The following is a 72089-nucleotide window of genomic DNA, read 5'->3' as shown; positions in this document are numbered from 1 at the left end:
ATGCTTTTTGTCCGGCTAGAAACTCGCTGTGGACATAATTCCTCGGGTTTAATATTAATTGGCATTGTCCACGGTTAGCATGTTTGTTAATAATCGAGAGTGTTAATTCTGTTAACCTGACAGAGATATCCGGTCGTATTGATCGATGGTGTTAGCCGGTGTGTTAACTGGCGGAGTTAATTAGTTCAGAGGCACCTTGAATCATCGAGTCTCAATTGTACCCTGTGGTTCAATTATGCAATACGTCGAGTAACAGTGATTGATTAGGTTAGTACAAAGCGCAGGATGTTGGCAACTGTTCTTCCGCGTTTGGACTTGCGATTGCCGGTAATTCTACATTACGGATTCGCTTCTGCCTCGAAATGGGAATTCTTTCGATGGACTTTCGGGCTCTAGGAGACTGGGTGAACTATTTTGTCAACTATGTTCTCGAGTCTCTAAGTCTCGGTGACCAATGGCGTTAACAGGAGGAGGATTTATCGTCGCAGTTTGCGCTGTTACGTTGGGAATAGCGTGTCCCTGGGGAGTCGAGTAGGAGCACTTCATTGCGAAAATACGATCGCGAATAGTCCGTCTTTCCACGGTGGCTTCGTGAAAGATTTCTTACTCCGGGACGCGATTTTGCTATTGGAAAATAGCTTTGTCCCGGCTTCGTAGTCTACACGTCCTGGCGTCCTGTTTTCGACGTCCTTCTAGTCTTCTTTTTTCCGACATCGATATTCGAAGACCTGTTGACTGCAAAAATATCGAGGTATCTACTCAGAGAGCTCACCATGGTACTTAATCTTGTCACAGAGTTAATAAGATTTGCCGAGAACAAAGATTACCTGCTTGCTAGTACGACACTGTCCTCGGCCTTCGTAGAACCTGTCCACCAATTTTGAAATTATTTCTGTAGCAATACTGCTTGCGATTAGCATCAATGATCGTTTCAAGTTCACCAATGGACATCGAAATCATAACACTGACGTTAAAAATCATTTTGAGGTCACAGGGGGTCATTCGAGTCGTGTTATTGGCACTCGAGGTCACTGGAAAGTCACCCGGGGTCATCTGGATCCTGTCATTAGCACTCAAGGTCATTCCAAGATCACCAGAGGTAATCGAGGTCGTGTCATTAGCACTCAAGGTCATTTGGGAATCACGAGGGGTCATTAAGGTCACTTCATTACCATTCGGGGTAATTAAAGGTCACGCAGGTTCACAAAGGTTGCGTCATTAACGCTCATTAAGCTCTTCGGAACCATAATAACGAGTAGATCCCAACCCTCGCTACAGACATCCCAGCACTCTGTTTGACAAAGTGTATCAATAATCACGGTTGCCTGTTCGAAAATAAACCCAATCGAATAGCACCTTCCACTCCGTTCCAGCGGTTAACACTCTAATAGCGACATCTATTATTTCGCTGTACAGTTAATAGATTAGCGACATCTATCGAGATTGTCCTTCTCCATCTTACTCCGACCCCTATATCAAGCAGACGTCCAACTCTTATCTAGCGCGTTGCAAGTATGTACGGAGCGCAGTGCACGTGCAACATAACCTCACTTCTGCGCGGCCACGAGTCGCTAGGCCGCCGCGCGGCCTCCTATGCCCTATACGCGGTAATAACCCATCCTCTCTATAGAAGTTCTCAGTCTGGCGATAAATAACGTGCGAAAAGTCATCTTGTCCGTGTCGCCACCGAAACGACGTCTCCCGTCGTCCATACCTCGTCACCAAGTGGACGAAGAGTCGTTGGACGCCGAACGAGATGAATATTTATCGATTCCCCCTAAGGGAAACGCAGCGAGCAGTGGAGTGAAACGCGTAAACCCCGTCGCTATTTCCAGGCTTCCCAATATTTCACCTAACGGACAAGCAACACGCGTTCCTCGTTAAAAATTCGCCGCGTATTCCGAGCGCGTCTCGGAAGATTCGCACCTGTTCCCGGACGTTTATTTTCGGCAGGCGAACGGGGTCGGGAATGGAACAACGTCTAACAACGTTCGTTCCGTGGAAAGAAAACGCGCCGCTAAGGACCGGCTCCTGGTTGTATATACGCGGGAAGAGGTGTATACCGTGAAGGGCCGCGGAGTGGGGGAAGGCAGACACGTATATGCGATATAACTACCGGCACCTGGCGCATAAAGTGCTGCACTGCATACGTTATGAGGGACTGCAGGTCCGCATGCACCACCCGTGACGTTCTCGATTCCGGACTGCGTTTTTTCCCCGACGCTTTTAACGGCCACGTTGATGCGCCCAACCGGACGACTTGCGCCGAACGGGGCCTTATCGACTGGTTTTCGAAACCGAATTTCGTAAGTGGACGATTTAATGATGGAGCAGAGTGCATTTCTTTTTTCTCCCGTCTTTCTTTCCGCCGGCAGACCCCTTGGAGATTGCGTCGGTTGTCCGAGGTATGATTTCCAGACTGGCTAATTGAGTTTTAAAAATCAATTTCGCCCGGCTTTTTCTTTCGGCGCACGCACCGAGCGATCTTGATGTCGTGATAAAAGTTTCGCATACCTGATTATCGCGAGATCCGTGTATCGTAATTTTCCGAATTTGGGTAACTTGTTCGTCGAATGTATGTAATACTTCGTAGGTCGATAGGACTCGTATATTATCGCGAAATTTCATAGTAATTGCGAAACAGTTGTAATTGTACTTCTTATACGCGTAGCGAATTATTTATTCCACGCACGAATGGGATATATACAGTGGTGCTCAGTTCAGCATAATATCCGCAGGTGAGGATAATATCTAGACTATCCGTATAAACAACATTCGGTGAGATGAAATTAATAATTGACACCAAAACGCGCCAAATTCTGTCACCTAACAGTCATCTAACAGATCACGTTAATCTGAAAACAGGATTGCTACACGGGCCCAAAAGCCAATACTAGTCGCGCAGGTATTACGGATTTAATTTGAACGCGCAATTATCATAAACATCCCGAAAACACCGCGAAACAGTTTCTTTAACGATCTTCGTGCGATCAACACACCCGGCCCCTCTCCAAAACCCAACAGACCTCATAAGCACCCTAACCCATCCGACTCGTAGTGCATTAACGCCCCATCAAATTTAACCGGGCCATCGAGCCAGGCTCGCGGAACGATTATCTCCGCTCATCAGCGATTCACTGGCTGCTTCTGCGACGAGGCAGACCCTCGAAACAGGTGCAAACCGTTGGTAGGCTATCCACTGAGATCGGCCATCCTGAATCGTAGCTACGATCTCGTATTACGGACGGAAGAACGGGATCGTACACGGTGCCAGACCGAGTCCGGATCCGGCGGTGTGCGTGCGCCGAAGACAATCACGGTGAAACCCTTTGGGCCAATATTGACGCAGCCTGCTATCGCAATAATGGACAGACGCGTAGGGATAACGCTATGCCGCGCGCGTATATTACGCCGGTGCCTGTGTTTGGACAGTTGCACGCGTGTGCCCGCCACCGACACTAGCGCCATTGTGCCCAGTACTACCGCTGGACGTCCGCGAGACCTAGGATCGGCGCGCGGCCACCCTTCGATCATCGAATCGCGTCGGTTCTGGAAAGAGAGATCGTGCCGCGTGTTTTCTCTCGTCGAAAGGGGTTCGCGGGATTTATCCTCCCTGGCCAGAGATCTCGAGAGCGACGACCAACCCCGTCGGCTATCTTAGGCCCGGCAAATGGGATTCCCGTGTTGACGAGAGATGCCCAGCCTTTTGTTCCCTGCCAGGGGAATCACGCGTCGAGGGAAATTTGTTTGCTCGCGAGACGCCAGTCGGATCGACTGTGCCGGTCACTGGTCATCCGTGTACCGATTGTCAGGGGTTGTCGTGCAGCCGGATGAATTTCTGATTATGACTCTTTGTTCCCCGCTCGGGGTGGGTCTCCGCGCGCAGACCGGGGTAAATATTGGGCATTACGCGATTTGGCTTTCGGGGATTAGCGTCGCGAAGTTCTCAGCCGAAGGGTGAGGCTGCAACGGGAGTTTGCTCGGGCTTGAGTTTGATAAAGCGTGGCGCGAAGTTAACTTTGGAGCTTGGTTCGAGGGTCGATGGAATTTCAGACAGTTTTAAGAATTTTCAACTTGCCATTGTTGGACTCGAGTTTGTAGTGGATAATTACTCGGTATTTTGTCAAGCATATAACCTAATGGTGAATTTTAAGAGGATCTTGGAGCATCAGTGTCCACGGGAATTTATTTTTATCGCATTGACTCGGCCCGGTTCGAGCTCGCGAGTCCGTGAATGTATCTATAAATACGAAAGTGTATAATAAATCTATGATATATAATATCGCGGTAAATCTAGGAATCTATAAATCTGAAACGTCCGTACGGACTGTCTCCGTTGCTCGATACATTTTTAAGCACCCTCGTAAATATCGGTTATCGGCTTTTGACAGAAATTGGGGAAATTCTCGTGAAATTTAAGAACCGCGATGGAACCGGGTTAAACGTTTTTAATCGTCTGGTCTTTTTAACGATGAAGCATCGTGTGACAACTTGTTGCGAGTGATTGATGCAAGTTCCTCAGACGCGATTAGATTTGACCAGTTTAATCCTGCCAACCCGGGCTCCTGCAGATTGCGTACCTAATGGAAGATGACGTTGTAAAATACAACGGGCTTCCGGAAGATAAATCCCCGTAAGACGAAAATAAATCATCGTCCATACGAAATTGAATCCCCATCGTCGTCCCGCCTCGTTCACCTATTGGGTAGTTTTTGCGCAAAAATCCTGCAACAAAATGGCTCCCTTCATCCTCCAGCGATCGTCGTTAATTTATACCGTTAGATCCAATCATTTATCTTGCACGTTAATGGTCGTCATGCGTTAATTAATATCTAACATCCAGATTAATATCGTTAATTACTATAACATCGCGTCCTTTTAACTATTAGAAATATTATTTTAGCTAAATTTCAGAAAAGCAAGGTGCAATAATTTTAAAATCATGGTATATGCACGAATGGTATCATAGTGCACTCAATTCTAAAATTATCTACATTATATTCCCAAAAAGTAATTCGGTCACATCGATCTTGTGATATCAAAATAGAAATCGTTGAGAACCAGTACTACAGTAGTAGTACAATAGTTATAGGGCAACATACATGAGTGACACTTAAAATACAATTTACGAATATTGGAAAGAAGGTTAGCTATTCGGATTTAATTAAAAATTGGAATTTCTTAGAAGGAAGGAAATGGAGTTAAATAAATTTATCAATGTTGGGACCCCTGTTTATCGACGTAAACGGTAACCTGAAATTCGTCTAATCGAAGACGTTTGAGACGACAAGAGGGGGCGAAAAACAAGGAACGCGTTGGAATTTATCGCTCATCCGAGGAAGTGGATTCAAATGGGATAAGCAGTCGTCAAAGCTGATCTATTGTAATGAGGCGAGACAAAGGAGGACGTCGAATGACGAACGAGGCAAGATCCCTCGCCTCGGTTTCTCTGCTCGTTTATCTTTATCGCGAGACACGGCTGCCGTGTTTCAATAGTAAACCCGCGTATTTCACTTTTATCTGACCTGCTCCCTTGCCGAACGACCGCGTACACACATACACCGTGCAGCCTTCCACCGTGAAATATGAATTTGTTTGGGCGAACCAAGGCCCCTATCCTCCGCCTTCCTCGCTCCTTGGGGACACCTACCGATCCATCCAAGGCATTAATTATATTCTGATACACTTCCTTTTTCCCAATTCCTTTTCCCCAAATGACTAGCACTTGATTTATCGAAATTGCGAATTCGAGGATTTTTTAAAATTTACCAGAAAAATTTGAGAATCGTAATTCGTCCATATCGAAGGTAATTATTATTAACGTAGATTATTTTTTAATCGATTTAATCACGCGTTATTGGATTTATGAAATTGAAAGGCAGGGAAAAAATGTAGGGATCGTAATTCATTTAGTTGATGCTAATTTATTTCTGCGTGGATAAACGGGGTAATATACGAGGCATAGTAATTTTATTTATTAGGTCGAATGTCACGTTTATTGCGGTGAAAAGGAAATTTATTGTTTATGTTGTTGTTTGTGTATTTTTATTTCGAAAAGTTTTCGCTATTTCTCATTTCCAGTGATTTACCGTATGTTCTATAATATTTTCACCGATTAAGTCTACTGTTACGTATACTACAATCAGAAATAATTTTATCCCCGAGTTTTACGAAACAAATTTTCCACGGTTTGTTTGCTATATATTCTATTACTTGTGCTTACCTTTGAGTAAACAGGAAATGTTTCGAATGAACTTCTAGATGCTTAAATTATTCGTTAAATCGACTGAATTGATGTAAATAAAAGATCGTGTAACGAGGGAGAAGTAAAAAGAGGATTGGATAATTAAATTAACGTCAGGTTTCCGTTCTTTGTGTCCAATACTAGGTTTTAGGAACTCCTTTTAAAACAGACATACACCGCTGTTGTACCGAGGCCACTCGCGTGGAGGAGTTGTTTCTAGGAAAGATTTTGTGCTCGAAAAAACATGTAAAGCGGGGCAAAGTGGAGCAGAAAGTAGCCCACTCTTGTCGTTGTTTTCTACTGCAACTACTGCTCTAGGTAAAGTTCAACTAAATTTAATTAACGGTATCCTCGTTCTGTAAGATTGCGCGGTGAATCTTTGTTCCTTTCCTCGTGAAACGCCAGGGGATGCTGCACCAGATGCTCCGAAAACTGCGAATCTCGTGTAAGCAGTATATCGGTATTTAATCTCGGAAAAAATTAATTTGCCCAAAGGGAACGAAAGTATTCCAAAATTAAAATTTTTCGATGAAAATCGGAGTACAGATATCTAAATTAGAGATAGAGAAATCCATAGAGAAATATAAATTAATTAACGAACATAAAAGAAACAACTATCGGATACAAAATAAATACAAAATTACATACCATGAAGGTATAAAAATTATAAAATTTACAAGAATATCGAGTTGATAATAAATCCCACGTTAATATCGGAATTCCTATACTAAAAATTTTTCACAGCGTAGAAAATCAAATCAAAAGTGAACCAAAAAGAAAAATGTTGAAATACAGGAAAAGGACGAAGGAAGTGTATATATATATTTCTCATTTTTAGAATTTTTAAAAATTTTTATATTTCCTTTGCAACTTATTTATTTCCCCCTTTCCTTTTTCATTTAACAATTTCTTTTATTTATACATATATATGTAGGATGGCGGAACTAATCTTGAGACACCGAAAATTGACGATAGAACAAGAACACAATAACACAAACTCAAAACTCGTAAACTGATTTAACTTAGGAAAAGAACACCAAAATAACGAAAACACACAAAGACGCACTCTTTTAAAACTCTCTTTCCAACACCAAGCGACTCACGCTTGTGCTGGTCACAACCGATTTCCAAGGACTCTGTTTTGGTTGTCAAGGACCACGCTTTTATGCTTTCCTTAAGCTACGCTTCACCTCCCCGTCGAGGAGTCACGCAATAAAATTAATTTTGTTATATGAAATACCTTTTTGATTTGCTTCTAGAAGATATCGATCGGTTTACAATTTATTTTTGTTGGCAGTAGTCGATTCGCGATTTCTTTTGCTATCCTACATATATATATAAAAATGGGAAATTATCGAATTTCAGTGGACTTTGAACCTGCCCTCCTTTCAAAGGAACTTCATCAATCGAGCGAGAGAGTTGGCGCGTGCAGTCGGTTCCTTAGCCGCTTTCCAGGTGTGTCTCGAGGCTTTTCACGGCCAGATGAGGGTTGGTGGCTCGAGTAACTTTACGGCGGCGTTGTTTTAATTAGCTGCAGGCGCAATTAGTTCGGTTTAATTCGACGCCCGTTTCGCAGCTCGAGACGCCCTCCCTCTTAATTGAAGAGGGCGCCGAATAATTGGGCCCCCTCCGATCAATTCCTCCGATCTAATTAATCGCGCTGACCGGCACGTTTCTTTTCCTCTCCCTCTCTCATTTTTCTCTCTTCGACGTCCGGATTCGATCCGGGTATCGAGCCATTTCCGTGCTCATGAAGTCTCGCCGGGTGTCTGAGAAATAATTAAAAGGATGAACCCAGCGTTGTTTTCTGACGCCTCCCGTGTTCCTCTTGCAGACGGTAAATGGATCGACGGAAACACCTTCGACGCGCCTCTTTCCGCCTTCCACGTCGCGTGACCCCGGGATAATGGCTGTCCTTACTCTTTCAACCTCTGTTGCCGACTTTCCACGGTTTACCGCCGTAAAACTGTCGAGATAATCTCGCTTCGGAAGCTTCCCAGGCGAGACACCGGCAACGGTGTAAACGTTCCAACGGGCAATTTGGGATTTAGCTACTTGCACGTGATGGATATTTGCTAAAGGTCCTGCGAAATGGGATTTTTCCTGCAAATAGTCCTGGGATTTCCAAGTTAACGGCACTTCCAACTCGCGTGTAATGCGAGTGTTAACCGTTTAAGCGAGCAGCTAACTTGGCGAAAGCTATTCCGAACGCGTAGCAATAGGTGTATCGTGATTGGTTAATCTCCAAGAAACTGCGCAACCTTTCTCAACTTGCTGAAATTGCCAGGATTTTTAATGCACTATTCGATAACACGCCTTCCCAATTTAACTTACCTTCGGTGCCATTCCTAAATACACAGTCCATGCCAAAAGTAGCATATAGGCATACAATATTTCACCATTTGTTCTCTTTAAATTTCAGCAATTCAGAGTATAATTTTATTATATTTTTCTCGGGAAAAAGATAGAAAAATTCAATATTCAAAATTGAGGAGCAACTTTTAATTAACGAATTTTTGAACTAAATTATTTACCTCGATGTTTCCTGTTAGAAAATTGATTCAATAATTATTAATACATCTTCAGCCAAATGCTATTTATCAAATAATCCCATTCCATATTTCCAAACTCGGTTGAAATGTGTTGAAACTGGTATAGCTAGCGAAGACTTTTAATGACCGAGATAAGTCTGACAACATAATTGTAAATTGCACTCGCCTGCGTTTCTTTCCGGTAATTCTTTTGTCCTAAGAATAAACCCTTGCATGCTCTAGTTATTGCACAAATTATTCCCGTGGACCTTTCCTCTTTTCCTCCATTGTTCCACGCTAAAGTTCCAACGAAACCCTTCCATTTCCTGCGGAGGATTCTTCCTAAAAATCTCGTTGCACCCTCATCCATTCTCCAGAATCCGACCGGTAACATTCGAAGACACTCCACTGGAAATCGTTCCAGGAGAAATGATTTCTTTGTGCTTCATAAAATTCAGTCAGATCCGGCATTACGCGGCTCTAAGAAGCGAATAAATTGCCGTTTCGTTGATTCCAAGGCGGCCGTTCCTTCTCCCATAACTCGATCCCGCCGGATAGAAGTTGCCGATGAGTTTTTCGGCTTGACGAAACTTCCACGATATATCCTGGGGCCAGGTGGTGGGGGGTTTGGAAAGTTTCCGCGGGAATTTCAGCGACGGAAGTCCTCGCTTAACAATGACGCACGGCCCAAGTCTCCTCACGATCCGCCATCGCTGTCGCCGCGATATATGGCGGCGTGTTCGGCGACCGGCGGCGCTAGTAGTCGAGCCTCCGATTTTTCCCGCGGCATCTGGGCGCGTTTCCACGGAACAGTGGGTACTCCGGGCCTCTGTCGGACATTTTCGCGTCGCGGAGATTGCATTATGGCGCTCGGGCCGGCGAAACTGGGTTGAAGTCGACGATGGAGTTGGATATTGGTGTTAAATGACGGAGAAAAGAGGCGCTGCTTTGATAAACGAGCGTGTAATTAGGTTGAAGCGAAACGGAGTTCGTTTTGGAACGGGAAGTTTCGCTTCCGCGATTAATTATTTGATAAGGCCCCGCTGCGTCCGCCGAATTGTTTTTCGCCCAATTCGTTCCTTTCGGCATCGTTTGATTTATGTTTCCAGGTGCAATATTTGGTATTCCGAGGTTTCTGATGAGATCAAGGAGCTTTTTGATTATCGCTCTTGGAATGGAACCAATTTTAATGATCGTGTAGTCGTATGACGTATAAGATGAGGACTTTAACACCTAATATATAGATTTCCTTTTTAACAATTGGAAGTAACAATTAATTTTAATAACAATGAAGTTGAGTATGATATATTATGAATTTTGATAGAAATTATATCACTAGCTAAAATTTAACACATCTTTAAATACACGTACAAGAGTGTCTGAAATAAACCACCTGTGTCTCGAGTGGTCGGTGTACTTTGGTCTAAGTGTTTGGAATAGTTACTCGAGGGTGCACTGAGTCATACAAATTACCTGAGTATTATTAAAACCAACGTCATCGTAAACGCAGGCTGCTCCCTCCTCTTCAGGTCTTCGTGATAAGGTACAATCAATAACTTGAAACAACGTGTGTTCATCTGAAAGCTATGTGCCTATATTTACTAAAAACTCGAATTAACGGCCTCACCGATGACCAATGAAAGGCAAGCACCTTGTCAGGCCACCCCCGTGGGTAATTTCGAGTCGATCTTTAATTACGCCCAGTCTCCTCGACGTGGAAGAAGAAACAAGCTGAAACCACGCCATTCGAGCCCCAATCAGTCGAAGTTCCGAACCGGAGGGTACCTGCCCGGTGAAGCCGCGGCTATTTCCAATTGTTCCATTTCGGCCACCCTGCATGCACCCCGCGGTGCAACCCTCGAACTTTCACCCCTCTCCGTCCAGTATGCAGAGCTTTTTTTCTCTGCCAACGGCAGGAAGGATAGGTTGCAGTTGCGCGTTTCTTCCCCATCGCGGCTTTCAACCCTTGTTTCGTAGTGTCCCGTGCAAGGCCCAGCGAGTCCCGTGGCATGGACTCCTCTCGAATCCGGTCGAACGGTGATTAAAAGCGTGCCACCGTATGCTCGCAGCGACCCTCGCGCGATAATCGAGCGTGTACGCGCGCCACATGCCGGAGAAATCGGGATCCATCGAATTTGCGAACCACGGGGTTGGTTTGAATGTCCTGCGGAGCGATTTGAGTGCAGCACGATGGGTCTAGGGATTATTCTGGGGGATTATTCTGCGAGTATCTTTTGTTTTGACAGGAACAATCGGTTTAATTCCCCGGTGTAGTCTGGTTTCTTAGTTCGTTCCCATTGTTACCTTGCGACCGAGTTGCAGGATGCATAATGCAGTTGCAAACGAGGAGGGAAGAAAAAGTTTCTGCAAAGAGGGATTTGTATTCTAAGCGTATCTTTAAAATATAACGTCTTTCGGGAAATGTCGCGATCGAGATGGACAATAAAGTACCGGAGTTGAGAACAATAAAGTACTGAAACTCCCGAACTTGCGGAGTTTAAGATCCTAGGGAACCCTAGAAACTTGGAAGATTCTGGGGGTCTTAAAAACTTCGGTTATAAAAAGATCAACAAATGATTCTGAGCATTCAAAGGATCCTAAAGACGTCGACTATCGCGAGAAATGCTGAAAATTTACAAAATCTAAAGAAACTCTTTGAACTTACAATATCCTAGGGAACCCTAGAAACCTAGAAGATCTTAAAGAAACATTAATCGCTACCAAATATATCTATTCACTCTCAGAAATGATTCTGAACAATTAATACTCTCTAAAAATTCTCGAAATCTTGAGTTCTTAAAAACTTACTGAATCCTAGGGAACCCTAGATTTTGTACGAGATTTTAAACGAAGACATTACATACTTTTTCATGAAAAGTGACACTTTTAATCGCTCAAAAATTTATTATCGTAGCATTACCTTCACTGCCACAAAACTCCCTCAATAATTCACGATATTTCCTACCCAAATTCCTCGATGCTGCCGTCAAGAGCATACCTACGGATTACTCAACAAGACCTCCGAGGCTTCGCCGGTGTAGGAGCGATTGCTCGGATCGCAGCCACCGTTTGCCCCCGTCTAATCCGCGAAGACGTAGTCGAAACGAAGTTGCAGATCGAGCTTAAGACGTTTATCGTCGCGCTAGCTCCGGGCGACGCCAAGTTGCGCATGGAGTTTGATTGAAATCTAGGAAGAGAGAGAACCACCGCCTCCAGGGACGTCGTTGGGCTATGCTCCCGGTTCTCACAGCCGTATCGAATTTTCCCCATGTTTCCGCTCTTTCACGTTTATTGTACCATGACTCAGTCTAGCTTCACCTGATTTCCCTCCGTTTAGTCAGATCTCTTAAAATTTTCCTCGATGCTGTCCGTCAGTGCGTCTCGTTTCTTTCATTACACCTTGACACCAGTTTGCCATTTATTCTTGATCAACAAGGCACTTTGACTGCCACGTTGTTTGGCCACGGTTTTTCCTGTGATCCATGTCGGTCATTGATGACTGGAGCGCTTGAACTACTTACAATTGTACAAATTGAACGAGAATTGACAGTTAGTTGACTGTCAACCGTTACCAGGGCGCCACGGTGGTCACTGTCAATAAGACAAACGCTGCATTGGGTAAGAATGTTGTCTTATATCACCAATTTATTATTATTTTGCCATTATCTGCTTCGAATAATGAAAATACTCGCGTGAAACATGTGATTTCGGTGTGGCAGTGAGAGGGTTAAACGCGAAGATCGGTGACGGTCCAGTTGTTCCACGCCTCAGCTAGAATCGGACCAGACTCGGGGATGTCGATAAACGCGAAAGAGGCTCGAAGAGGCTGATGGACTCATTTTCCTCTCATCGACGCGCTTTAAATAGACACGACAGCAGCCGTGCATCGCGACGTATTTATACGTCCACATTGTGTACGCGCAGCTTTGCGCTGAATATTTAAGATTCATTGGTCCCCGCAGCTCGTTGAATATTTAAGATTTATTATTGGACGCTCTCCTGGTCGCGGAATTTATTTAGATTTTATTCATAATTCCTGGACGTCAGTCTCGTCAGGTCCAGTCGCTGAAAGTTACCGGTGAAATTCGCTCGTTTGATGCGTTGATTACGTTCTTGTAAGATCCATTGCCGTTGTGGCGTAACGAAGCTGCCTCTGCGAGAAAAATAAATAGGAATACACGCGAACTCTGGCGCAAATAATCTTGTTCGGTGTAATTAATTCATTTCGATAACTCGAACGCGCAGAATTCGCTGATTGAGCATTGCCGCGATTCATCCACGTTTATTATGAACTAAGCAAACAGCGACTCCTCCTGTCACTTATGCTAATTCGATCCCGCCTGGATCTCGGTATTCTCGTAATATTAATATCTTCGAATATGTACAATATTCCGATTGACTGGCATTGGGATAATAAAATCCCATATTCCCATGCGAATTTCCCCCGGTCGATGGCCCCGTAATTTTAATTCCAATCTGCCAATATGAAAAGAATAAATATTGTCACAGATCACCTTTAGAACTCCTCTTCTATGAATTCGATTACTGAATTGCCGAAAAATTCCAAATTTATACGACGTAGAATTAGATTAACCCTAAACGCTGTCAACTGTCAACTCTCTCTCTGAACTTCGACGGAGATTGTCCTTTTTTACAATCATCAGCCGCGATTATTCTTTGATTAAATCCCCCCCCCCCCGAATATTTTGGAATTACTATTATTGGTTTACTATTGGATTACCATTTTACAGTTCGTTCTTGTTACCAGGCCGAGTACAGGGTGGATATGAGAAACTCGTAACAATATTTATTCGGAGATCCTATTTCAAAGGTACATCAGCCACAAAGCCACGAATCTGCAAGCGTCTCGAAGATAAGACTGCCAAAGTCGATTGACCGTATCTAGGCTTCATTATAGGCTGCCGATTATAGATATCGCATGAACGTAAATTTATTCCCATGGCAATATCACACGCAGTCCACGGGACCGTTTGATCGCTCTTCCCTTCTCAATGAGAATTCGCTTTGGTCAGTGTTCTTGCCTCCGGACGAAACTTTCGGACGCAGACCGTATAAATATGCAAATCTATTCTGATATAGTGCCCGAATCCTTAGATCTCTGACGAAGTTAATTACTATGCTGATAAACTCACTGAAGGTGTTAGTATTTTTCCCGTTGAATATGTATGGCGGAATCGTTGCTTGTCCTTATCCATCGACTCTGTGCTCGTGTGCCTGTCCGCGTTTCTAATTTATTCCGACAATTATAGCCGTATATCCCACGATTTTTCACGGGCACCGCGATATCGAAACGTCGAAATTGTCGGTTAGGGAACTGGACCGGTGACGTGAATCACGATCCGAGTTTCACTGGACGTTAATTGATATTTCTTGAGTGTTTCCGACGGTTGAAAATATTTTTTATTTGACAGTCGTAGGCAGTATAACGTATGATATACTGATACCGAAATATAGCATGATGGGAGTGACACTGTGTGTATGATTATAGGCACGTGTCGTTTTCCTTTCGTTCGGGATTTATTTCGACATTCAGGGAAAATGTAGTACATTTCTTTGGTGATATACACTGCACGTTATTTTCTATATTTTCTCCCAAGTATTGCAGCAAGTCTCGCAATTTTCTATGCTACAGTCTGCGATAATTTTCTTTGAAAGGTGATGAAGATAAAATTAAATGTCCATGTGAGATTCGTGAATGATTTATTGATAAACGTTAAATTAATTTTAGACTTGCATCAAATAGAAATAATACCATTTTATGCTTCTAAGGTGAAACAATGTTTGCGTATTCTTCGTGTACGTATGTGTGGGTGTGAGTATTGTATGTCTAATCCATGTAATTATATTTTGCTCTTCTAGCATATGACGGAATTGTTATATATATTTCTTACAATAAATTGTGAAATAAAAATTGAAGGGTTGAATTAGATCCCTCATGTCATTTAGTAAGCAACCCTTGTTAGTCTCAAATTTAAAAAATACCTATACTATACCTATATATACCTTATATGCTTGTACCTAAACCAATAGCTACTAATTTTCTACATTTTACAAATTTACCTGTATCTTCCAGAGATAAAAATAAAATTCCACAAAACAAACCCTTCGTTAGAAAATTCCAACAAAAATTGAACGAATTTAAACTTCGATTTATAATTATAACATTTACAAACATAAATATATAATATTTATAATTCAACGATACTTATTTTCCTTTTTTAATTTTTGTTTCAGGTAAGTTTCCAAAGAATCCTAACCGATAAAGCGCTTCTGGATACGTGAGTATGATAAGCACGAATTACACACACGGTAGTATATATTGGCTCACGGTGGAGAACGATGTTTGGACAACGCTCTGGGCCTAACGCGTCGCGACGCTTTTATTTGTCCTTTAAACACCGTCCAGGCAACCGTGCCATTTGCATTCGCTGAAATATTTTACTCCGTTATGGATTTCACGGCAAACAATAATTGTTGAATCGCGTCGCATCCACTCTATGGCCAATATCAATCGTGATTTCGCGCATCGGGATCCAGGGGGATGAAACACCCCTGGAGTCGGGCTGATCGTTCAATCCGTAATATAAACGACCGCGCAGCCGTGGACTATATTTTGTCTCCAAATAAAGAGCGAGAACGTTGCTTAAAAAATTGCAAAAAATTGCAAAAGATCGAAAAGAACGTGGCGAGGGGGGAAGAAAACGGGGGCGGGTGGGGGATGTACGTATACACGGTGGACGGGGTGAACAAAGGGATAAAGAATTTATGAATTGCACGGACGAGCGTGATATTTAAAGGAAATTTGCAAATAGTGGTCGGACACGGAGATTTATGACAGCAGTTTGGTATTGGATCCTTGGCGAAGCGACGAACGTTTATATTTATTCGGAATTTATTAATGGGCTAATAATACAGAAGCTACGTCTTCGAGCGCAGGGAATTTATAACGGGTGTTCGCGTTTTTCGTCGAAACTGTGGACAACGCGTTGAATTAACGTTTTAATTTAACGTTGAGAGCTATAAATATTGACAGGGATTGTGTTCGATGAGAACGTATACCCGGCACGGGCTTCTAAATATGAAATAAATTATTTCCACTCGAATTCTGGCAAATCCTGCGCGCCGAGTTTTATGCGCGCATATTATGAAAATTGCTGGAAATTATTTCGATCATTCGCGACGAAATTAGACGCGGGATTCTTCATCGTATCGATCCGATTAGCGTAACTGTACCCGATTATCGTAGATCGACGCAAATCATTTCCCATTATTATTAATATCCAGGCAGAAATATTAAAAATATTAAATATATTAAATATAATAAATATAATAAACATTATTCGTAACACGAACTATGTTAGATGATTTTTTAAATCTGCAAATTTTTCTGTTTTCGTGATGTGTAACGTAATGCGATATTTCACGTTGCAGGTATATTTATAATTAAATTTAAACAAGATCGTGCACGATGTTTGACGCGAGAGTATTTATTTATACGATATTTTCCCTGCAAAATATACCCAATTTAATATTTCGTTTTTCGTTGGTTCTGGAAACAGAAAAGTACAGAAGACCAAAAAGAAAGGAAGAAATTTTCTATTACCGGTAGAATTATGGATCTATTAAACGAGGAATCACTTGTATATTGCTTGCATCATTCGTAGTGATCATTTCTTGGGGAAAATTCTTTTTACGCTCTCCTAGATGCAAAATAAAGTTTACTGCCGCATACAGACTTCTAAAAACGAATCTCACCGTGCAATAAAATCGAAGGGTACACGGTAGTAATAATAGCTGGAAATAAAACGATCGTCATACCTTCTGCTCGTAATGCCGTAATTAAGTAACATCCTGTGAAAGATAAGTAAGTGGATCCTTGGAAGCAGTAGCTCCCATAGCTTTATGATCAAAAGGAGTCGCAGACGCTTAAATACTTTATAGATACTTAAATAAAATTATAGACACCTGAGACCTCGTAGACGCCTCGTAGGTATACCTGTTTAAATAGCTCGTAAACGTTTAAATAAAATTACAAACACGGAATAGCACGTGGACGTGGAGATAGCGGGTTCCCGAGTGAGAAAAATATTTTACGAGATCGAGGAAAGTTTGCACGACTGACGCGGATGATCCATAAATACCTGGCGACGCCTCAAACTCCGTGTGGACCAGATTGCCCGCCGGTTCTCCTTGAGAAGCAGATCTTATAAATCACATTGTGGCCCGCGAGCTCGGACAGCCTCGATTCTGCGTTCGATTAAACGATAACGTCGCGCGCTCTCCTCGGCGCTTATTTAGATATTCAACGCCCGTCACCGAGATATTTCAGTCGATCTAACCTCTAGGGGATTCATTTTTTCCCCCACGACGTCACGTACCCGACGAGAGGAGACTGTCACTCGTCTCACGCGTCCATCTTCCAGTTCTCGACAACCTGCCGAACTTCGGGATGCTTGACTCGCGTCGTAAGTCGGAATTAGGGAGGCTTCAAGGACGAAATCGTGTTTTATCAAAACTCGAAGGTGAAAGATGGTGGGCGTTATCTTAAAATAATTCTTCGAAATTAGGGAAAATAGAAAAATATTTGACTCGATGCGCGAGGGATTGGAGTTATAATTTTTGTTTTATTTACTCCGTGGATTTCCTGGGATTATTGAAACGATTTTATCGTACAAGAGATGTAAACAAAATTATATCCATGTAGATATTTTCGTATTTATTATTTACGTTCGGATAAATGTTCGTAAAATATGGAGCGATTCAAGTGCTCGAAAGTAAATTCTCAATGGAGAACCAAAAATCAATCTCCGATTTGAGAGACGTACAGTAATTATAGTTATAATATGATTAAAAAATAAAATTTCGGATTAAAATTAAGTACACTCCTCGGAATGGCTAATAATTATTAAATGAGCCCGCTGATTATTACTGTTGTAGATTTAATGTTAAGAAGCACAGTGTATTCAGTGAAATAGTAATTTTAATTTAGATTAAAGGAAATAAGAAACACGATACAATTATAGAGATAGAATTATAGTCCGATGTCTGCAACCGTGGTAAAAAATAATGAAATAAAAATAATTAGAATAAAAAGAATAACGCGAAACTAAGACGAGAGTCAAAAGAGAATAAACGCTTGACCCGTTAGAGCTGTCAACTGTTTATATCGGTTCCAAATGTCGGAGACGCTTTAACACCTTGTCCTACGATTTAAGATTCAACAGTACGGTCCCAAAACGTAAACAAGTCAAATCTCGACAAGTCTCGTTTACATTTGGCCCGTCCGGCGTATGTATGTCGGAGACGCTTTAACACCTTGTCCTACGATTTAAGATTCAACAGTACGGTCCCAAAACGTGAACAAGTCAAATCTCGACAAGTCTCGTTTACATTTGGCCCGTCCGGCGTATCACGTACCAGGCCCGTGATAGTCAGTTTCGACCCGACCGATGTACCACGTGCCAGGCTCGTGATAATCAGTTTTAGCGCAAACACCTGACCACGAGCCTCACACGTGGTTGTAGGCCAAAGAGTTAAGACAAAAGCGAGAATGTATAACGTTCTCTTTCGATAATTACATTACACTATCACCAACGTGAATTTTCTTACCAATGCCGAGCTGCCTATAAAAGAAATAGTAATTTAAAGAGCCACATCTGAAAGTAAAATCGCGACGGGGGGAAGGAGAAGAAACCGAGAGCCGATCCATCGGCGGATACAATAACGAAACTTCATAAAGCCCGTGCACCGATCCGAAATCTCGATCTAAAAGTCCACCCCATCTCGGCCCGAATCCTGTCAAGCCCCCTATCCCATGCCACGCTAATAATAGTCTTTAATATTTTTCGCGCAGCCGGCTTCCAGCGAAATTATTCAAAGGGTCGTGACACACGACGGATCCTTTACATCCGTGTATCTCGCGAGACCGGGTGCACCGTGTGATATTAGCATAATATTGGTTCCGAAATATAAGAGAATGGGGAGGGCCAGCGGGCTCCGTGGAAAAGGGGTTGGAAGGCTGACGAGAGGAGCCGCCGCTTCTCAGCCTGATAATGCATAAAAGATAAGAGGAGGCTAGCCGGCGGGACAACGGGGCTGAGAAAGTTGCGCGTTCGTCGGTGGAAACCGGAAGAAAAAGGAGAGGTAGCCAGGGATGAGAGGAGAAAGTTCGGCCTGGAGAAACTCGCTAGTCCGTCTCCTCTGCTTCAAAGTTATTCCGAAGAATTATTGAAAGTCTTCGGCCGTCTGCAGCTTCCACCACCATCCAACCCTCTCCCACCCCTTCGGAGATCCTCTACGGGGTTTCTTCAGTCGCCTGGCTGCAGTTTTGCCAGAGGTAGTGGCGAGATAAGGCGGCCACCGCCTCTCCCGCGCCCACTTCCGGTCTAATGAATGGGATCTTAATGGATGCCGCGTTGTTTACGATCCGAGTTTCTCCGATTAATTACCGCCCTAGACGCGGCGCCGGTTAACACGCTGAACGGCCAACTTTCTGCAAGGCTGCAGCGATCACCTAACCGTGAACTGCGAAAAGTGGAAGCCGAAGCAGCGGAGGACGGAAGAAGCTCGATGGCCAGCAAGATGGCGGCCCACTCGTGGACCGCGGATCCGAGATCCACGCCCGGATACAACTTCCCGACCGTGATCCCTCGGAATTTCCAACAAATTTTTTCCACCGTCCTGCTAGTAGCCCTCTCCGAAGAAGGAGAGACGCGGCCGGAAACTCCGACCAACGGATAACGCCGCGGATGATCGAAGGAGTTTCCGGCAACAGGCTACTCGCTCCGCTGCAGTCTCGTGTTTCGAGTTTTTACCTTGTTCTACGTGGCTTCCTGTTGGCTGAGGGTTGGTGTACTCGCTGGTAGAACGTTAGGGTGGATACTTCTTTCGGACTGTGGTCGAGATGGTGGGGGTGAGAGTGGTTGTAGCTTTCAGATCGATGTTTTATATACCTGGGATAGGGAAATTTAAGACGTTGAAGAAGGAATTTATAGATATACGGATTCCTTTTCCTTGGAAAATTGTCTTTGACACTTTGACTGCCACGTTGGTCATATATGGGGTGGTCAATGGTGGCCGGAGCGCTTGGACTATCTACAATTGTAAAAATAAAACGAAAATTGACAGTCAGTTGATTGTCAACGATTACCAAAGACGCCAGGGTAGTCACCTGTGACTGTCAATAGGATGAACACTCCAATAGGATAAGAATGTTATCTTATATCACCAATTTATTATTATTTTGCCATTATATACTTTACATAATAAAAATGCTTCCATTTCAGCGTGGTAGTCAAAGAGTTAATGAATCGTTTACCTGTTTAGAAATATTCTTGTAAAATTTTAATTTAATATTCCAACAATTATGACAGGTGGGAAGCTTCCATTGCCATTAAAACGTGTGACACGATTTATTTAATTTGTCATTCTAATTTACCAGCTGTCATTTGTCATGAACATCTTCAGTCGGCAATAATAGAGTGTCTTAATTTATAGAAGTATAAGCGTAATTTCCAGTTCAGATTTTAGATGTCTATGAGAGGTATAATACTGGCGAAAAACGGTACCAAAAGTTAGTCTCTCGAAATTCCAGCGCTGTCGCAGAATTTACGAGCCGAGTTTCACCTGGAGAAACGATTCCAAGAATTTGCAAACACGGATGAAAGGATAGAGACGCGATCTACCTCGAAGAACGCACCTGGAAGGAACACCACGACACCGCGGAGGGTACATGAATGAAGTCCGCGAAGCTCGGCGATAGGAAGCTGAATTGCCTGTCTGCGGTGAAAAGAGGAAAGGGCAAACAAAGTTGTTATCGGTTAATGCCACGGAATCCACTGCAACTGGTTTCTCCAGCTGCGGCACAGGGATCTAACGCGTGTACCTATTCATATCTCTTCCACCTTGCCTTTCCTCCGTTGTTTCACGTGCTTCTTTGAGAACACGGTCCGCGAAATTTTCATTGCAACCCTGGCAGAAATGCCGCAGACTGATGAAGCCTTCCTTGCCTTTCACGAATGCATCGACGATAGAAATAATTTCCGTTTTGCATCGTCAGGTCTCTTCTATCGATACTACTAGGAATCGTGCCTTTATCTACAGTGCATAGGGCCGAAATTTTCGGGATTTAGGATTTTTTCATTAGTATGGACATGTTTCCAATTCTTGAAAATTCTTGGAACGATTGGAAGTGGTTTTCATTCAAGATTTGGAAAATTTTCATGGATCTCAAGAGTAAGATTGTTAGGGTAAGGTGATTATACAATGACATGGAAATATTGTTGACTTTTCGTTACTATTTGTGGCACTGGAAAGAGTAGTATGGATTATAATTGATATCCTTTTTATTTTTGGGGTTTTTGAAATTGTAGTTGTGGATATGCAAGAGGAAGAATATAGAGCTGTATCGATATCGAAAATTGATACCTAGGGTTTCGATACCTATCGATACCTCTATAAAATTCCGCAGAAATCTATTGGTTTTTAATATTTAGCGTACCAGTAGTTAATTATGACAAGAGATAGATCCAAATTTAGCTATATCGAAGACATATTCGAAAACGAAGCCTGCCATAACGCACATTTACAAATAAAAAATGGAATGAAATTACTGTACAAATAAATACACAAATTTGGATCTTGGAAAAAACTTTTCGTTTATCGAAATTAAAAAATTCGCAGAGTACAAAGGGGTTGACAACTACCCCGACCAACAGCATCGGCCACTAAAACCCGCTGGCATTAGCATCATCGAAATCACACAAAAGAATGATCACGCTAAAACGAAACAGTTAAAAGCCCATCAAAGCCGCGAATCCGACCAAGGCGCCAAATTATTTTCACCCCTCGTGCCTCCCTCGCAAACTCCCTGCCCACGAGCCGGCAACCCTTCCCGAACCCGTTCCATTACACGCGTCCCTGCTCCAACGACACTTACATTTACATTTCCCAGGACCGCGTAAAATTCCGGCAAATTCGCGATCAAAGAAACAATTTCGCGGAGGACGGGCGGCGGGGTCGAAGGGAGCCGGCACAAAGGGCCGATCGCTACCCGATATCGCGCTGGTAACTCGATTCCGACAGCTTTTCATATTTATAAGCGCGGTCGCCATGCCTGGAACACGGGAAGAACGATTTTTCCAGGACGGTTCACGGGACTCGCGCGACCAAACGGAAAGACGGACAGAGAGGGTTGCAGGAGGGTGGAGCGAGGGAGAAGGATAGACGCAAGAGGGAAATAGATCCGTGTAGAACGCGTATAATGCTCGTGTGTGTCTTTCAGGCTGGCCAACCGGCAACCCCCGTGCAACGTTACCAGGTACGAAATTATTGTACGATACACAAAGGATAACCGCGGTCTCTCGATGATAGCCGGTCCCCGCGTCGAAAGGGTTAGCAGAGCATACTGAAGTGCTTTCCCATTGGTCCGGGGGAACACGGTTGCAGCGTGTTTGCAGTGTTCAGAATGGACGAAGGACCCCATTGTCCCGGAGAGCTTGTTTCTATGCAGATGAGATATACGAGCACCGACGGATGGACGGACAGACGGACGGAGATTCTCTTTCCTTTCGTTCCTCCACGCTTCTCCGTCGTGTTTCGCCCCGTGTTTCTCTTTTCCCTTCCTCTTTTCCTTTTTTCTCTTTTTCTCTAGACTCCCTTTTTACCACTTTTTGGCCTCCCCGTACGTCGTTGGCCTGCCCCCCCCGGTCGCCTGGCCCGTTTCTCGCCGGCTTGTTCGCGCGTCCAGCCTCGTACCACGATGTTCGATGGGCCTCCGACTAGGAACACGGCCGGTTTATTACCGTGACCGTAATAAAGAATTAAGGCGAACACCGCGCGGAAAAATATGGCCGTTTAGGGGTGCTTTCGTAACCTCGTTTCGGGGTGGTTAATCCCAGCCCCGAGCGGCAATTCGTGGTACACCCCTGACCGGAGGATTTTAAGGGATTTTTGTTTCTTTGTCGGAGAGGAGGGTGACGAGCGTGTGTCGATCCTTTCATGAGATTCCTCTGGATTATTCCTCGACGCAAATACGAATTTTAACGGGCACTTGGTGGTTCCGTGGGGGAGGGAAAATGTGTAAAGTGATATAAATAATAAAGAATATTTTTTAAATTGATAGTGAATATACATATAGTTCAATAGGTGTTATATGACAATTAATTTATGGGAAATATAATTAATAATAGAAGATTAATGCAACATATAAATATACATATTTTTACAGTTACAGGGTGAAATATGTATCACATAATTAATTACTAATATTACCAAATCTACTAAGTATCGTATAATAGTAATAATTAATTTCAGAAAATTGATAATTGTACGAGTGTACGAATTGATTACTAAAATTACCAAATTTACTAAGTATTGTATAACGGTAATAATTAATTTCAAAAGATCGATAATTAGACGAATAATAATTATACCTATTAATTACTTAATTTACCTGATTCGCTAAAAATGGTACTAAAATTCCTAAATGACGATAAGAGATAAAACACTAATGGAATAATGTAAATATATTTATTAGGAAATTATTGCAAATATGCTACGCCTAAGTGTCATTTGTTTCAATCTTCCCTGTAATGGCGACAAGTGAACATTCCTCGTGACGTGTCTTCGAGGTTCTCAGCTGAGTGTTTTGTACTACAGATGTTCGTTTTGTAGAACTCGAGCGTCCCATGGTTACTGTCGATCATAGATCTCTTATCAGGAAACATCGATACCTGTCCCGGGCACTGTCCTTCCACAAAACTCTCGGGCGTCTCAGGTATCTCGCCTATCGAAGAATCAGGTCATTAGAAACAGGTCTGAGGCTCTGCATGTTCGACAACGCTGATCTGCTTTCCCCAAATGATCGTAAATTTCCCACAGGTGGAACAGCGTCGGGCCTTAGTCTATCACTATATTAGATCAGACTGGTCATCGATGTGGAAACCCAGTCTCGTTTCGTGAAGAGAAAACGACATACCTCGGAGGAATGTTTGGGTTACAACATCTTGTTGTACCAAACGTTCTCAAATGATCGAGTATCGAATTTCTCGTCGACTCTGTACTCCTGATTTACTACTTCCTCAATTGAAAAGAGAATTTTATTGCCACGATCCTTTCTGGCTAACTGAATATCAAATTTCTAGAAAACTTATTACCGTCATAGTGTGCTGAAAACGCAACAAACCTATGTCGTGCTATTATTCGTATTGAAATTTAGAAAGTTGAGGAAAGGTTATTGTACGATTCCATTGAACCTTATAGAACAGTTCGATACTAAATTTCTGAAACTTTCTTCAAGGAATCATATTCATTAGACCCCAAAATAAAATTTTAATTCATTTGAGTTGAACGGTAAAATATATTTCTTATAAATTTTGTACAGTTTCCAATTTTCATTTTCTAATTATATTTCAAATACAATAAATTTTATATAAACTTATAGGGTGCCCCATGATAAATTTCATTCATTGCAGTATAACTTGTGAATGCTAGGTGCAAAGATAAAATTGTGTAGACGCTATTATCATACTTGTCATGTAGAACATTCTATAGAATGCCTGTAGAAAAGGGATACCTTTATCTTGAATTTTTCAAAATTATACCAAGAGCATTTCACATGGTCATCTTCTTATGCAATATTTTACATACAATTTCCATGTACATATATTTATGTTCATATGAAACATCCTACCAGCTACTTTATATTATTCCATGATCTAGGAAGCAGATCTACCACCCCAAATTCTCTTCTACCTGCATCAGCGCAACAGGGTGCTCCGCGGCAAGTGCCATTCGCCATAACTCCCAAATGCTACTGGCTAGAAGAAAACCGTGTACACACTTTCATCACATTTTTCGCGTAGAATCTCCCCCAATAAGCAGAATCTTTTTAACCGTGTCACAATCTCAGCTACCTCCAGCGAGGCAACAGTGGTGCCAAAGGAACTGTCTCTAGAATCTCCTCAAAATCTCCGAAACTCCCCGTCACTGTCCATTCGCCTCAGCCACCGAAGACGTCACATTTTCGTCCCTCAGCCTGTCCCACGTCCCGCCACCCTCTTCCACCCTGCACAGAGTCCGATCTCCGGTCCACGCCGCGCCAACGTTCCATCTTTCCATCATTTCCTCCGCGTCTGGCACTCTCCACCCCCGCGTTGTTCCAGGACACTGGTTCCGTTCTGTTTCCCCTCTCATTCAGCCGTCGCGGAAACAGAGCCGAGCGCGAAAGGGACGAAACGACACGGCCGTGAAAGGGGGTTGGGGGTGGGTTGAGGCGAAACCGACTCCCGACCGAGGCTCTTTCCTCTCCGTTGACTGGAAAAAAGAGCGAGAATGCGCGGGGATGCGCGAACCCCCGTCCGCGACAGTTGCTAATAAGGAGGCTGGCTTCCGCCGTCGCGATCTCTCGACTTCTGGCACAGCGAACTGAAAAATAGACCGGCTGCTCCCGCTCCGAGACGAAGGACAAAAAAGGCGGAAGAGAGACGGAGAGGGGGTGTATGGAGAGAGAGAGAGAGAGACGGAGGAGGAAATAAAGAAGCGTGGAGAGAAGAGGAGAACGAGGGTGGCCAGGGATGGGGATGCTGGACGAGGCTCGTCGCGGGACAGCTTGTTATTTCTATGCAGATTCACGGCCGCGGATTCGCGGTGATAGCATTTTAATCGAGAGCCGGCTGGATCCAATTTGACCGGCCGCGTACACTAGAAATTGATATCGCGCCGGCATTAGCGGCATTAGGGCCGGTCGTTTCTATGATTAACAGCTGATTTAATTAAACTCCACGCGCTACTGCAGGTATAGTATAGTGGATGGCTGTGACCCTGCGAGTCAGCTGGATTTGCGAGTTTGGATCCCGTGGATTTGCCGGTTTCTTTTGTTTAGACGAACGAATAGGGTGGGTGGGGAATTAGAGGGTGCAGGGTGACTGGTTGCTGTGGAACCGTGGCGATTGCAGGTCGGGGGTGAATGGGTTGGGAGGTGGCAAGATCGGAGACCACGAATGTTTGGTAATTTTAGGGTAATTAATTGAGAATTATAGGTACCTTTTCATACGACATGTATCGTGTTATCGATCGAGATTGTCGGATACGATTTGCTCAAAAATGAACATGGTAGATCCGAATCTCGCGTATACGTATAAGGAATATTTTCAATACTCGCGAATAATCACAATTTTGGTATATTTCATTTCCGATAATAATTATTATATTCACTTCAACCCACGAAATTCGAAACTATTTAATATTTTTGTCAAAAATTGGCCAATCTCCAATTTTTATCATATTTTCGTGATAAATAAATTATATCCAAATCATAGATAAAAATCGAGAATAAATTTCTGGAAAATTCGACTCTTGAGAGATATTAATATAGACATTGTATTTAACCCTTTGCACTCGACGACTTTTTCGTTGCAGAAAATAGTAATTCGAAGACTTTCTGTCACAGAGTCGACGATATTTTTAAAATGATTTGCATATTAAGACATGGAATTATTTTTCTTCGACATTCCACGCATCGTTGGGTAATTTTAAATATGATATATTAATTATCGTCGATCATGAAAAATTAGTTGAGCTCCAATTTTTATCATATTTTTGTGATTAATGAATTATATCCGAATAATAGTGTTATATCCGAATCATGAATAAAAATGGAGAATAAATTTCTGGAAAATTCGGCTCTTGAGAGATGTAAGTACATATAAATAAAGACATTGAGGTAGGTCATAGACACGATCGTTGTGGTCAGTGAACCTCGCGAGTGCCGACGTGATCGGAACATTGCAGAAAATTAGTAAAACTTGTGGAAACCGCAATGAAATTGCCCTAGGCAGAGTTAATGGTATCCCAAGAGGAAATTCAATCGCTACGCGGAATTCGTTCCTCTTGCACCCTGTCCCAACGGGAGAAAAAATACGGTCATTGTTCGTCTTCATAATTTTCTATCACCCGAGGGAGCGCCGTGCGTTTGTAATTTGACGGTAATGGCACGACGACAGTCTTGAGAAGGGCACTGACGAGCACGCGAAAGGATTTCCATCGTGTCGAGATGTTTCTTGGCAACGGCGTGGGTGTCTCGAGTGAATGTTGCACGAGTCACTTTGCATATATCGGCGACCATTGTGCGAGGCTTTGATGTATGCTCGCGCGTCCCGGACACGCTGACGAATGGGCAAAGTTAATGGAAAGGTTGTGTTTAGGCGACTTAATGGCTGTTGATCGATCGCCCATCCTCCTCGTTCCTGCATCATTGAGTTATTAATTTTTCCCCATCGTCCGCACGATTTTTAACCGATTACGAACCGTGGAATCTGTCGACCTCCGATGTGGCACGTGGGAGTCTGGTCATCGGCATTTCTACGACCGATGATCTATCGCAGAGAAATTCTTGGATTCGTGTCACAGAAGATACAGCAGTCGGAGAAACTGGGAGAAAAATTCGCGTTGCTAGTTAATCACTCTAATTGATTACTGGAAATTTCAGAATCTCTGAAGCAGTGATATTAAAACTTGACTGAGAAGTACCAATACGCATATTACGTAAATTAATTAGGTAATACTATAGCGCATTATTGAAGTCTTCGAGTAAATATCGTTAAATACCTCTGCCAGAGACGTTGCATGGAAAAGGGGTTGTGAAATTCCCGTGCTAGAGAGCATCGTATCTCGAGAGAATTTTAAAACGGAAATTTAAAAAATTTAAGAATCAGACTGATTGAAATTTGACTTACACTTCTCGAAGAATTATAAAATTTTGAATTTTAGCTGTAAATGAAGAACATTTACTTACCTTTTTTCGAATTTATTTAATTGTGATTAACTTTTACCTGTCTCGCAGATTCATTTCATTTTCACTATTTTTAAGAACAGGGAGGAATTCTTTTCTTATTGGATGAAAAATTAAAATACTTCTACTACTTCTCGAAGAATTATAAAATTTATAATTCAAGCTGAAAATGAAAGGTATTTACTTACCTTTTTCCAAATTTACTTAATCGTGATTACTCTTTACCTGTCTCGCAGATTCGTTTAATTTTCACTGTCCTTAAAAACAGGGGGAAATTCATTACTGTAAATTCTTTTCTGATTGGATGAAAAATAAAATAAAATTGTTGGGATTAATTAGCTTCTTATTGTACACGATTAACCCTTTGCACTCGAGAGGTGAGCTTCAGCCACCATTTCCTAAAATTTGGAAGATCGATATTAATTAATACATCAAATTTAATGTAATGTAACAGTGTGCGTGGTATCGAAATGAAATAATTCTACAATTCTATTATTATACAATTCTATATTTACTGCTCGCAAAAGTATCGTCAGTTTTTTAATAGAGAATCTTTGAATTTTTACTCTTCTCTAGCCAAAAAATAGTCGAGTGCAAAGGGTTAATATGCTAATAATAATACTTTCTCTCTGTGCACGCTCTTGGTAACTTATGGCACTTATGGCTACTTGATTAATCGTCTTATGTCGCGGAGTTCAACACCACTATTCTTATTCAAACTATGGAATCTTATACATCCATGTATATATTGTTACGAGATCATATCCACCCGGTATTCGGCCAAGAAGAGCGGATCGTAACTTCAGTGCAGAGCAATCCAGCACCTTCCAGAATGTTGCGTTCAAATAACAATCGGCTATTGACTATAAAAGGAACGTCATCCATCGAAGTTCAGAGAGAGTGTTGTCAACCTTCTCGGTAGGGAAAATCTATTCTGACGTTCAGAATTCTTCGGCAATCCATCGATAGAATTTCAAGAATAAGAATCACGCTCTCGATTTGTAACAATATATAATTCTCTGAAAAAATAAATTTTTAATTATTTGTATAATAATTCTCTCAGAAGATGCTCGACAGAGCCATATATCTTGGTAAATACATAACCGATTAATCAACGTGCTTACCAAGATGTGCAACCACACCCCCAAAACCCGGAGAACCCCCGGAAACTCGTGGAAGGAGGGAACCCGAGGCGAAGCTGCGAGCTGGAAATGCGAAAAGTCCGTGGACACACGTGTGACGGAAGGAACACGGAAACTCGTTTAGATGCCGCGAACGAGGCGCCAGCTAGCCCCGTGACTTACTAATTTATTAACCATCCCGGCCTGATTTATTACGCCGTTCCGTTGCTAAACAACCGGGCCGAGTCTCAATCGGAACGAGCGGCGAATGAATATTTAAGCGCGCGATTAGAATTCGCGCGAGCCACGGCTCGTCCGCGAATTTATCCGGGACGCGGTGCAACGAACGTGCATTAGCATTAGCATTTCGCGCGCGACTCGCCTCTCCGAGACTCTAAAGAGGACGCGGCCGTTTGCCGCTTCGCGGATTCTCCGCGCGCGCAAAAAGTCCGCGCGAGCGCCGCTTTTTCCGGCAAGTTTCCCTCGGACTTGCCCCCACCACCACGCCAGCACCGTCTCTATCGTCCGCCTTCCCCGTCCCTTTCATCCGGCGGGGTACAATGCAAAAATTGCTCGACGGCCGCTCCATTGTCCCGCATAGACGTTACAAACTTGCAAAATTGAAAAACGCCGCGTTTCAATGCTTATATTATACATACACGCGTACATCGGGCCACGTACACGGCGCCGTACGCGCGCGGGTGGGTGTAGAGACACGTACGAGAGAGGGTGAGAACGAGAGAGAGAGAGAGAGAGGGAGTGAACGAGGCCGTCGGAGGAACACGGACACGGGGAACAGTCGATCGTTATTCCAGCGAACCCTTCGTTCCAGCACGCTCGCTCGCTCGCTCGCGCAGCCAGCGGATACAGGGAACGATGACAACGATGACAATGGTGACAATGATGAGTATGACGAACGTGGGGTCCGCTGGTACAATGGTCAAGTCGCGAGGCTGCGTCGATTCTTGCTCCCTTTCTCTGTATCCTCGTCGTTCTCTCTCGTTTGTTGGTGCTTCCCATCGAAAATCATTCGTATTTGCGCCGGACCGCCCGATTGTTGCCTTCCTTCGAAAACGCGCCGGCGTTCCATCCGCTGTTATTTATCGGAGATTATATTCGAACAGGGATTTTCGGGTCGATACGATCGGTTTTTTGACAGCCTGTCGCCGAGTTTCGGCGTGCTCGGACAAGGATTCCGGCAGTTTCGATCGGCGGAACTGGAATTAGCCGTTACGCGAGCGACGGATGGATTCAGCGTGAAAAAATGGACAGAAGACGTGGAGTGACATTTTTTCGCTGGACCCTCTCTTTCGCGGGAAATCGAGTTCGAAAATTCGTTGGGGCGCCGCGCGCTTCGTTGCCTATCCTTCGTTCCCTCTCCTCCTCCCCCTCCTCTCCCATCTCTTTTTTGTTTCAATCGATAAGCTGTTCGTAGGTATACATCGCCGATGTGGTATTCCACGTGTGGTTGCAAGAAACATGTTTCGATGCTTGTTTTATAGAATATTAATTAAAAGCGCGCACGCCCACGAAATTTTGAATTAAGTTTACTCGAGAATGAAGCATCCTAGGGGAAAAGTTTATTGCATGTTATCGGTTCAGTTTTTCGTGCACTATCGAATGCAGTTATCGATTTTGCTATTAATTTTTGTGGAAAATTTGCAACGTCGTAAGAATGGCGAATTGTAAGGTGGATTCGTAGAATTCTAATTTAACTTTCTCATCGAGATGTTGCACAGCTACGAACTTCGCGTACTTCAATTGCACGAACCTTTCGTGCAAGACGACGAAATTCTATTCTATAGACGCAATTTTCCTCAAATTGCTGTGTTAATTTTACACCCCTTAAAGTTACGCACCTAGCTGGAATTCGTGTACGACCTGCGTTCAAAGTGTTTAACGTTGTAACCGTTAGCGGGGAAATGGAATCAAGGGAGAATTTTCGATTTTAAATGAATTAATTAAAATGTCGATAAATTAAGCAAATGTCTCGATGAAAATTTCCTTTGTGTACCTCCTTTCGCGAGTTTCATCGGTTAAGAACACTTGACGTTTCCCGATGCAAGTACGTACTCGTTTCTTCTGCCATTTTTCCATTGAAGCCAAGTATCGCGATCTCCCTTCGATTTCGAATTGCAATCATTTTTCTAACGCAATAAATACCCTTATTATTCGCAATCGCGAGTTCTCACGGTTCGATTGCAGTAAATCACACACTACGCGACCCCCTTAATCCTGCCCCGTGGGACTGCCGCGCAAGCAACCCTTCAGTGACCAAAGTAAATATCCAACTAACAGGAATCAATAACTATCCAACTCGCAATAGAACAATAAACATTATGCGACTGCACGGCTGTGGTTGGTCTGTGCCTACGCATAAATCGGCCTATAATTAGATAATTGTTCGATAATCCTACCCAAGAGTCGCATACAGTGGGATCTAGCCTGTAACTCCAAGGGATTTGGAGTCTAGCCTGTCCCATTTTCGAATAAATTGTTAACAGATCCTCAAACATATCGTATCCGGTACCACAAATACTTTCTGCGCTATCCAAACTCTATTTTCTGTCAATTTCTGTCAATTTACCACTTGGTTCTTCTTCCATCCCTGGAATTTTATTCCCCGATAAAGTTTTGATCTATGCTAGCATCGATGCAGTACTGCACCTCGATGGTTAACGTTTTTACTCTAATGTACGAGTGCGTGCCTCACAAGAAGCCTCTTGACACGATACAGGGGCAAGAAGAGTACCACTTACCCATCGTGACATGTCTCATTGACATGTGATGCCTTTATCGCGTGATTTAATTAATACGTATGACTCCCGTAGCTATGAATAACCTGGAACTGACAATACGTGTTCGCCCAGGAGTCCTTCTTCTTCATTCTGGTCAATTAGATCTACATTCTGTCAAACTTCTCGCGAAACACTTGCAGTATAAATTATACCCAAATCATTGACACCAGAAGAAGGCAGACTCTCTATATATTTGTTTTCCTTTACTCACATCGTTGGCCCAGGTATAGGTTACCTATGTGTCTCTTCATCTATCCATGAAATCAAACTGGAGTGTTAGTTCCACGCAACCAGAGGACAAGGCTACGGGAACGAAAGACCAAGGCAAGAGTCCCAAGGATCTTCGTCAGTCACTTGGGACTATCTTCTCAGAGGGATCGCTGTGACGAGCGAGGCAAAGAGTTGCTTCGAAGGGACACAGCCCTAGAGACGAAGACACCAGGCCCTCTCCACGATGCTTCGTGCGAACGCATCGAGAATAAGGGCTGAGAGCGCGCAGTGACGGGGGGACGAGGCTTCAAATGCAAACTAAGCTTTTCGCCGCGGGTCTAATAAATGTAAACCACCAACCCATTGTGATGAAGCTCCATTGAAAAGTTTCGTATGGACCACCCTTCTGATCCCCACCCCTTCGCCGCGAAAAGCCCCGAGGGTGGCTGACCGCCACTCACCCGTTGTCCACCCCCGCGGACGGATGGATTTACGTTTGTGTGCCGGCACAAAGCCGCCCCGCGAACTTTGCAATTTTCTCGCTCGTTCTCGTCACCCTGTCCTCCTCTTTGTCGACCTGGTACCTCTTTTTCCTTCTTCCTGCTTCGTGCCCCTCCGCGGCTACGTGATCCGCGGTCACGTTAGATGCCAGGGGTGGTCCGTTGCCGAGGGTCGAAGGTAGAACTGGGACCCTCGCAGATGGCTCTGTGAGATGGCGAGAATGGCTGGGGATGTTAATCTAGGAGTTAAGAAATTAAGTCCTCTTTCGGAGGTTGTGTGACTTGTGCGGCGTCTGGAAAAGGGTGTACAGCGGAGATTAGTGGATATGAAAAATTCTTGCGATATTTTGCCCCGTTGGATGACTATATTAATGTCAGTGAACTAGATAGAAGAACCCTATATCCAAAGATTCGCAAAAATTTTTCATAATTCTTCATTTCATGAGAGTACTTCGTATTTCATATTGACAGTATTATCTTATTTATAATATGAAGTTAAATTAATAAAATAAAAATTAGTGTAAATTAACCAGGAAGGAGAACCCTATCCAACACACATAAAATTATTTATTATTATATTGCATTAATTTTATATTAAAAATAAGATACTGTTGATATTAAATACGTATATAATATATTACTCATAAAATCTACGATATTATTATATGTACCTGTTATCTAATAATTTTCCTACTCTCATTGCACCTGTTCCCATTGCACCTCATCAAATTTGTCAAATTGAGAGTACTTCGTATTTCGTATTGACAGTATTATCTTATTTATAATTTAAAATTAATTTAATAAAATAAAAATTAGTGCTAATTAACCAGGAAGGAGAACCCTATCCAACACGCATAAAAATTATTTATTTATGTTTTATTACATTAACTTTCTATTAAAAATAAGATACTATTCATATTAAATACGTGTATAATATATTACTTATATAATTTAAGATATTATATGTACCTGTCATCTAATAATTTTCCTACTCTCATTGCAGCTGTATTTCGTATTGACAGTATTATCTTATTTATAATTTAAAATTAATTTAATAAAATAAAAATTAGTGTAAATTAACCAGGAAGGAGAACCCTATCCAACACACAAAATTATTTATTATTATATTGCATTAATTTTATATTAAAAATAAGATACTGTTGATATTAAGTACGTGTATAATATATTACTCATAAAATCTAAGATATTATTATATGTACCTGTCATCAAATAATTTTCCTACTCTCATTGCACCTGTTCCCATTGCACCTCATCAAATTTGTCAAATTTAGGCAGAATAAATACAGTAGTGAGTTTTTAAATATTTTTAAAGGTGTTCTTACTCTTTCTACAATAATGACATATTTATAGTTAGATTGTTTCATTCTGACTGACGACTGTCATAGCTATGGACACCTAATTAGTCTCTAATTGTCACCCAGATTACACACATCCACGCATCAATATCCATGCCATTGACAATACACACACACGCATGTATATATATATATATATATATCTGTTACGAAGATTAACAATTACCCTGTAACAAAATTTCTGTTCTCACGACTCGGTATTCGATTCTTCTCCAATACGAATCAACCCGTTCTCTTGACCCATAGTCGGACAAGCGAGCCAGGGACCGAAACGGGTATCCAACTCGGCAGAGATCAACACCCGCTTCCGCCATTAATCACCGTGAAATAATCCAGTCGAGCCTACCAATAACCCGGTCGAAAAGTGTCTCGTCCGATGATTAATTGCCGAACAACTCGAGGGATAATTAACATTCGAGAAGAAAGGCATCCACGCTGTGAGAGCAAAAGGGAGAAAAAGGAGGGAAAGAAATCCGGGAACGCCGGTGGCGCTCGCAATTACGCAAAACTCGTGGGGCGAAATCTAGTTTCGCGGCGCTTCCTCTTCCAACTGGCTTGCGAATAAAGTTCACGGGTTCACCCGTGCAAATCGGCGGCGAATTATTCGTTCGATCGCTCGCAACGCTTGCCTTTCGACGGCCAAGCAGTTTGCACCTGCACGCTCGACGTGCGCGCGAGCGCCACGGGACACGCTCTGCTCGCTGTTTAATTTAATTAGCCGGCCAGCACCGACTGAATACCCGCGCTTTCGGTATTGTTATTGGCCCCCGACACCGGGCCACCTGCGTTCCGTGGCGAACTTCGCCTCTGGCGCGATTTTCCGCTTGAGAATAATCGACCTGTCGTCCTCGGACCAAGGTTTGCCGAGGTTTCGTCCCGATTCCGAACACGGGTCACTGGATCGTTTCGGCAGAGGTCGAAACGATACCTGGATGATAATCCAAGGGAGAACGTACCAGGATCCCTCAGGTGTTAGCTGTTTCCAGTGTCCATGATAGCGAATGATTGCTTATATGGATGACATGCAGCGACCCCATTGACATTCTCAACACCAGAGGGAGTGAAGGATGTTCTAGGTTTATGGCAAATCGGTCAACTTGCTATAAATACAAAATTCTTGACCTGTCAATAGTACCCCAGTCTGAGGCATAGACCACCTAGGTAGCTTTATTGACGAGTTTGCTAGTAAACCTAGGATTAAATGCATCCCTTGCTTTTCTCTTACTGACCTAACCTATCCTCGTAGTCTTGGACGTCAAGAGTACTCGGATAATTTCGATATAGATGGGAGAAAGTTGACACATTGTTGCTAGAATACATGATAAAATGATGTATTTTGAGTCGTTGCTAGTTGGAGGAAGGTTGATTGTGATTGAGCAAATGACAGAGATCCAACAATATGATACTGGGTATACATCTTTAAACGAGACAAGTCAGAGAAGAAAAATAAACGTCCAAGTGATGAAACAGATCGAACGTCAGTGTTCGTAGTTGATGAGCAAATGCAGATATTGACTCGTCTCGTTGAGGGAAGTGTAGGTACAAGTGGTCAGGAGTTGGAAGAGAGCTATTACGCTCAGATTGACTCTTCTGAGCTATATGTCAAAGTCGTAGAATTTGTTTGTCATCGATCGAGAGCTACGTAGAAGATAGTGACATGGAACTGGTGTGCCTAAGTCCTAGAGCCACAATTGCATCTCGTAGCTAGTAGACTCGAGTAGATTATGTAAATTATACTTCACTTGGCTCTAATAATAGCCAAGTAAACTGTATTCAATGGAATTATAAAATAAGTTAAACCTGTATACGTGACGGACAAAATGGAAGACACAAAGGGGTTTATCAGGAAGAGGTTCTCGAGGCTTCCAGACACACATCTGAAACTGACGTTTCTTAGCTTCCTTGTCCTATTGTTTGCCTCATTTCACATAGTCTTGCCAAGAATTCGTAGAATCCTTACATAAATAAATATATTAAAATGATTCTCAGGTTTACGACAATAGATCTCGACAATATAAGGGACTCTTACTCTGAATGCTAATCGACTACTAGGGATTCTCAACTACTCAGGCATTCCTCGCGTAATATGCACCTGAACTTGGATGTTTTCTTTCCGGATTGTCATTGTCATAGTATTGAATACCTTCCCCGGAAGCATTCCGGGCAGAAGCTCGAATTTGATTCGCCACCGCAGAATTCAGGGAATCTAGTTAGGAAGCTTTTGAGTCTAGTTAGGTAGCTTTGCGTGAATACGTGATGATACTCGAGCAACCGATCGTTTAAGTATTAAGAGAAGGGCTGCTGTGTCTCCTTGATCCTATGATCGCGGGAGTGTAGATTTTAATGGATCGATGCTCGGATTTAGATTGCTATGGAGCATTAGTGTGATTGGTTCCTGGAGTAGTACCGAATCTAGAGGTATAGGTGTTTTGTGTTAGCTTGGGAGATTAGGTAAAGTAGATTGACTTCTTACCAACTGAATCCCATTGAATTTTAAAACTAGTCGAAGAAGGGTAAATTGAAAAGAAAATCTCCCTCTATATATATACGAATTTTTCTCATTCATAGCTGAAAATTCCTAACCTAACAAAACAAAGTTAATTCCCAAATATTAACAAAAATTCGTTCCAATTAAATTTCCCCAATTTGCATAATCACATTCGCACTATTGATATCGTAATTATCACGCAGTTTAACAAACCCAATGAACCCCTTCGCAATTCACCCCTAAATTTCTACCCCTTCCTCTGCTCCAAAAAGGAAAAAATTTTTTCATTAATTCCACTAAGAGATCCACCGGCGAAATAAAATAGAAAGGTCGGGAAATATTTCAGAAACACAACGCAGGGTAACAAACGACCGCCACGCGAAACGAACGCGTCGTTAGCAGCGGGAAATAAAAAGCGACAGGGTTGGGGGTGGGTGTAATCGTCGCAATATTAATAGAAGCACGTGTCGGGCGCTCTTTAATTAATACCCCAACAGCTTTTCAGCCGCGTTTCACGGTAGCTACCTGCGATGAGCTTTTTATGCCCGATATTATGAGCCGGCCCGACAAGCTGCAGGCTGATCAATCTTCTTAATGGTTATTGTTGGGTTCACGGGCCTCTGACATGACGTGCCACGCGGTCCCGGCGCGGTTGCTTTGCCTCCAGCACCAGCCCAAAGGTGTCTGTCATTAATAGTGAACTGATACGACGGCCTTTGTGTGCCCGTGCAAACAGACCGTCGAAATTTGTACACATCCAACGCGTCTCGTCGCGATCCTCCGCTGAAATTTTGATCAGCGGATTGCGCGACGAAGAGGGGTCACGATTAAACCGACCATAGTTATGGTATTTATGAAGAGTGTAATTGACGAAGAACGGGATGCTACTCGGTCATTGGGAGAAATTTTGAAATTTAGATTGGGGGGATATTGAGTCCTTTTGGTTAGGTTAGGTATGAGGGTAGTTGGGTAGATTATTAAGTTATATTTATAGCAGTGTTTTTAAATTGGAAAATTGAGGAGATTGGATATTTTAGATTTTATTTATCGATTCTTAAAAGGAAGTATAATATACTTGTATAATATATATATATATATAAAATATATTTGGTTGAAGAGGTTATAGGTATAGTGAAATTAATGAAAGCTAGGTATTACTGGAGACAATTTAGTTATTATTGGCTGAACTAACCTCAAACCTAACCTCCCACTTTTATTTAATACTTCAATATTTTATAGTATTTTATTTATTTGGGTACTCTGCCTGCACGATAAGAAATCCATCAAATTTAACGAATCAAACTTCATATTCCTCCCAATAAATTCCACCTAACCTCAAACCTAACCTCTCACCTCACTTCCAATTCGATATTTTTTATTACACAGTATTTTCCTCCATTCCTTTCTTACTTATTTTTAGTTATCCGCTTACTCTATGGCAAAACTCATTTGCCATAAGGAACCCAGTCCACATAACCTCAAAACCTAACCTTACTTCGCCTCTAATTCGATATCCCATTGCATACTATATTTTCTCTTATTCCTAACCTATTTATTGCTCTATCTCATACACATTTGCTCATTTTTGATAAAGAATTCGTCACGCCATCCAGAAAATTCTCAAAAATCGATACTTTCGATTACCTCGTTAGTTCCCCTTTTCCTGGCGTGAGCCTGACGCTGAAAACGCGTAGAAACATTGGAAAGTAGGCGGCGGCATGCGATTTGCAGGCAGGTTCCGAGGAAACTTTCGAACTGCTATCGGCTGCGGAATCTATGAATGGCTCTGGACCTAAGATTACATTACGCGATAGCGCGGCCAGGAGACGCCTGCGGCCGGAGGCGAGAGGGATGAGAAAAAGCAAGCGTGTAGGGGCGTAGGGGGGTGTTGTATTAGCGAGCGGCGTTATAACGAACGAGATTAAAGGGATAAGGGTCCCAAGATGTTTTACGACGGCGGACATGAAGCTCCGTTGTGTCCTAGGTCGTAAAATTTTGACGCGAGCTCAGGTGGAGGAAGAGGTGGAAGGCAGCGGAAAAAGGGGGGAAAATGGTGGGGGCCAGTCAACGTTAATCGCGCTTTAAAAGATTCTACCGGCGATTTACAGTTGTTGCAAAAGAAAGTAAACCGACGCCTCCGGTAATTTTACGACCGGATAAATCTGATTATTTATGATTCCGCGGCGTTTTAAGTAGCTTAAGGACCGGCTACGGACGCGACTCGGCTGCGTACGCTTATTGGGGGACAGAAATCCGTGTTCCTGGAAATATTGGAAAGCGGAGAGGCACTTTTTGCGTAATACTTTCGAAGGTATTAACGTCGCCTGTGTTGGAGAGCATCCGTGAGGGAGTTGGGATTTTAGAGCAGATTTCTGCCTATTCGACTATCGTCGAAGCTTCCTTTAATTCTTATTTCCATGAACAAAATGGAGAGTCCGTACCTCACGAGAGGAACTCTCGTGAATTTTATTTTCAATTTCTTCGTAATAATTTATTTAGCAAAATCCAGTCAGTATACGATAATATAAAGAGATAAAATCGGTGTCTTTATAACTGACATCGGTTAAGATATTTAACGAATGGCTCTCCAATCGGAGAGACGACTCGGTATCTATACTAAATTCTGCTCGGCGATACTCTATCTCCATTCCCCGTAATTAACATCCAACAGACATGGTATACAATCATCATTCACCGGAGTCCAAAGCGAGTCAATTATTCCACATTTAGCTTACCCAAATCCGGCCACTCGGTGCATCGATCTTCGCTAATAGGCTTAATAAAATTCTTACCGATCGAAAGGATCGATTTGCGATTAATCTCGACCAGCTGTCCGCCGACGCTGTTTAAAACGGCATGGACGATGAATCTTACCTTTCCGATGAGGGAACGACAGTCGCTCGTGTCGTTGGCCCACGGTGAGCAGCTCGTAAAGTCGCGTTAACGCGCCGGAATTTCGGGTCGAACTGAGTTAAATTGGCGTTCGTTTCGTGGGCGAGATGCGTGTTGGACGTCAGCAGGGATGAAGAGGAAGATCTTGGTCTGCGAGCGAGTGTCAAAGAGGCCGGGCGACGAGCGATCGTAAACACAATTAGCGTCCCACGGCGGAGGACCGTGCATAACTCGCGGTCTCTCTGTATTTACCGAAATTTAAGGCCCATCGCGGCGCGCTTAATTCCTTTAATTAAAATTCTGACTGGTCGTGCGGCGGTTAAAAATAAAACGACTTCGGGCTGCGCGTTTATTCGCGGCCACTGCGACGAGGCGGCGCGCTTCCTTCGGCCGGCCTTTCGCAATCTTCTCCCACGCGCACTTCCTGCGCGCCGCGCAGATGGCGCGACTGAGTTTTGCGTAAGTCCGGCAGCGCGGATAAATGTTTATACGCTTGATTTAATCGCGGCGTTTATGGCGTCGCTATGTCCACATATCTCTGGATATTTATAGCGCCGATTAATTGCCACTGTCACTGTTTTTAAGCGCTACTGTTCTCTCATTGGTGTACATAATTTTGACCTATCGGTATTCAGCTTTATTTACGTCTAATATTTATCAACGTTGCACGGTTGTCCGAGATTTGTTGCGTATTTAACACTAGAACTATCGATCTTTAATGGGTACCTAGCTATAACGTGCACAGATTACAGTAATTTCAGCGATACGATGAATATGAGTGAATATATTGATTACAGTTCATTCTTAATATGAGTTGATACCAATTTTATTTTTGAAGCAGGTGTATGTGTTCGGTGATTTCAAGAAGGAATATTCTGGGTCCAGTCATTTTCACTGGGTTGGTAGTTCTAGAGTTAAGGAATGCAATAAGAGCGAAGGATAATAAACAAATCTTTAGTCTTTATGCATCTTGGACGTGAATAATCAAATACCGAGGGAATATAAAAATTCGACAATTTGTATATTTTACATATGTCAAGTGTAAGGAATAACGTAATTGCACGAGAGAAAATTTTAGAGAACGAAAAGTTAAGGATAATGGGCCTTTTCGTATATCTCGAAGGTAAAAATTGAAATAAAAATATGCGATATTCGGGGACAATAAAATCGTGGAGAAATGAACGATAACTCGGAGACGTTAAAAAATGGCGGTGCTCATTTCCAAGTAAATACAGTCTCCTTTCATAAACAAGGGCTGTCAGTAGTCCATTAATCACATCTAGAGCCAGGACCGTAAGCGATAGTCCCCGACATACCTGTCAGCGTGACCGTAATGCTCGATCAAAGGCGAGGGGTAACAAAAATGCGAGTATTACGGGATCAGTGCACCGGTTCATGGTTGACGGATTAATTGTTAGGGCAAACTATTCGGAAAACTGGCCGCGAGGTAGCGAATCGCCTCGTGCGAGTTCCACGCCGCGTGTATATCGCGTAACGCTACGTTAGCAGCAGTTTAGCAGAACTTGTTTAACAAGTAGGGCAACTTGAAGTCAAAGGGCCGGTAATTAGGGTTTCATTGAACCCACGGTGCATTCGATGCCCCCGATAAACTCGGTGGTAAACTCGAGTAATTGCTAATCAATTTTCATATTATTGCATTACATCGTATTATTGCAATGCACCCCCCTTTGGCTAACTTCCACGCTTGTTCGTCGAATTTGTCTAACTTTCTGCCAGAAGTGCCACCCGTGCCCTGTTTCCACGCTGGCCAGAGAAAATTTTCCGCGATATTTGTCGATGAGAAATTATTCCAGCTTTACGTAATGGCTTCCTGCGTTTCGCGTGTGGGCTTGTCAGTGACGAATGGGGTGGACTGTTTATTTTATTGTCGGGGCTGAGTTTTGCCAAGCATGTTTGGAATTCGTTTTTATTCGGACATATTGGAAACCTATTGCAAACTACATTGTTTGTAATATTTAAAATTTAACATTCAGGTTTTCACTGTCATAACGTAGAAAGAGAATAAATTTAATTACACGATGTCGATGGTACCTGTACGTTGATATTTCAATACCATTACTCGATATTGCAAACTATTTACGCCAATTATATCGCAAATAATTGGACAATAAAATTTGTTCTTCATCCGTATTTATACTTAATCTCAAGAATTTCCTGTACCACAAACCCACGTAATTTAGTGATCCACAAATAACCAAGTAATACATTTTTCCTCCACCATTGTTCACACTCCAATTTACAAATTTCAATTCCCTAATTTAAATAAATTAATTTAATAACGAGGAATGAAAATTAAAAATAAGAAATTTCGTAATTAACCAAGCAAAGTATCACCTTAGATAAAATCTATCATAAATGACATACAGGTAGCCCTCCTACAACACGGCATCCTATATCACGGTCTCACTATAACACGATTCATAAATTAGGGGAACCCTCCTACAACACTGTACTTCTACATGAGCAGTGACGAAGAAATTTATTAAATTAAATTTGCGTTAAATTAAAATAATATTTTTGTCTTTTTCTTTGTTTTGTCTTGTACATGCATTTATATTTTTAATAAAAATTAAGTTATTTATGTAGAATTAAAAAAAATTCGTTTTTAGTAAATTTTCGGAACGTAACCCCCCTTTTTGTACTGGCTCTGGGTCTCATACAACACGGTCCCGACTTTTAATCCACATTTCGCAACAAAGTAACCCTTCAGCCAGCCACATTCTCTCTGAGCAACCATCAGACATCCCATACAGCTTGACAGGAAACTCCCTTCTTAACCTCATGGAAATCATTCTTCCGGGAGCCGACCTTTCAAACACGTTTCATCTCTGCGTTCACGTATGACGTCACGTATGCAAAACTGAACGAGGGATTTATTCGCAGACGGTAAGACATCGGAATGGGTCGCTTGCACGTTAGGGACGCGCTTCTGTCAGCCCTCCTCCGGGAATACGTTGGCGAACGGTCCTCGCGGCCACGTGGGAACGGAAGTTTCCGATGAATGTTTCACGCGATTCCCGGGAATAGGCGTCCCGTGATACGCGACGAGCGAAATAGCGTCTAGCGACGTCGGCCATTTTTCAGCGCGAACATCTCTGCGCCGGCCGGAAGTCGCGTCTGCCTCTGGCCGTCGTCAGATTTTAAATCGGCCCGCCTTTTCCGCGAAACTGCGCCCGTTTTTGAAAATACGCCACGATTGCACGGGGGACGGAGAATGTTAATATCGTCGCAGCCTCATGGGAATTCTTGGCAGAGGAAATTTGTGGCCGTTCGCGCGGGATGGCATCGTTGATCGAGGGGTGTTGATGGTGCAGGATAATTCTGCGAGAGAAAATTCCCTTTTCTTTATATCCTGACATTTGGCATTTCTTTGTGTGCCTAATGTACGTATAAAATGGTGGAATTTTATTTGCTTTGGGTAATAGGATTTTTATTTCATTAATAGGAATATTGTATTGATCGATACCAGTCGAGAATATTAATTAACAGATATTATAAAATTTGTATTTAATATCCGATTTTTATAAATCTCTGTGAAATTCTTTTTATTTGTTTCAGTATCGTTTCACGTTCCTTTATGGTTAAAAGCGAATACTTTTAGCGACGAGAATTAATTACCGAAATTTATGACTTTCTACTTGATTTACTTTTATTAATAAAATAACGAAATATGTGTACTTAATGTATATTAATATAATATTGGAGAAATTATAAAATATTTTGCTCGACTTCTAATTTTTACTTTATAATACCTCTGCTTCGTGTTAATGCAATATTGGTAATATTATATTGTTGAAAATCTAACAGAGGAAATGGTACAATTTTCTATTTGATTTTTATTATGCTTCAAAATGACGAAATTAATTCCATTTATTTCTGTATTGTTTGCTATTCCACTAGAAATTGTTATATTGAAATATATATATAATATATGTGTTCATAGTCTATATTAATAAAGTTATTTCGGTAATATTAAATCGATGAGTGGAAATTATGAACGTTTATTAATTAACACCGCGAAGCACTATCGTGGTTCCCGTGACGCCATCATTAACGCGTATCAACGCGCGTTATGTTCCCGTTGACACCATCTTGGCTAATAAAACGTGGCATAAAATGGCTGGAGGGGGCCAAGGAGGCCGCGGACAGGCCGCAATCCAATTTTGCATCCGAAATTCCTTCATCTCATCTCGCTGCCCGCGAAGCAAAATTATTTTCGTCCAGAGACGAAGAGATAAACGGAAAGAGAGAGTGAAGCTGCAGTATGTTCCGGGAGCAACCATGAATCTTTTAGCGGTGTACCTTTTCACGGTAATTGCGTGGTGCCGTGGATAGTTAGCGTCTTCTGCCAACGATGGCTGGTTCTTCGTTTAATTGGCCAGTTAGACGGACGACCGGAAGTGGCGCTGCAGAAAAAGGCCAAGCAACCCTCCGTCTCCTTTGTCCACGTTCATCGACGTTATCCTGTCACCTGGTTAACAAAGCGTTCGAGAATTTTATTTTAATTATTCCCCGTTTACTTTGAAAACTCGAGAGGGCACTCACAGTCCATGGAAGTCTGGAATCTTATTTTCTCTGGCATTTCAAGCTCCAGCGAGACTGGGAAATTTAAATTTCCGAATATTATGGTACAGAAAATTGCCATTCTAATTACCTAAGTTCCGAGATCCATATGAAGCCATGAATTCAAAATTTTTAATACTTCAATTCGAAATAGAATTTCTAGAAGAGGTTAAATTGAATGAAATTAAGATAATAATGTAAGATAAAATAATTATCTTATTATAAGATAAATTAAAATAATAATCGATAATAAAATGGGATATTTAGTAGGAGAATTTTGAGTGAATCTTTTTCAAAATTCACCAGTCTTCGGTGTTATGGGGATTTCTAGTCTATCCATACTTGATTAGCCAAATCGAATCCACGTGCACGCGTGACACCTGCTCTGAAGCAGGGGTACAATGAGCCCATTACGAGCGTGTCCAATGCATTAACAATTACCTTCGATTACCGAACAGTCAGTCGTCCTGGATGGACACGCAAACACGACGCCTAATCGCGAAAACAATTAGAAGCGGAGCTATGGAGCTCGTCATTAAGCAAACGAGAAGGAGCATGAGCCACATCGTTAATCCTGCGATAGTGCTTGCGACCATCGTTGTCAATGGCCTCTGGTAACCGGCTGTTCCTGGTGGCATATGAGTTCAAAGGGTTGCCAAAATCTTCGCATCGAGATATTCAGGATTTTTATTAAAAATTAAAAATAGATTTAAAACCAATTTTTAATTTTTCTAATAATTTTGTGGAAAAATGGGGACTACAATTTGTTGATCTTTAGTTGCTAATTAATTTGCAATTTTCTTAACTTCGTAATCCTCTTTTTAACAATTTTGGTGGCCTATCTTAATTATCTATTTTTGTTGACAAAGTAAAGTGACAAATTTTTTAATTTCTTCGTATAATTTAAATTAGTTATCACTGTATGTCAATAATTTGAAGATGAAGATAGCTTCCAATTTTTTAATTCGTAATTCAGTTAATTAAAAAAATCATTTCTGCGTGACAATTTTATATTTATGTTTTCTAAGAAAAAATTCAGTGACTTTTAGCTTTCCAATTGTTTAGAATAATTTAGATCAATTATTAGGTGAATGTGTGAGGATTTTGGAGACGAAAATAATTTCTGATTTTTTAATCTTTTTCCATCGCGTATTAGTAAGATTATCAGGTGTCCTAATGCCCACGAAGACAGTTGTATCTGTTACCGAGATTGAAATTTCGAGCTGACGTGGTATCGTCCAGCGAACATCCAGTTAACAAACATCGACACACAGAACACTGTCCAATTTCCAATCACTCTCAGTCGAACATCCACCCCATAAAAACTGCATAAATCGTGGCTGGTCGAGGCCAGCAGCAGCAAGGGTTCAGGCAACTATGTAACCAGCGTGCAATTTCCAATCACCCCCTGTCGTTCATCGAACCTATAAAAATTGCATAAATCGAGGCTGGGATCACCGGACCTCCTCATCAACCCTCGATCTCTCGGTATTTCCCTGGAAACCACCTCAAACAAACAGGAATCATGATCACGAGCATAATTGACGGAACAAGCACGCCAGTGTGCCTCAAACTGACGCAAGTGCTATGGCAAACTAGACATGTACCTCGTCAAAGGGCCCCTCTTTCCATCATCAAGTTACCAAACTTGGAATAGCTCAGAAAATATTGAATATTTAAAGTAAATTACTTTATTTTGCTATTAAATAAATATTTTATTATTAAACAATTCAATTAATTACTATATATTTTTATTATAATCAAGGATGCTCCTGGAAAAGGGATCCATAATTTCATTGATCCTCTCTTGGTGAATCAAATTTGTTTAATTTATTTTCCAATCATTATCAACAAGATAGGATAATTTAATAAATAGAACAAAATTGGAATAATAGAAAAATTGATTTCATCCAATTTTCCAAATTTCTTTTCTTTTTTCGAAGCACATTTAATATACAATAATTATTATCAATAATTTAATAAATAGAACAAAATTGGAATAATAGAAAAATTGATTTCATCCAATTTTCCAAATTTCTTTTCTTTTTTCGAAGCACATTTAATATACAATAATTATTATCAATAATTTAATAAATAGAACAAAATTGGAATAATAGAAAAATTGATTTCATCCAATTTTCCAAATTTCTTTTCTTTTTTCGAAGCACATTTAATATACAATAATTATTATCAATAATTTAATAAATAGAACAAAATTGGAATAATAGAAAAATTGATTTCATCCAATTTTCCAAATTTCTTTTCTTTTTTCGAAGCACATTTAATATACAATAATTATTATCAATAATTTAATAAATAGAACAAAATTGGAATAATAGAAAAATTGATTTCATCCAATTTTCCAAATTTCTTTTCTTTTTTCGAAGCACATTTAATATACAATAATTATTATCAATAATTTAATAAATAGAACAAAATTGGAATAATAGAAAAATTGATTTCATCCAATTTTCCAAATTTCTTTTCTTTTTTCGAAGCACATTTAATATACAATAATTATTATCAATAATTTAATAAATAGAACAAAATTGGAATAATAGAAAAATTGATTTCATCCAATTTTCCAAATTTCTTTTCTTTTTTCGAAGCACATTTAATATACAATAATTATTATCAATAATTTAATAAATAGAACAAAATTGGAATAATAGAAAAATTGATTTCATCCAATTTTCCAAATTTCTTTTCTTTTTTCGAAGCACATTTAATATACAATAATTATTATCAATAATTTAATAAATAGAACAAAATTGGAATAATAGAAAAATTGATTTCATCCAATTTTCCAAATTTCTTTTCTTTTTTCGAAGCACATTTAATATACAATAATTATTATCAATAATTTAATAAATAGCATAAATTAATACATATAGAATAATCGATTTTTTCCACCAGGGACATTTTGCAATCATTTCTCAGTCATTTTGAATACATTAGTTCTAACGAATAATTTAATAAACATTATAAATTGCTACCTTTCCTCGAACAATTAATTTTTACCAATTGTATCGAACGCGTTAACTATCGTCAATAATTCCTCCACTCTTCGGATGTTTCTATTTTATATAAAATATAAATTCACTTTAACTCCTTCCCCACACCCAATCTCCTGCTCCCCTAATCCATCGATTCGCTCGCAGTATCCTGGGCAATATCCTAGACCAAGTCGAGCCGAAACTTCCAAATTACCAGGATCACGGAAGTGGCAGCCATCGATAGTCGAAGAAAGACAGCCAACCTCCAAACACTGTTCAGCCAAAACCTCACCCATTACCACCGCTTCCCATGACCACGTAACACCCTGTGAATCCTGTATACCACCTGGACAATCGTGTATGGACAATCGTATAGAAACTTATAAGGTCTACTAAGAAGTCAACGTGGTGGACGTAGGTCAGAGGAAATGGAGAGAAAGGATGGAGCCTATAGCGGCCATTACGAGGTTTCCACGAAGGGATGAAACGAAATCTCTCCTCTTCCTTATCACTTGGTCGTCCCTTGTATCGCTCTTCGACGTCGCGTTAAAAAGGGGCCACCCTTGGCAGCGGGCCTGTTTTCTCAGGAGGGAACAATTTGAAAGGCAATTTGTGCGTCCGTAAGAACGATCGCGATTACCGGTAGACCGGGACTAATGATGATGGCGGAGGTTACCCTCTTCGTCTATCTGCCGGGTCCTCGTTCACGGCCATCGAACAGGGAAGACACCGGGGGAAAATTTCGTTCGACGAGATCCGTTCGTTTCTTGCTTCTTCCTCTCTCTCTCTCTTATTCTTCTGACTTTGCTAGATGGCAGAGAGAGAGAGAAGAGGAAAGAGCTGCTTCTTTTCCACGGACATCCACTTTTCGTGGTCCGTCCACGGGGTTAATCGGAACTGGCGATGCTGTAGCGAGAGGGTTTGTTTGGAATGCGATTGTTAGCGAGGGAGGGACACACCAGATCGTGGAAGAAATAAATGATCCAGGCTGCGAGGTGGAAGCTTGATCGATGGATGAGCGATGAGAAGAATGGAATCCTCGCCACTTTGGGGAATGGAGAACCTTTTGTGGACGGCGATTATGGTTCCAAGGGTTATGGGGATTTTTTGGTCGCCGGTGATGGAGTCTATTTGGAGTGCATGAGGGTTTGTGTATGTAGGGCAGGTTCAATAGAGTGCTTCTTTCGAGAATATTTTTAGTTTCCATTAATATCGAGTGTTTTATAATTTGTTACTTACTCGTGTCGAAAATTTTGGGATGGATATTAATTTTCAGGGTGAAGGTACTTTTACATGAATTAATACTTCGTGGATATACGAATTACAATTTCGAGAATTATAAAATAATTTTAATTTCTCGGATCTTTGAATTAAAATTAAAACAATGATTTTAATACTAAACCTACTTTGGACTGAATCACTCATCTCCACAATTTTTCTTCTAAAATAAATTTCATTATTTTTCCAATGATTTATTTTTTAAGATTCTAATGGATACATAAATTAATTTATTTCAAAAATTATATAAGAATTTAAATTTCTCGGATCTTTGGATTAAAATTAAAGCAATGTTTTTAATACTAAATTTACTTTGGGCTGAATCACTCATCTCCACAATTATTCTTCTAAAATAAATTTAATTATTTTTCCAATGTATCCTCTTATTTTTAAGATTCTAATGAGTATACAAATTAATTGATTTCCAAAATTATCTAAGAATTTTAATTTCTCGGGCCTTTGGATTAAAATTACAGCAATGTTTTTAATACTAAATCTACTATAGATTGAATCATTTGTCTTCACGATTTTTCTTCCAATATAAATATAATTATTTTTCCAATGATGGGTATACTAATTAATTTATTTTGGAAATTATGTAAAAATTTTAATTTCTTGGATCTTCGAATTAAAATGATAGCAACGTTTTTAATACATTCATCTCCGCGATTTTTCTTCCAATACAAATGTAACTATTTTTTCAATGTCACCCGTTATTTTATTGAGATTTTAATTTTTTCTCATTCACCGGTTATTTGGCTATGGTAGGTCCAATGTTGAAACAAAGGCTGCAATTAAATAGGCGAAATTAGGGAAATCCTCTGAACCGGAAAACTGCAAATCTTAAATAATAAAGATTAATTATTAGCAGTCCTAAACGCTGAAAATTCTCGTACCGTTGGCAACTACTCTCGGAATGATCGATGCCCGATTAGCGCAGCCCCCGAGCAAAAGAACTCGGCTTATTTGTTAAACAACGGCCGTCGTGTAATTCACTTTCGCTGAATCCCATTTCTCCAGATGTCACCGGAGCCTCCTCGTCTCTGGCTCTGGCCCGAGTTCCCGGTGTTTCAATTATTCACGGCGAACCCACGGCCGCTCATTGGATTGACTTACGAGCGTTGTACGCGGCCAGCCGCGTTGAAAACTCGCCCGATCGATCCAGAACAAGCCGTAACAACGATGCTCGCGCACTCCTATCTGTTAATCTCGATATCGCTGCCCTTCGCCGATGAATGATGCGGTCTCGTTACACTTTCCAGCATTCATTTTCCGACGATTATTTTCAATTCGACGAAGCAGTGATTATCGCGGAATTAAATTGCGCACGCTCGTTCGTTAAAAATTTAAGCTCATGCGAAATTCCGTGCAATTCGAATTTTGAAACAGCCTATAAAAATATCTCGAATTTTCAAAATGGAAAATATACTCGGGTACATAGACGTAGAAATATAGAATATTGTAAATTAAAAATTTAATATTGTTTAGAATTATAATTACATACTGATATTAAACTTCCTATTACATAATATGGACAAGATTCTCAGGCACATTCATCGTTGGTTAGAAATTTGAGGTTATGCGACATACCGTGTAATTCGAATTTTGAAACAACGCGAATTTTTAAAATGAAAAATATACTCGGATAAATAGGCCTAGAAATATCGAATACTGTGAATTAAAAATTTAATATTGCTTAAAATTATAATCTCATTCTGATATCAAATTTTCTATTCCCAAGCACCCTCGTCATTAGTTACAAATTTGAGGTTATGCGACATACCACGTAATTAAAATTTTAAAACAGCCCATAAAAGAACTCCGAAGTTTTTAAATGTAAAATATACTTGTACAGATAGCCATAGAAATGTCGAATATTGTAAATTAAATATTTATTTCTAGTTCGAATTATAATCACATCCCGATATCAAATTTTCTATTACATAATATCGACAAGATTCTCAAACACGCTCGTCATTGTTTAGAAATTTGAGGTTATGCGACATACCAGATAATTCGAATTTGAAAGCACCCTGTAAAACAAATTCTTAGTTTCCAAATGCAAAATATACTCGAATAAATATCCGTAGAAACGCGAGGTATCGAAAATAAAAATTTAATATCAGAATTGGACAATATTCCCAAACGCGTCTTCCAATCGCCCACAACGAGAATGAATATTTAAATCCCGTATTTTATTATACTTGCTCGCTCCTGCCTGATTATTAATTCCACATAAATAATATGAGGCACGATAGAGGCCATTAGCTTCGGCTGTCCGGCGATCTAGCAGTTACGGCTGGAAGAAGCAGCGCCGTGTACAATAGCAATTTGATGGAGCAAAACATGGCGGCGTTTTTGCCCTTCGAGCGGAAGCACATCGAACGATATGGCTTGGCATAAAATATTCGCGGCCACCGGTCCACGTTAATTGCCGGTCCAAATTAAAGATTCACTGCCACGATAAAAAAGATCGCGATTAATTGCGCCATTAACTCGCCAAGTTTCTTCGTTTCCGCCAATCCTTCTTCTTATTCCCGAGGAGCAACCTTCGCGAATAGCACCGCAGGCCAGCGATATAATTTCGAACGCCGAAGAATCGTCTGGCCCGGAGGATCGAGATGAAAATAAAGGATCGTGCATCGCGGGACGATGGTCGGGATGTCGAATATCAAGATCGAGCAGGCTGCCAGGTGGCTGGGGGAATTTCTAAATCACGAAGGATCAAATGGCGGACGATGAAATTTGTCCCGGTACTTGTCCGTCTCTGTGAACGCGGCCATTATATGATAATTGTCCAGGCCCGGTTGTTTATTATTCATGCGTCTTCTTTCTGCGAATTTACGTTTACGACGCGTCGTTTCGGAACTGTAATTGCGTATTGCCGTATTAACGATCCCGTTACCGGCGTGTGAGCTTCTTTAGTATGCACTAATCCGCGCAACTTTCCATTTAAACGCGAGTTGAAACTGTGGCCCGCGTCCCGATGCGATAGAGGAACGAGTTATACTTTGCTTTTTAACGCTGACGGACATGGCACCGGAGGGTTCATAGCGCTAGCGAGTCACGGGTAATTAGCCGCGAGGAAGGTCCCCTCCGCCATCTTTGGTCCGCGGGAAATACCCGCGGAGTGCGATTAATTATTCTTAAAAACTCGTCATTGCTTACTCGGGGTTTAATTGAATTTCAAACTCCACTCGATTTTTGCATAATCGAATCTCGGATTTTATTATCTTTCTCAGCTCGATTTTGCTAAAGTTCGATAAGAAGTAGAGAGAGAGAGGGAAGGATGAAGTAGTTTGGCCATTGAAAACGTTGGATTTTTTAATCGACACGGGAATTTGTATGAAATTCATTCCTTTGTCGTAAAACTGCACGTGTGCTATGACAGAATTACACTGTTCAGCGCGAATTTTAATCTGTAATATCCATCGAGTAGTTCTCGTGGAGTTTGCTTGCCTGAATACAAATCCGTAATCAGAATTTCTCCAACACCCTCGGTTTTCAAAAGTTGCGAGTTTCTCTGAAAACATAATTTTGGCTAACACGTAATAAAATTGTAAGTAATATTTCAACTTTGATGCGTAGCTCTTAGCTTGGTATCGTTTCCTAAAGATTGTTCTTTAGGAAACGATGCCAATTACCAGGTCTCACCACGTGGAGGTGGCTACGTATCGAGGCCCGACATGCGCCCTAGTGGCGCAACCTACTGGTGCTGTCTATGTCAAAGGCACTCTAATCTAACTTGGAGCGAAAGAAGTTAAAGTATCTCTACTGACACTTTATTAAATATCGTGTCTTACAAAGGGAACTTCGATTCGGTATACTAAAACTCTACTTCGCAACGCTAAGATATTCTCAAGTTCCCATAAAAATAGGGAATGAAATATCAAACACGCGAGCAAATAGAAAATCGCGACGCGCCCGAACGAGTTCGCGATTATTCGAAAGACCGACTAGCCTACGAGACGTACTCTCGTGTACAAGACAACTTCATGCCTCGGCACCCTCCCGATCGAACCTAGCCCACCCAGCCACCACAGACCCTGCCATGACTTACTCGCGAACGAGAGCGATCGACGAACCAACGAAACACCCAAAATCAAGCCGAGGGTCCCTAGCGAGGCCCTGTAGCCGGTCACGCAGGCCCCTGCCACATGGGGGAGAAATTAATCATCCCATGGGGTCTGACCGTAGGCCCATATGCAATGTCCGGCTACAGGGCCCATACCCCGGTCGTGCACGCGCTGGTGCCCAGGACGACTAGGGCCGACAGACCCTCGGATTGACCCAGGTGAGTGTCAGCCCGCCGACCACCCTAGAACCGATGCGTGACAAGGGTGGCAGTGGCGAGGGTGAGTGTCGGAACGGGTCGTTTGGATGACTGATGAAACATAGAGTTATCGAGTACGCGAGAGTACGTCGCGCAGGCTAGTCAGTACTTAAGAATGATCGCGATTATCGCGAGAACAATTATGTTCTATGTGGCGAACGAGGGGGATGAGAGAAGAAAAATAGGAGAGGTATATATTCGCTCCAAGTTAGGTAGCTTACCTTTGTATAGACAGCACGCACATGAAACTTAGGCTAGGTATCTATCTTACTACTTATAACTACTTAGGTCTAAACGCACGCATCCCGCGTGCGAAATCTGGAGGAAACATGAGAATCTTGAGAAACCTAAAAGCTAAAACAGAATATATTATTGTTAATATAAACCTGAAAGGAAACGGATTAGTAAAAGGAAAGAAAACAAACGAATAGAAACCATGAAGGTTAATTAAGTGGAAGGAGCGAGCCATCGATGAGATAGAAATATACCAACGATGAAATATAAGCAAACCAACGATGAAAGATTCGAATATTATACGAAATATTCGAATGTTCAAAGAAAAATAAATAGAAACCACAGAAAACTCTGAGAAAAAGAAATAATTAAAATCTGAAAAAAAATAAAATAATTAACAGCTGAAAACAAAAAAAGATTATTAATACCTGAAAACAAAAAAAAATATAATTAAGTTGTTTAATGGGGTGAGGCGAGGGTGGGGTGGCCAACCCCAACCTCGTTTCCGACCCCCCACCCCTTCCGCGCACTTAATTTAGATGTTACACTTCTGAAGTCGAACCGACAAATGAGTTCTGCTGCGTCGCGTCGCTCCTTATATAGCCGCTGATCGGCCGAGCCCCCCACTCCGATTAGAAATTTTGTTATTTTCCGGATTCCATTAATTATTATTTTTCCGCCTTAATAGCCAATAATTAATTAATTTTTTCACTTTTATTACAAATTTACGTTGCGAACAATTTATTACTAACAATATTTATTTGTTATTAACAATCGGTGTAATAATTTATAAACTTTTAAAAAAATTATTGTTACATTTTAACGCAATTACGTTATAATTTCACGTAATAGGCAATAATTTATTCATTTTTTCACTTTCATTGTAAATTTACCCTGAGTACAATTTGTTATTAACAATCGGTGTAATAATTTTTTAATTCTTTGCAAATTACAGTCACTTTTTAACATAAATGGGTTATTAGTTCAAGTAATAACTAATAATTTATTAATTTTTTCACTTTTATTATAAATTCACGTTGTAAACAATTTCTTATTAATAATATATTTGATAATTTATACATGTTTTATAAAGTAAAATTGTATTCGCATCTCCATAAACTAAATTTCTATTATAGGTATATGTATGTCAAAATATTATTATTTCCTCTATATTTTTTACCAAAATGAAGTATTGCATGAAAAGTAAAAACGTTGGAAGATTCACTCTCATCCTAAACATCACGTGTAAGTTCATTATTATTGACAGTTCTGCCAAGTTCCTCAAACCAAGTCAATCCAAATCAAATTACCTCACAATGAAACCATCTCAAACCAAACCAAACCCACTGAAACCAAAAGTTTAGTGCCACTTTTCAAAAAAAGGACGCTAAAAATCCAAAACGAGCACCATAAACACTGAATCTCACTCTGCCAAGCTCCCCAAACCGAGTCATACCAAATCAAACGGAATCTCAGCAAAGCGGAAGCAAATTGCAGCAAAATGGAAGCCTCTGAAGCTAAATCAAACGAAATCAAGCACGAACCGAAGGATTCGTTAGGAGCCACCCACGGCCACGCAGAGGAAGACTCGTTGGGCTCACGAAATCATCGATAATCCCTTGCGGAATGGGCCAAGAAACGAGAGGAATCACCCTCGAATCCCATAAATAGCATTTCCAAGTCGAACACGCTGGCACAGGTGACTCTGTCGTTGCTCTGGTCCGCGAGGATCGGCATCGGAGACAAAGGAGCCGCCCCTGAACGAAACGAATCGGCATACCTTTCACCCCCCGCCGATTGCCGACATTTTTTCCCCTCTTTCCTTTTTTCGGCCCAAGTAATCGGCCCAATCGGCGAGCTTTGTTCCCGTGGCGATCCGTATGTCGGATATGCATGTGCGAGGAAGGAAAAAATTGGGTGGCCGGGACAGATCGATGCGTAATGGAAGGACCGGCCACCGCGACCAATGGCCGGGGTATTACTTTATCGGTGATCGGGGAATCGAAAATTGAAAAACGACGGAGACGCCTGTGACGAAAGTGGGTCGTCGCGATCGCGTCCACCGATCCACGTTCCCCGAAGAATTCCGGGCTTCATCGAGATGGTCGATGACGATGCTCGATGTCCCGTGAAAGGGAACGGAGGATGTATCTCGGACGGTGATGATCGATGAAGACGATGGCCTGGACGAGACGCAGTCTGCTGGAAAATTTGATGGTTTTCGGTGTTTGCTGAGAAGTGGCTGACTGGGGAGCGTGATCGTGCAAAAATTGAAATTTTCCTTTGACGGATTGTGAAGTGAACTATAGTAACGTGGTATGGTAAAGTGGCATTCTGTTTTGAAGAATAGCCGAAGCGCGGGATTTAGATCGTGTTTGCGCGGCAGATGAAATTTCTTGAATATCGAGAAATTTATGGTTGCGAATATTTGCTTCTTGAGTTCAGGCTGGATCGTGCGAGGATTCGTGCTGGGTCCAGATCCGTCGAAGTTTGCTTAATTTCGCAGTCAAAGAATTTTTTTTCAAATGGAGATCTTGTTTCGAGAAGAAAAAATTAGGAATATTTATGAATTTATTTGTATAATGGTCTTGCAGAATTTTTAGTAACAAATTCTAGTTCTTTTATGTCTCTATATTAACGTTAATGGGGTACCATGCATTGTCTTGAAATAATTATTTAAAAAAGGGATTTTATTTTGAATATTTAAGTTAGAATTTTTCTTTTTGCAACTACTAAATACGTACACCGAATTTTCAAAAAATTATTGCTGACTCGTATTGAGATAGTGCTGTAACTAATATATTTACTTATCTTCGTCGTACCACTAAAATTACAATTATCTATGCCCGCTGTGTTTAGGTACCCATTAAAGTCCTGTAACTCCATTGTTAAAAATATCAAAATATTTTAGATATCGGGAAATGAATAATCTGGAACATTTTTCTTTAATTATGAGTATAACGGTATAAAGATTCGAGTTAGGCTATGTTTAGTTAGTTTAATGTCACATTCTGTCAAATTTCTCAATGTTCATGAATACAAAATAAATAATCGATATCTGAAATATTAAAAAACATATGAATTTATTTTTTAATTGTCAATGAGATGGTGCAAGAATTCGGTTAGGTTATGTTCGACAAGTCTAGCGTTGTTTTTCCCACCGAACTCTATTCGACGAATTTATAAATCAGATATTTACGAAACCTTCAAGACCATTGTTCAATTTGATTTATTATCCTGTTTTATTTTCCAAAAGCTACAATCCGGAACAAATTCCTCGCTTCTCCGACCATTTCCCAACATCTTCGGCAAACAGGCTTCGTTTAGCCCTTCAGCCTAGCGTGCAGAAATTCGCTCGTCAATACCGTTCAGTTTTTTCCTCGCCTTCTTTTCCGTTTCCCGGGAACTGCCTTAATGCTGCTGATTCGCGAGAATCGTGCGCGTTTACCGATACGCCTCGGAGCTCGCAAAGACGAAATAACTCTCCCGACGATCGTGAAAAAAACAGGAATCGCTGACGGCGCGCGAGGGAGGAAAGTGTTTTCCAGAGAAGACGTTGACGGCGACGGGCGCGACGGTGGCGCCGCGCGCGGACAAACATCAGCGCCACAGCGCCATGTTTCGTCTCTCCGTTTCCCTCCGATTTTATTTTCATTTATTTACCCGTCATTATTTCTCTCTCTTTTTTCGTATCGATCGTTGCTGATAATTGCAATTAAAGTTGCTCGAAAAAATGTATCGGGGGGATAAATCGAAAAACAAATCACCAGCGTGATTAAGGTGTGCAGGGAATGATGGGATTTAAAAACTGTAACTACGTTCGGGGAAAAATGAGAAAAATGAAATAAAAACAGCGTGGAATTTCGGAAAATAAAATCTTTCTCGCGCGAGGCTTCATTTTTCAGAAATTTCCCGGCGCAGTTTGTCGAGCGATTTTTTATTAATTCTTCCAATTACACCAAACTTCGATTCCAAACCCGTAATTTCGTGCGCCGCGAACGTGCGCGCCATCGATTCCCTCGGAAGCGGAGGCTCGTGCGAATAAACCGTTATCACATTTCCCGATTTGTTTTTTTCCCTAACTCTTTTTCTTTTTTTCTTTTTTTTTTTTGTTTTTCGTCCATGCAGCATCTGTATATCGTGCAATGTAACAATTGACTCGTCGCTAACGCCAGAAAATCCCTCGTCGCACGAAAATGAAACGATCCGGCTCGAACAGCCAACAGAGACACTATCAAAAACACTCAGCCGCTTCCAGTCGAGCTTCAAAGGAAATCCCTCTGCGATATAATCTTCAATAAATCAAGCTCCTGTAACGAACCTTCAACCCCGTAGCTTTTATTCATTCTCGCGCAAACAATCTGCATGCTAGTCCACAGAAAAGAATACAAAGAGGTGGAAAAGAGGCAAGAAAGAAATATTCTGTTATACCTCGTTGAAAAATTATCCCCTTAATTGACCATAAAATATCGTTGCTTCTCGCAAATTCTACGTATCAACTGAAATCCCATCTCAAATTCTTTCTACGACACATTTCACCCTGGATTACGCCACTGACTTCCCCGCATCGACTCCAATCCCGTTTCACAAATCTTTCCTACCATGTATATTTCACCGTGGATATGCCGGGATTTTTAACGTTCAAGGAGCGGGTACATGACGGCATGCAGTCCGTCCTATTTTTATATTTTATGAAAATTTACGAGCGCCCATCGAAATGTATAACTTCGGGCTGAAATACTTCGGGATTTTACGTCTTTATCGGAGAAGTTATGGCGGGAGCAGCGTGGATTATTAAAATTTAATTAAAAAAATTATTTCAGCACACGTATCCCGGGGAATGAATATTTCTAACGAAACAAATTTTCATTTCAACTATTCATTTATCTCCGCAGCACCGACGCCGCGTTAAAAATTAAACAGCGAAAATGTTAAAAAATTAACTCTCGTTAAAAGCTGTGAAAAATCGCGGCAACCTGGCAAAAATCCCGAATACTAAATGGCAAAAATTGCAAAAAGAAGTCTTATTAGTCACGGAAATATCTTGTCTAACTCGTCGAAATATACCGATACAATATTTCCTTATTCCTTATTTATTCCAGAAAAAAAACAAAAAATAATAATAAATAAATTGAATATATATATATATCTCTAACAAAGATATTTGTCCCAATAAAATCCCCAAAATGTAATTTTTTATTATACTCGAATCAATTTTCCCACTCAAAAAAAGTTACACTGTTCCCCGAGCAATTAAACAGAGAAACATGTCTTAATTCGCTTCCGTTTACCTATTTCGCGTCGTTTCTATTCGCGTTGCTGGTAGCCAGTACGAGACAGGGACCGTCAACGACTCCTTAAAGATTTTCTTCCTGGAACGGGAAAGATGCACGCGCTTACGTACGGCGCATTTATGCGGCGGTGCACTCGCGGGCGGAGGCACGAATACCCATCGGCACGAGTGCACGTGTTACGGATGTAAACGGTGAGCGTGGCGGTGAATTTAAAATCAGGGAATAACTTGCACGATCGGCCGCCACTTCGGCCGCTCTCTGCCCGTTTGCATCGGATCCCCATTTCTATCCCCACCACCGCGCCACCCCCACTCCTGCCCGACCGCACCGCCCACTCCGCGAGCCCCGAGAACCTAACCTCTGTTTCCAGCCGTAATTGCGCCGTGTCGTTACACGTCGTCGACGTTGAGGAATACGGAATCGTTGGCTAGTTCATACAGTGTCGATAGCACGTTTCCTGAGCCCATGTTGCTTTCGGTTTTAAGGGAAGCATGGCCACCGCTTTATCGACTGTGTTTAGCGAACGAAGAGCGTTCGAGTCCCACGGACTCGGTTTACGACGCGAGCGCGATTACTCGCGGTTTTCGGCATCGACTTTTATCCGCTCTTTGTCCTGCTGCTTCATGGCGCGTTTATGGCGGGAAATTTTAAATTCTGATTGGGACGAAGAGGGGACTAATGTTATTAGCGATGCTTCGCGAGTCACCGAGTTACGAGTGGAGTAACAGTAACGAGTTTGGTAGTAAAAGTAGTAATGCCCAGGCAGGTAAATTTCACGAGTCACGAGACTCGGTGGGAGTTTGGAGTTTTTAGGTTAGGTTAGGAATGAATTCGGTTTTGAGAATGAAATAACGCGATTGAAATTTCTTTAATCGGACGTACCTTGGTTAGGTCTATGGTTGAGTATATAACCATCTAGTTACATCAGTCAATCTCAGTTTGTTACTTTTAGGTTATGTTCATCGAGCAAAGTGAAGCAATCATGCAAATAAGTTTACATAATCTCTATAATCACATTCATAGTGCAATCAGAGTATGCACTATGGTAATAATAGAATAATACCGTGTAAAATTGTGGACTCTCGTTTTATAAGGAAAAATTATAACCTAAAATTCCGAATTCGTCGATTTATTGATATTTTACTAAACTATTATGTCAGGAAACATTTTGTGCAAGAGAATATTCTTCATATTCTTCTTCTCCGTCGGGATATTATAATTTCTTGCAGGTGCAGTAACTGTATTCGTTACATAAATTAGTATACTTCTCATTTATCTCTGTGCAAGCAATTGTCACGACAACGAGATGTCTCCACGTGTCTCGCGATCGCAGCGCCATCGAAGAGGCGATTCGTTGCAGTCAAACGGGCCTCGTTCAACACGTAACGCGACGACGCGAAATGTAATTGGAGTGTAAAGCTCATTACGAGCCGGGACGAAGAATAATTAGCTTCTTCATAATTAACGAGAGCTCCGGATACCGCGATCGTCGCGTTTCCCTTGCGGTGTAGTCTGCGGAAAGATTCATTCTCCCATGATTCCCTTCGTCTGATTATACTTGTTGGACGAAATGTTAATTCTATGACCACTCAAATTCCCAATATCACCAAAAAAAGAACAAAGAATAATTCCAATTTCCTAATATTAAAAAATTAATTACTAAAATTCGGTATACTCTACGTAAATAAAATATTATAAAATTTACAAAACCATCGTTATTGAGAAATTTATTTTTCTGAAGAAGTACACTTATGGATATAAATAATATCCTTTTGAAATTACTATAGTTAGCTTATTAAATATCTTTTATCTCCTTTTTGTAATCTCGCGAGCTACAAAGAATTATTGACTCCTTGGAAGTTATTAATTAAGTTTTGCAATTTCTATATCATTTTTCCTGCAGTTTCATGTTCGTTCAACGAAGTGATCGTCGAGTCTCTAGAATTTCTCCGTTTCCTCGACGAAGACCTTTTTATTCCGTAACGATACCACGCTTTGAGACAAAGTTACGGATTGTTCAAAGATAGTTTGTCTCTCTGAAAGGGTGGAAAGAGAGCGAGAGACCGGATTCGAACCCTGACGGGCGGCCTTTTAAGAATTTTCTGCAGGAATCGCGATCGTCAAAGGGGCCAGTTCGTTATAATTGAACGGTCGCTGATCGAAGACTATACCGACGGTTGTAATTGAAGTGTAAAACTCTGCCGTCGCGTTCCACGACAAAGAGTAATTAGCACTAACAAAGTAGCAAAGCCTCGTCGAGGGAGTTTCGTTTAATTAACCCTTTCCTCGCTTATTAGGAGAACTATTGTCGCGGATGGGCTGGAACAATGTTCCATCGTCGTCTAACTTCGTGGTAACGATGGAGATCGATCACGACTGTCTACTGCAACCTCCACAACCTCGTTTCCAAATCTCTTATTCACCCTAAGATTATCCCCGAGATAATTACGTTGAGGAATACGGAATCGTTGGCTAGTTCATACAGTGTCGATAGCACGTTTCCTGAGCCCATGTTGCTTTCGGTTTTAAGGGAAGCATGGCCACCGCTTTATCGACTGTGTTTAGCGAACGAAGAGCGTTCGAGTCCCACGGACTCGGTTTACGACGCGAGCGCGATTACTCGCGGTTTTCGGCATCGACTTTTATCCGCTCTTTGTCCTGCTGCTTCATGGCGCGTTTATGGCGGGAAATTTTAAATTCTGATTGGGACGAAGAGGGGACTAATGTTATTAGCGATGCTTCGCGAGTCACCGAGTTACGAGTGGAGTAACAGTAACGAGTTTGGTAGTAAAAGTAGTAATGCCCAGGCAGGTAAATTTCACGAGTCACGAGACTCGGTGGGAGTTTGGAATTTTTAGGTTAGGTTAGGAATGAATTCGGTTTTGAGAATGAAATAACGCGATTGAAATTTCTTTAATCGGACGTACCTTGGTTAGGTCTATGGTTGAGTATATAACCATCTAGTTACATCAGTCAATCTCAGTTTGTTACTTTTAGGTTATGTTCATCGAGCAAAGTGAAGCAATCATGCAAATAAGTTTACATAATCTCTATAATCACATTCATAGTGCAATCAGAGTATGCACTATGGTAATAATAGAATAATACCGTGTAAAATTGTGGACTCTCGTTTTATAAGGAAAAATTATAACCTAAAATTCCGAATTCGTCGATTTATTGATATTTTACTAAACTATTATGTCAGGAAACATTTTGTGCAAGAGAATATTCTTCATATTCTTCTTCTCCGTCGGGATATTATAATTTCTTGCAGGTGCAGTAACTGTATTCGTTACATAAATTAGTATACTTCTCATTTATCTCTGTGCAAGCAATTGTCACGACAACGAGATGTCTCCACGTGTCTCGCGATCGCAGCGCCATCGAAGAGGCGATTCGTTGCAGTCAAACGGGCCTCGTTCAACACGTAACGCGACGACGCGAAATGTAATTGGAGTGTAAAGCTCATTACGAGCCGGGACGAAGAATAATTAGCTTCTTCATAATTAACGAGAGCTCCGGATACCGCGATCGTCGCGTTTCCCTTGCGGTGTAGTCTGCGGAAAGATTCATTCTCCCATGATTCCCTTCGTCTGATTATACTTGTTGGACGAAATGTTAATTCTATGACCACTCAAATTCCCAATATCACCAAAAAAAGAACAAAGAATAATTCCAATTTCCTAATATTAAAAAATTAATTACTAAAATTCGGTATACTCTACGTAAATAAAATATTATAAAATTTACAAAACCATCGTTATTGAGAAATTTATTTTTCTGAAGAAGTACACTTATGGATATAAATAATATCCTTTTGAAATTACTATAGTTAGCTTATTAAATATCTTTTATCTCCTTTTTGTAATCTCGCGAGCTACAAAGAATTATTGACTCCTTGGAAGTTATTAATTAAGTTTTGCAATTTCTATATCATTTTTCCTGCAGTTTCATGTTCGTTCAACGAAGTGATCGTCGAGTCTCTAGAATTTCTCCGTTTCCTCGACGAAGACCTTTTTATTCCGTAACGATACCACGCTTTGAGACAAAGTTACGGATTGTTCAAAGATAGTTTGTCTCTCTGAAAGGGTGGAAAGAGAGCGAGAGACCGGATTCGAACCCTGACGGGCGGCCTTTTAAGAATTTTCTGCAGGAATCGCGATCGTCAAAGGGGCCAGTTCGTTATAATTGAACGGTCGCTGATCGAAGACTATACCGACGGTTGTAATTGAAGTGTAAAACTCTGCCGTCGCGTTCCACGACAAAGAGTAATTAGCACTAACAAAGTAGCAAAGCCTCGTCGAGGGAGTTTCGTTTAATTAACCCTTTCCTCGCTTATTAGGAGAACTATTGTCGCGGATGGGCTGGAACAATGTTCCATCGTCGTCTAACTTCGTGGTAACGATGGAGATCGATCACGACTGTCTACTGCAACCTCCACAACCTCGTTTCCAAATCTCTTATTCACCCTAAGATTATCCCCGAGATAATGGAATATCTTCTATTATGAAATAAATCTACCGTCTTCGAAAATTATTTTGTCCCTCCTTGACGATCCTCGTTTCCTTCTTCTTGTTCCTAATTTGATGAGACTTATGTTCTTCGCCATATGAAGAAATCATGCATATTTGAAATCATGCATATCTTTTGCAAAAAAGAAAAGGTGATTTTTAAATGCATTTTTCTGAAAAGTTAAGTAATTCGTGTAATTTTTTGATTTTTGTTTTGTTTTGATCAAATAATCTTCATGTACTTTGACAATTTATGTCATAAAGTTTGTATTACCACGTATTCCGAGAGACGTGTATATGTTAAATGACGAAAGTGATCATGCGAAATATAAAATTTCGAAGCACAATTTTAAAAAATAATTATTTGTTTAACAATGTCAGATTTAGTGTGAAGGTATCGGCAATCGATCTGTGAACGTCCACGAAATGAAAACTCTATTTTTAAAAAGTCGATTTAATCCCAACTCGTGACAAATCTACCAAAACTCGATATTTATTCGGCTGCAGCGTAACAATGCCCAACTCCGCCAAAACTTAACAAAAGTTATACTTTACACAATTACAGTAGTCACCTGACTACGTGAAACTTCCGTCTTTTAAAAACTCGATTTACCTCCAACTTTTACCATAATTCCTAGGTTACACTCCGCCCAACAAACCTCCTAAGACTGAATAATTATACATCTTCAGTATAACTGTATTTATTTCCAGCAAAATTTAGCAAAGGCATATTAAATTTAAAATAATTACCATATTGTGTAGAGTGTTCCAAAATTCTTGCAAGATTTCAATTTTGCGTCGTTTGTACAGTAAGTTGCTTCCAAGGAAAAGGAAACGACAGCATGACAGCTGAAGTTTAGGGTTATTAAAAATGAAGAACTATATGAAGAAACAACGCGTTTTTATTGTGAAATAATATTTGCAATTTTTAATTATAAACGTGAATTTTAGGACACCTAATATATCATGATTTAATAATTCTAATCGGTTTACTTCGAACCTCTGTCAAAATTTTCGGATAACTCTTGTCAAAATTGAATCTATCAAAGTCAGATACTCGCATATCTAAATCTAACATAAAACTAGAGTAATTTCCATTATTTTTCTCACATTTTCGACTCGCGAACGCGATTTTCGAAAGGACCCGCGAAAAATCGTAGGATCGAGTGATCCATCGGCCAATCGATCGCGCGACGTCTATGAAGATCGATCGTCCAATCCAACTCGTGTTTTCCAAATTTCTCTGCCCCATTCGAAACGCAAGGGGGAACATTGTACTTCGAGAACACCGGTTGTTTCGCTGACGCTTCCGCGGCCGATCAACCGTAATAATGGAAAAGCAAATTGCTCGTAGAAATTTATTTCGTACGTAGAGCTAATGGCACATGGAGTCGGGGCACGTACCACAGGTCCGCCGTAAATTTTGATTATATTCCCCCGAGACTTCGATAAAATGATTCCACTCCGCCATTGTGGCCCTCCAGCGGAGTTAAACGCGGAAAGATACTGGCCGCTCATATTTCTGTCCACGCAACAAAAAGATTTTATCGTGGGACCGTTCCTTTTCAATTCGAGAGGACGATTCACCGCGAGCCGATTTTCCAGACTCCTCTGCGACAAAGGGAAACCGTTCGGCGTTGCTGATTGCGACGATCGACAGCTGGGATCTATCGTTCTGAATTTAAAGGCTTGGATCTTGGGCGCACTGCGAGATTGCTTTCGAGAGTAATGTGTCGGCTCCTTTGTTTGCTGAATTAATAATACGAGAATGCTGCAAGGCAGCCATGATAGTTATGATCGAGTACGATTAAAATGATTTGGAAAATATTGCGTTGGAATAACATTTCAGATTATGAAATATTAAAAATGACTGGTAGAAGTGCAACTATACTACGAAATAATTACAAAGAATTTACTATATACAATAACGAAATGCATTACAGTATATACAGTCTTACAAAATTGTTAAAATATTGTATTAAATCAGTAAAGTAATTCTTTATAATCTATATACTCTAAAAGATTCAAAAATACTTTTCCCAAGTTTAAATTTCCCGCTTCCGAATCACACCTAACCAAACTTTTTAATTACCCTATATAATATATACAACGCAATAAGAATATATAGAACCTAATTAGTATTCTAATGGTGCAATAATATGGTATCAAAATAATTTTAAAAAATGTACATACTCTGAGGAATTCGAAACTTCCTTTTTTAAATTTGAATTTCCCGCTCTCAACTCACTTCACACCAATCTTTTTGATATTTCACATAGCATTCTTATCTCAACAAATTTTGCTGTAGGAAATTAAAGTTACTAATTTGATAACAGTACCATAGACTGTTCTATGACGAAAAGTAAATCGATTTTGACAGAATATAAAGTCATGCTCGAAGCATGTCCGTCTCTGAAAACAAGTGTGCCACGTGAAGTATCGTCGAGTACACGTGGAGTGAGGGGCAGAGGGTTGAGAGGATGGAATACGAGATAATTGGTGGAAGGCTGTTGCGGACGTCGCGATCGAGCGTATTTTTCTTCGCTCACAAAAAGATTCCATCCGCTGGCACGAATAGGTCAGCCGAGCGGCCTACATGCTCGACCCGTTGCCCGGCCCGTAGATCTCCGCGTCTCGATCGTTTTATTTGGCAGAGGAGGTGGTCGTCGAACCATCGACCAGAACAATGGTCCATTTCAGCGGGTACAAGCCGCGCGTCGCCCTCGTTCCTTCGTCTCGTGTACGCGTTCCTTGCGGTCCCCGGCCAGACCCCCTCGCAAATTGCGTTTCGCGCCCAATTCAACAGCTTGTCGCGAATTTTCCTCTATTTTCCAATAGAGCACGCTTCTCCTTTTATATTTTTGATCGTAATAACCGGCGATCCAGCTTTGATTAATCGTTAGAGTACGAGAGCATTTGAATTTTAAGGTTAGGTTTGCGATGACTAGATTTAGGTTAGGTTTATGCGAGCTTTCATAGTTCCTCGTGATTTTTATCCTAGTTTCCAATGAATGACATTGATTATTTATTTATTTTGGACTGAGATAGCTTGTAATTTGGCTGTGGTTAATTGTTAGACTAAGAGGAAGTTTAATTTTTAGGTTAGGTTTTTGGTAACTTGGCCTAGGTGGCGTTTTTCGATAGTCCAGACTAGAAGTTTTCATTATTATTTAGTATTCTAGTTTTCTATCTCTGTAAGGACTGTTTTATGACTATTTATTCAAGTTTATAACGATTCAGAGAAATATATGTCTATTAATACCAATATTTTTCTTCTCTTTTGTTATCATCCATCGATTTCAATCTCCCATACACTCGAATCTTCTAAATATTCTAAATACTTGCTAACTAAGTACCTCCTAAAACCTAACATCGTTTCTTCGCCCAAAGAGGCAGTTATATCATCCTAACCTCAATCATCCTAACCTCCAATTCTCTCCATCGTCACCGGCAGTCCCGATTACCGAACAGTTGCGCCACGAGACGTACCAATTGGCGATATTCGCCAATTACCATCGATTACCAGGATTCCTTCTCGCTGCTTCACCTCTGCAACTCAAAAACCGCAATCCGGACGACAAGCGTCCCCTGTCTAATTCCCTCGGCAAACAGGACCCCGGCAGAAGCGCAAACGCCATTGTACCACTTTCGCCTTAAATAATCAAACGGACTACTTGTAACCGTTTAGCGGGCCGTAAAAACTCCCGACGAATGATCACACCAAACACACGGGCCGCGAAACGGAGAAGCTGAAAGATACACAAGGAAAAATCCAGCGGGAGCCCCGAACTGAAAAGTCACGTATACAGAGGGAAACTGGGAACCAGTTTCGAACCGCTGGTTCGCTTCGTGCTCGCACAAAGAAATATCCGTTCGAAATAGCCGCGTGTGTACAGAGTCAGAACGGCACTTAAGGATGCATGAATTTTTTCGTCCCTTGTTTCCACCGAAAGACAATGTCGTTAACCCGCGAGGAGGACGAAGGAGGCACGAGAGGGTGAGACAGGGATGGGTGGCGAGCGTATGTGGGTCAGGGGTTTAAAAAAGTTCTAAATATGAATGCGAACGGATGAAGTAGGAAAGGATGTAAAGACGTAAAGGTAGCAAAAGAGTTGAAGCTGAAAGCAGTTCGTTAGGCCGGACAGTGATAAGCGGGTCAACAGGATACGATGAGCTTCATAAATGTAGAAAGCGAGAAACGCCCGAAAAAAGAGTCTCTTGCCTTTTTCCTAACGCTCGGAACGCCACATTTTACGCTGGAAATTCACCGGTTCAGCTGGAAATTCGGCGGAAATTGAAAGCAGAATATATATACGTATATATATGCTATAATCTCCTCGCCCCTTCCCACGCCGAAACGCTTCATTCGCGGCCGTTCCGCGCGCTTTATTCGTGTATTCCTCCTTCCGCGCGTTCCGAGATATATAGTAACGTAATACTGTATATTCGGGAACGTGAAGTATCGTCCTGGTAAACTTCCACGAGAGAAAATGGTCAACTCTTGCCTCCATTGTTGAGAGATATTCCGCCAAGCCTGGAATTTACGCAGCCTCTGACGAAGCCTCGCGAATTAAAATCTTCCTCAAATAGCGCGAATTCTTATAGTCGAGATTAAATGGAAGACTCGCTCGAGTGAGAATATGCTAGGTAAAATTGTTCGTGATTTTGTTCGTCCATGACAGAAATTCCTTTGGGGCAAATTTTGGATGAAACTGTCAAAAGATCCACTCCGGGTCCATATTTTTCGGTAAATATGAATAGTGTCATTTTGGTGTGAAATCTTTCGTGAAACTATTACAGAAATTTTCATTAACGCCACTGGTGCTGCACTCTCGAAATTGGCACAATTTTTAGTACACAGATGGTACCAAATTTTCTCAGTATCTATCCAAGTACTTTGGATAATAAATTATGACATAATACTTGTGGGAAGAAACGAAAAAGACTCCATTTTTATAAAGGATTTATGTGTATGCTTTTAGTCAGTGATGTAGTACTATACACCCGAGAATGGTTAATAATTATACTCGTTAATAATTATATTATAGGTATCAAGTACCTATAGTACTACAAATTTAAGAAAAGCAGAAGCGAGAATTAAAATTGGAGGTTAGGTTAGAAATCCTACCCGTGATGGAGTAAACGACTCTCGAGAATCGTGTCTCCCACTATGATCCCTCTAGCGGCGAGCGCAGTAAGCTCGCCACGAACTACTCGATACATAGAAACTCGCTAAACGAATGGCGAATTGCTAATCGGTTTTAGAGAAATAAATCCGTAGATATTAAACAACTTCGAAAATTTCTCGAATTGCAATTGTTAAATTAATCCGTAACGAATACAAATTCGATATCTCGGTGTTTATAATGGATTATAACCTCTCTTTCGTGCCCGTTTAGCGAACGCGATTTAATGGAGTCGGAATACCGCGAATCTCCGTCTTTCTGGCTGTAATCAGCGGCGATGCAACAACAGCATCGATTAACCTTCGTTGGCAATCGGTGGAAACGTGGATCCCTCTCGATCGGGTTGGCCGTTGAGCCGGGCAACAATGGCGATTACACGGCGTGTTCATTGTGCACGGTATTTGAGCGACAAAATGAGCGTGCATCGGACGAGTCTGTTAACCGGGCGACAGGTCGACGATCCTCTCGCTCTCTCTTTCCTTCTCTCTCTTCCTCTTTCTCTGCAGTTGGCAGGAAATAATTAAAAATAAATTGTACAGTCCGGGTCGGGGGCCGGATAATCAGCGCAAAGCGTTTCGCCTTACCAATTACACCCGGACGGATAACGATTTTGCCCTGTAACGATATTACTTGCTATAACATCGTTACGTTGGCGTAACGCGAAAAAAGTGCCTCTCCCCGTTTCTGGTTCCGGTCTACCCTGTCCCACTCCCAGGCTGTCTCGATCGCAACCCTCCACGTGATTCCTCTGGCAGTCGTGGTCGACCTTTTTCTCCCTTTCTCCCTAATTTTTCTCTGTTTTTCCTTTCATATTTCCTTCTCCTTTTTCATTCTCCTCTTCTCCTTTATCATCGCCGGAGCCTCTTCATTACGAAAGATTGAAAAGGCAACGGGACGAACGGTTCAGCGGCTGCCAATGCTCCGTAAATTCTGATCGGGCCGAAATTCGGGCCGCCCTCGGAAGCACACCCCCGCTGTATCACGGGGGCTTTGATAATTGCGCCGGAACGAGCGTTCGATCCACGATGCTCTTCCCGTCCGCGCACACGTGCCGCTTCAAAGAGAATTTTTCCCGAACGACTTTAACGGAAATGGACGAGGTTATGTTGCCCGGAGTAGAGCAGGCTGGGGAGTACACCTCGGGGTGCAGCCTAGTTTCCGAGGTGTACTCGTCGATTTACTTGCAGAACCGAAGATCCCTTTTCGGGGAAAATCGGGATCTATTTTTCGCGTGGCTCTGCGTGTGACTTTTAGGTTATGTTCTCGTTACGAAGTTTATTTCGTTACTATTTAGCTTCTTGGACTCGAAAATTCATTTTCTTCATATATTTTTAGAGTATATTTTTATTAATCGATCAAATTTGTTTGGATATCGGTCTTGTACGAATTTTAGGTTATGTTCGGGTATAGAGTTTTATCAACTGACTTGCATAAGTATCTATGCTGTAATATTTATTTTCGTAAGACTTTCGTGCTATTTATGGTTCTTAGGTTTGTTTGTTGTTAATATAAAATTTATTACATTCTACGTTGTGAAATTTAGAAGTTGAAATTTATTTGTATGAGAAATTAATATGTTCATATAGACGAGCTGGATTAAAATAGGAATTTGTAGAATTCGGCATAAATTTATCCGTATGGGGATTCAATTGGTCGTATAATCGTTTAGATAGGCTGTTATTTAGAGTCTCGGTGCTGTTCGTGAAATCTGTTGCATCCTTTTCGAGATTTACTAGCAATCCCCTCGTCGTAGACCTCTGTCACGATGGATTCTTTGCCGGAGGAACAACCCGGCCGCGGTCACGTGACCCTGTGTGCAAAGAAGCGCAGAGGAACGTCACGTTGCTTTTCATTAGAATATCGAGGAATGCAGTCGCCACGGTTTCGCCAGAACAACAAACAGCCGTGTCACGTTGCTATTCGATAGAGTAACGAAGTACACGATTCGTGGCGGCATTCAAAATCACTTCGCTCGTACAGGGCCCTCTCTGTGTGTGCTTGAGAGGACTCGCGTCACGCTCTCTCTCTCTCTTTCTCTCTTTCTCTTTCTGTATGACGAGAATAAAAATAAAGGAAAGAAGAAAGAAAGGGAAAAAGAGAAATGAAAGATGGAAGAAAACGAAAACATCGAGCTGTGACCCTTTTCTTCGCGAGATTCGGAACAATTTTGAGGGTACAATTATTTCTTAAAGAGCTGCGCGATTTCTACGAGGATCATTATGCTCGAGTACTCGGAATCGATTTTGTCCCCGGCTTCGAGTGTGCCGTTAAATGCTGAATTCCAATGGACACTCCTTTTTTCCTTCCACCCTTTTTCCTTTTCGCCGTCCAAGAAACGCGATTGAAAATCCTCGGTCGATGGATGATGAATTTCGTCCTCGTAAATTATTCCATAAGTAGTGCTCGTTAAAAGCACCGACGGGGACATCCATTTTTCAGATGTAACAATTTTGCATAGTTTCTTTTCGTGCTTTATCTCGCTAGCTCGTTTAAGCTCCGCGAAATCTCGAATATCGCAATTTACTCCTTTAAGTTATTAACCGATGGACAAAGGAATTTTATTAATCTTTCGCTTCGTTCAATAGAAATTAATAAAATTTCCTTATTTCTAGATATGGTACTCGTAGAATGGGCAAAGGAGAAATTCTAGAGTCGCAGTATAGTCACTGTGAAATTGCTATAATATAGTATACATTGTATTTACTATATACGGCGCGATATTTTATCCCAGGTGTACCATTTCTTCTTGAATACTATTTCCAATTACTAGCTACTAGTAATACTAGTTCTATTACTAGGAATAATTACTAGTAAGCAGTTACGAGGAATATTAGTTCCATTATGCTCAAACGAACTCTTGTATTAATTTCTACCACGCTTCTATAAGAATAAAGATAATTTTTCACTGTTCCTCGCTTCCCAAATTTATTTTCTACTCCCACATTTAGAGTACGGACCATCCCCTGTTGGAGGACGAGGTATAGGAAGATAGCTAGAATCACTATAAATATACACAATTTATTTAACAACATAATTCATTATTTCCTTCTATACGCAATTATGCAAATTGGACATCAACTGAAAAACAGTTAACGGATTCGTCGACTGCCTATGTACGGTGTTTGCCCAAGATGGCGTCGTTGTTTCCCTTCCATATTCCCCATAAGAACAAGAGGGAAAGAGTAAGAACGTAAAATAGATGAAAGACGAGAAGGGAAATACCGTTCCCCTTTGGAAAGTTGAAAAACTGCAGGGCATTCGAAAAATGAACCGTGTGAACCGGCTCGACAGCATCGGGTTGTCCTTATTAATTAAATGGCGGCGATAGTTCCAGGCCGATAAGTCCGGGCAGCCTGGGCGGAAGTGAAACGGGGCCTCTCTCTCCCGGATGGTCGTTAGATCGTCGAGAGATTTTTATCGCGGATCCGAAGTAACAGAAAGACAATCAAATCGGCCGAACTGGATCACGACTTGAACCCCCGGTTAGTGCCTGGGCCCGCTGTTCCGTGGGCCGCGTTCCCCCACCCCGGCCGCGCTCACGGGGCCCGATAAAACAATGGCGTTTCCTCGGTGCCAGGGAGTCACTTAGCCCCGACGTGCATCGTACCGCGGGGAACCAATCAAGGATAATTAATAGCCCGGTCTCTATCGATCAGAGCCGACGCCACGGGATCCGGAGTAGAACGAGCACAATACCGAGGTAATTGCTTTATACTTATAAGTTGACTGGACCTGACCTCCGTCTCGTATCGTGCTCTGCAAACCGCGAACGATGGGTGTGCTCATGCCGATGGTATACGAGGTGATCGCAAAGTTGTCTTCCTCCGACTCCATGACAGCTTCCTGGATGGAGGTATCGCAGTTCCCTTGGGTGGTGGCGCGTACAGTTAGGGGTGAGACATGACCTGACTGTACTTGTCAATTTTTCGAATGTAATTCCCGGGTTTAATATTAAGTAAGATATTGACGTGTGAATGAAGACAAGAATTTTATTTTGGGTAGATTTCACGAAGAATTTTGTTAATTTATATTTATAGATATTAGGATTTATAGGTAGACTAATGGGAAGGAAAAAGTTTGAGGAAAAATTGTTGTTTGTTTGTTATTGGAATTATAATAACAGGATTTTATGATAGGTTTTGTAAGTGTAATTATAGATGAGAGTGGTTGTCAGTAATTAGATATAAAATATCGATACAAATCAACGAATAAATTTGTTAATTCTGTAATAATAGAATTACTATGCTAAAAATATTTTTTGAAATATTCAAAGTCATATTGGAGACCGCGAAAATTACCTGTGGGTAATGAGAATCATACATATGTAATACTCTGGATCAAATAATTGTCGATATATCTCTGACTTAGGACTATAGTATTATTTCGTGATATTCTCATGTAAATTTAAAGAAAATTCGAATATCTGAAATGAATTGAACATGAAATCATTACTATACCCTTATGGCAACTTTTCGGTGAAGCATGGATAAATCTATTAGCAAAGTTTCCACTGTGATCTATGGGACAGCTTTTATTAGCGAAAATTAGCCCCACATACGATGAAGTTTAATCAAATATTCGCGGGAAAATTCCCAAAGCCAAGGTATTCCACGTGCCTCACGATCTAGCAAATTTCTTAAGGCATTCGATATTAATTTACGAGAAATTATCGGCTAACGAGGTCATGTTTTGCTGCTCTCCA

The sequence above is a fragment of the Eufriesea mexicana genome, unplaced genomic scaffold (assembly GCF_001483705.2).
Source record: "Eufriesea mexicana isolate 0111107269 unplaced genomic scaffold, ASM148370v2 scaffold113, whole genome shotgun sequence".
NCBI classification, from domain to species: domain Eukaryota; kingdom Metazoa; phylum Arthropoda; class Insecta; order Hymenoptera; family Apidae; genus Eufriesea; species Eufriesea mexicana.
The sequence above is the reverse complement of the archived record's forward strand: the minus strand, read 5'-3'. Positions refer to the sequence as shown.